The following is a 72,089-nucleotide window of genomic DNA, read 5'->3' on the forward strand; positions in this document are numbered from 1 at the left end:
TATATATATATATATATATATATATATATATATATATATATATATATATATATATATATATATATATATATATATATATATATATATATATATATATATATATATATATATATATATATATATATAATATATATATATATATATATATATATATATATATATTATATATATATATATATATATATATATATATATATATATATATATATATATATATATATATATATATATATATATATATATATATATATATATATATAATATATATATATATATATATATATATATATATATATATATATATATATATATATATATATATATATATATATATATATATATACCAAGCGAAGCGCATTTTAAACGGTATAAAATAAGCACTACCGAAATACCTGAAACGACTAGCTTTGTATATCGAATATGCAACCGATGACGCTAATTTTTACACTAAATAGGTACTAGAACAAGATTGGAGATTATAAGAACGAAAAGAAACCTATCACCTTTTACATCAATAATCAGGCTAGAATATTTTTATACTCATGAAGAAATATAGTTAACATGACAAATTGAAAGCATTCGATACAATGAGAACAATTAATTTGATTTCATTAAATTAATTAATGGGATTGAAAGTTAATGAATATGGCAATAAAACATATGGTCGGTGTTAAGTCAGACCGGACTAAATGATATTGTATTGATTTCGAGAAAAACGATTTTAAAGCTTGAATCGCAGCATCCTTTACATTATAATTTGAAATTAATTTTAGCTATGATTTTTGCTTATTGTAACATATCTCAAATCAGCTAAAAGTCGAATATAGTTGAAGAAATTCTTTATCCAGTATTATGACTATCTCATTTTTGAAGATTTTGTGACTTAGTCTGGTCGGACCCAACACCGACCATATATTCTTTGTGCTGATATAGCTGCTGCACATTGGTAAATAGCTTCTGATTCTTCTCACGAACTTCCAATTCTCAACCCCTAATATATGAATCAACTGTCATCATTTCACTCAGACAAGACCATGCGTATTCCCACGCACATTAAATTCCCCGTGGATTGGTTTCCTAGTTGGTCAAATAAACACTAAACAAACAAAGAAATTAGTTTGATCAGTCCAATGAAATGTCAGCTCGATTAGTATCAATCGGCGGATACGTGTTCCCTTACAATGCCATGAAATTAAAGAACATTTAAAATCACATGCGACAAAATATGTGCAATTTTGAATATAATAAAATAAACCCTACTTAATTATTTGCAATATTATAAGATTAGGATAATTAGATGCATAACCAAGATAGTTCATTTTCAAAGATAGCACTGTTGATGAAAATAGCTTATAAAATAGCTGACCATCGCCTGATATGCGAGTGCTTTTCATCTGGGACAAACATGGTTTCACCAAAGAAACACGTGATTTTTACAGTGATTTCTTGAAACATATTAAAAATAAGTCCTTCGTGAAGCTAACTAAAAATGATGAAAATGCACATGGGACTGTTATGCTACGATGGGCAGTATAGTTTCACACGAATATACATAAACATACCTGAATTTGTCATTGCCACTGGTTATGCTCAGCTCTGCTACTTTTTTTATGATGGATGCCATCTCGTCAGCGATTAACTTTCGACCAACTATTGAACGAAGCAAGATCAAAGCCATGTTCTGCCGGTCAGGATGAAATAGGTCCTGTTCAACGTACAACAGTAGCAATTTGAGTTGATCGCTTCCTATCGTGAAATATTTTACAAACTTCATCAACGTAACAATAGCTTTAAATCCAATTTTGACCAGTTGATAGTTGTCGTCATTTCTTCCAATCCCTGCTGTGGCGTACTTGTGTAGAATGTTTAACAAATTATTTACAATCGTATCTATATTTAGCACGACACTGGATATGTCAAGTCTGCTAGTCCAAATTGAAATAATGCATTTTATTCCAAGAATAGTGATTTTGATGTGATTGCTGTTCATAGAGTCAATCAGAACAGGTATCAGTGGCTCAAGAAATGGCTCATACTCAACCGATAGTATTTGATTTTTTTTAATCAGATTGTGCAGTATTTCAAAACCCATTTCAACCAGTACGTGTGAATTCGCCTTAGAAACAGTAACGAGAGCATCTGGATTTCCTGCTCCTCTTCTTTTTGGTTCTGTGGGAATGATGTATACGTCCGGCTTCCCCTGTTTAATCTCATTTTTCTGTTTTTCTGATAAAATTGTTTGTTTTCTGCCGCATATAAGATCTGGTATAATTTCTGAGGTTATGCCAAAAACCAGAATTAGCATTGCTTCTACACTTATGTTTTCATTGGAGCAAATTCCGTCTGCTATTTTGTTCAACACTTCTTGAGCTTTTGTCACAGTTTTTCTGGAGTAAGTTTTGGTGATAATGTCTTTGAATGGCAAAATCATGTCCAGTGCGGACTTTTCACTAATATTTTTGGCCAAAATTTGCAAAGTCAAATAACTTTTCTTGCTGGGTTTTGCTTCTGGGGTTTTTCTGACAACGGAACCGATCTCTTTCTCTTCCGAAATTCTTCCGAAAATATCATTAATGCACATAGTTATTACTAATTGCAAAACATCATCAACAATGGAGGAGCTTAAACGTTCCTTCAATGCGTCCAGAAGTGAATGAACAGTTGCTATGAGAACATGAACCTGGAACCCACGTGTTAGAACAGCGGAAAGATTTTCTAATACATTTCTAAGAAACAGAGGCCCCACTGAAAGGATCATACTTTTCAAAGTGTCGCGAGCAGTGCTGCGAACTTGTTTGAGGTTCGATTTTAAAAAGTTTATAACTCTAATAAATAATTTTGGTAGGTTCAGCTCAATGAATTGTTTTGGTAATTTTTGCAGCAATTTCACGATTGCAATAGCCAGTGGTATCTTGAGCATATCTTTTTTCTCGCGTGCGTAGCGTTCTTTGCGCTCGTTTAGCTTGTGTGTATCTTGCGCTTCTTTGTAGTTAATTGTAGAGAACAAATCCGGAATAATTATTTTAGATATATCTACCATAACTGATTCGGCATTTTCTTTCGTAAGACACATTCTGCTTGTTAACGATACGTTTTGCCGGCCGTCTGATTGTACATTTTCTTCGTCACTTTCGACTGGGGCTTGATTTTCTACATCAATAGCATTTTTTCTAAAACAACAGAAATATAGTGTATCATTAATTATTAATACATTAATATGTTCAAAAGATACTAGCTTGAACATAAACAAATATAGCGAAAAAGTGCGTGGGATATTAAAAAATAATAAAAACCTCAAACTTATATTCCCAGTACTTAACAGACAAGAAAAAACAATGAAATACCTGGGTTTGAATTAGTTATAACTGTAGAACGAGTTAGAAAAAGTTCCTGTATTAATTTATAGAAAAACCTGCTAGCAGTCTATTTTAAATATACCAAACACCAAATTTAAATTAAAAGTTGTACAAAAACATGAAATTTTGGGTGAAACTAATTCAATGTGTATTGTTAATATCGGATAAGTTTCACTAGCAACTGTGCAACCGTTGCGAAAATGGAATAGGAATTAATCTTCCCCTGTACTAGCTTACGGCATTATTTCGAAGAGATGTTTTTTGCCTTTCTCACATAGAAAAGTTATGCAATCACTCTGAAAATAGGTAAAATAATCCCAGCCCGGAAGGTCGTGTGTCATATATCATTCGATCGTCGAGAATGTCTGTGTGTATGTATGTGAAAAAAATGTCACCTATGTTTCTCAGAGATGGCTGGACCGCTTTGCACAAACTTAGTCTCAAATGAAAGGTACAACCTTCCCATCGGCTGCTATTGAATTTTTTAATATAGAATACATTGAAGCTTTCAATACGGGTTCCCGGCTATGGTAGCCGCGTCAGTTTTTGAACGTTAATAACTTCCGTTATACTTAAGGCTCAAGTTATTTTTTTTTGAGCACGTGTTAGATTTGAATGCTTGGTAGTATGTGTAGGAAAAATTGTGTACAGCTTTGCCGCCGATTTATCCTATAAAGCATTCATTAAACTCTAAAAAAAGAAAATCAGACGATTTATTGGATTATCAGAATTCAAATCATGCAAAATAGTTGGTGTAAAAACAATTGACCGGGTGGGATGGTGCTTTTGAAAAAGTGCTTGTGGTTTTTTCACTACGCAGTTGTGTTGCGTGTCCCGGGAGAGTGTGGTGGTGTGTTGGTGTGCATATGTTGCCAGCAATGAAATGCAGTGGCGGCGTTACTAAATCATCGCCCCCACTTTATTACAACTGACACTCCTCCTCGATGTTTTCTCTTCACGCAATCGACGCACCCCGATCAGTCGGGACGACCAAACCCATCGCCAACGCAAACCGTTGTTGTTTTACCGAACCCAATAGTTTCGTAAGGATGTCTGCAGTCATGCCCTCGGTAGCACAGTATTGTAGAATAACCACACCTTTATCGACAAGATCCTTGGTGTAGTGGAGCCTAGTGCTTAGATCTTCTGGACTTGCGATCAGTCTCCACGAAATCGATACAGCTACGATTATCCTCCATTACGATAGTTGGTTTGCGTTGTCGTGCTCCCATCTCATCAAGTATCTGTCTCAACCAGACCAACTCGCGGCACGCTCCATGCTGGACAAAGAAACACTGGTTTGTTTGCGGCTTGCCCAACAAATTGTAGCCTTTCCCAGTTGGAACAGATAACCGGAGTTTGATTTGCGGTCCGCAGGATCGCCACTCCAGTCAGCGTTGCAGTACCTAGTAAGTACTAAACCGTCGTTCTTCTCAGCCCACAGGTTCAACTTGTAGCTACGAGTCTTAAGCAGGTATCACATCACACGTTTTAGCTCAACGTAGTCGGTTTCCGTTGGTTTGCTGACTTGTCTGCTTAGAATCGACACACTCGCCGCAATATCCGGACGCGTAGTCACTGCGAAATATAGCAGCGCACCCACCATACTGTGATATTGCGCGTTCGTATCCATCAACGGACTGTTCATTCGACTTCGGTAGTATCCAGAATCGAGAGAAATATTCGAACCCTTCGCGTTTACTAGACCAAATCGTTGTGCAAGTACATTAATAAACACGTTCTGATCGAGGCTGAAATATCCTTCCTCATCTTTGGTTACTCTTAAACCGAGAAACTGGCTAACTTCTCCCAATGACGTCAACGAAATTTTCTTTTCCAGCGATTCTTTTATCAGCCTGATCTCCTCCTGAGTTGTGCTTGCCACGATTATGTCATCGATATAGATTAAGAGGTAGACGAATTCACCATCGGGGAGTCTCTTCACATACAGACACGGATCTGATATTAACTGTGTGAAACCAAGGTCCTTCAACATCGTGCTGATAGTCTCGTTCCACACCCGTGCGGCTTGCTTCAAGCCATATAGGCTACGCTTGAGCCGACACACTAACTTCTCCTTTCCAGGAACAACAAAAGCTTTAGGTTGCTGCATGTACACTTCTTCCTTGAGCTTTCCATGCAGATAAGCACTCTTAACATCCAGATGATGAACGAATAACTTCTTTTAACCAGCAACCGTTAGGAGAATTCGTAACGTCGTCTGAGTCGCTACCGGAGCAAATGGGCATAAAAATCAACCACGAATTTCTGCGAGAACCCTCTCGCTACAAACGGCACACATTTCCAACGCTGTCATGTAGTTTCTTATACACCCACTTGCTGCTAATTGGTGTACGATCTACCGGCAGTTCAACAAGCTTCCACGTTTTGTTATCCATAAGTGACTGGTATTCCTCTGTCATCGCTTCTTTCCATAGTCCTTGTTCGGCACCAGCGACGGCTTCTTCATAAGATGCTGGCTCCTCCTGTGCTGGCATAGCGGCACTGACGACGTAGTCTTCCAACCGCCTTGGCAAAACGCCTCTGGTGCTTCGTTTTCGATCTCGCACTGTCGCTTCCGTTTGGTCGAGCTGCTCCTGTTCATCATCCCACCCGAATAAATCTTCTTCCTCCGAATCATCCTGGTCTCTTGGCTGCACAGGACCAATAAGCTTACTTGGATTCTTGGTTACATCGGTCGTGATCTCAACTTCAACATGTTCTTCCGCTGGGGGCAGTCCAACCGACTTTGGTGACTCCTCCTGAAGCTCCGCAAATCGAGCATCGCGACTAATGGTGATTTCAACTGTATTCGTGTCCAAGAATCTGTAGGCCTTGCTATCATTGCAGTAACCCACGAACAACAGTTTCTTCGACTTACTGTCTAACTTAAACCGCTTGACATCGGGGATGTGAAAGAATGCTGTACAATCAAATACCTTTAAATGAGCTAGTGCTGGTTTCTTACCGTACCACTTTTCGTACGGTGTTCTATCTACGGCACGAGATGGCAATCTATTCTGTAAGTACAAGTGGCCATCTCTTGGAGGGAGCGATTCTTCCGCTCGGCCACTCCGTTTTGCTGAGGGGAATAGGCCCATATACTGTACCTGTATACCTTCTTGTTCATAAAACCTCTTCATGTCATGACCGGTGTACTCACCTCCACTATCTGATCTTATAGCACATGGAACCCGACCAAACATGTTCTTTACATGCGCGACAAATCTTTTAATGCAATCTGCTACACCGCTTTTCCGTTTCAGCAGACACACGACGGTGTATCTACTGTAATCGTCAATGATTGTCATTAAATATCGGGCACCTCCCGGTGTTACGTTTGACATCGGCCCGCACACATCAGTGTGGACAACATCCAGAACACGTTCGGTCCGATTGCTCAGTTTTGGGAAATGGAATTCTAGCTGATTTACCTTCAAGGCAGGTTTGACAAACCTGCCGGATCCCGCAGTCCTGAATCTTGAAGTCATCACTTAGCTCGTTCTTCCGGATCTCATCCAATACCGCTGGATCCCGGTGGCCAAACCGGCGATTCCAGATATGCTGGTAATACTGCAGGTGCTTCTCTGCCCAGCTGAGCTTCCTATACAACCTTCAACACGAATAAATTTCCGCGCGGTTCCGCAACAGCCGCTACTTTGCCTTGCGCAGACGAAATTTCACATCGCAAACCACTGAATTCCACTTTCAGTCCTTTCTTCACCAGCTTTCACATTGATATGAGTCCACTGTCCAGCGAAGGCACATATAAGACATCTTTGAACGCAATGTCTACGAAAAATTTCTCGCCGTTCACACATTTCACAGTGCCCTCTCCGATTCCACCGGACATTGTTTCTGACCTATCGGCTAATACCACTTTCACTTTTAGGCTAGTGTCTAGTTTATCGAAAAACGATTTGTCGTTCGTCATGTGGCTGGAACACCCACTATCAACGATCCAGGGTCCACTACATTTTGTCCCTGCTACTAAATAAATCGCTGAATCACTTTCTTCAGCCTGCTTGGCTTTTGCACTTCCCGATTTAGGCTTTTCTTCACGTTGATGAAACTGTGTACAATTTCGACGAAAATGCCCCAGTTTACCGCACTGGTAGCACTCTCTCTCTCTCTCTCTCTCTCTCTCTCTCTCTCTCTCTCTCTCTCTCTCTCTCTCTCTCTCAATTTTCTTCTTATTCTGCAGTTTCATCGCTTTTTCACCAGCTTCACACGAACGCTCTCGCCGACGGTGATGCTCATCAATCAGCTTTTGCTTCACCAGCTCCATTGTCTGATTGGCATCTGGTCTACTTTCGAGAGCGGTAACCAGACTGCCGTAAAGCGGGCCTTACACGTTCAATATTTTTGTCAACACTAGAGTGTATTGACAAAAGTATTGTACGTGTAATGAAAAAAAAATTATTGACTATGTGGATTTCAAACGGGACTGAAATATTGTAACAATATCGTCAATACTGGTATTGACGAAAATATCGAACGTGTAAGGGCCGCTTAAGACTCAGGCAAGCTCCGATAAATCATAGCGATTTTTAGTGACGTCTCCATCTCCTGACCGGCACAGGCCAACTTGTCGAAAAGCTTATCAAGCTCGAACAATTGCTTCTCAATATCGTCACCTTCGGTCATATTCAGGCTGCAAATACAACGAAGCAAAGCCACTCTCGACGTCATCGAGGTCTTCTCGTGAAAAGCTTTTAACTTATTCCACGCATCTAACGCTGACTCAGCATTGCGCACGAGATTAAGCTGACTGTCATCCACACACAAAACAATAATAGCCAGCGCTTTCTCATCTAGCTTCGTCCAGTCATCAGCAGTGATGTACCGATGGGAAAAATTCCATCTTCCCGGGTTTTTATTTTTGGGTTTTAACCGGGTTTTTTCCCAAATTATTTTAACCCGGACGAAATATGGGTTTTTTCGTTTTATCGAATGTATAATGTTCATTTAATTTTTTTATCCTTTCGGCAGTCGCGCTAGTGCACTGAGTGCACGCTGCTCTGAAAATCTAGCGAAATCGTCTTAGGGCACCAGCGGCTGCTCATTCAGTGGGCTATAAGCGCAACTTCCAGAGGGTTAAAGAATCTTGCATATACATTTGAGAGACCGAAAATAAAAGTCGCAAGGATAAAACATACTTTGTAGAATCCACTCTAGATATCTTAGCATGTAAAAATCGAATATAAACATCAAGCGTAAAAATCGGACAGAGATCCTTGAGCATGACAATCGCTTAGAATATTCTCACCCGAAAAAGTCGGTAAGTATGAACCTCCAGTATAATTCGCTCACAGGAAATTTCGTACAACGTTACATTCAAGATTAAAAGTTGGATAAAGAAAAGTCCTTTGGAAGAACCGGATATACTTTTTTACGGTTTTTATTCTATAGGACATAATCGAAAAGCTCCTGTCCAATTTTGAAACTTGAAGTTTAAATTCATTCTAATATATTTAATACGGGTTTTACGAAGCATTTTCTGTTCCTGCGACTTTAATTTCTGTCCATTACATATTCCAACTGGTTTCATATATTGCTGGGAACAATAGTCATTGTTACTCTGACAAGTGAGAATTAGAATAATCGTGTGATGCCCAAACTACTTTTATTCTGCGTGTTACTCATTTTAGGGGTTGCTATACTTTTAGCGAAATTTAGAAAATACCTATTTAGTTCGGTGAAAAGTGAGTCATATGCAGAATGCGAGTGGCCTTGACATTCGTCATTAGTATGAACCGTAATCAGAACTCTCACAAATCACAATCCGAATTTTTTCGTTATCAGCTACATCAGCAACAGTAAAAAAATGTTTAGTTCGTTTAGGTGGATTCACAGTAAGAAGCACAATCGACTTAGCCCAAACATTGAAAAGTTTTATCACTTATTTAACCACAATATTTGTAAAAAAAAATGTTGGATCACCGCTATAACAATGATTCAATCGAGGAAAACCATTCAGAATTCATATACATGTCAAACTTTATGACAATAATGCTCATAAATAAAATAAAATGTTTGGATAACAATACATTAATTACCAAAACATAAAAAAATGCAAAAAACCCAATCTTCCCGCGAAAAAACCGTTTTAACCGGGAAAAACCTTGGGTTTTTTCCTCAAAATTATAAAAATCCGATTTGGTACATCACAGGTCATCAGTGACCGGCTCGGGCTTGACGCCCATTAGCACTTTCCACAGTTCTTCGCGCTTCAGATACATTTCCATACGTGTTCTCCACACAGGAAAGTTCTGGTTGTTCAGGCGAATGAAAAGAAATTTCTCGCTCATTTTTTCTCTCCTAAGAAAGCACATGAGAACGAAAAAAATTCCACTCGAAAAAACACACGCACACTATCGCAGCCGGGCGCTGCGCAGCAACTCGAATCAAAAGTAGCTAACGTGAGAATTGTACCGACGCCGAAAGTTTTCGCGCACTGATGGCTTCCTAGAAGCACTCTTTGTCCCGTAAAAACTTATTTCTTCTCCAAATCTGGGCCCATAACCTGTGGGAAACTCAGTTCCCAACGAACAGGTTAAGCAGTTTCCCCGAAACGGAACAGCCGGAACTTATCGTAAGGACTCGCGTAGATAGAAATGAAATAAAAATTACGACACGTCGTCGTCGTCGTTTCGTATACAATGTGTCTCACTTGTTTCTCTCGCATATGTTGCCAGCAATGAGATGCAGTGGCCGCGTTACTAAAAACATCGCCCCCACTTTATTACATCTGACAAAATTTGTGCTGATATGATACAAATCCATCGATTATTAAAGGAGTTATAATGGATTTCGTGAAAGCAGTTATTTTCTGCGAGGTAGACTAGTTTTCGATGGCCAGCCCGTTCGGCTTCGAACGTAAACTCAATCGAGTACAAAACCGGGGGTCGTATGCGAGTGCGGCATCATTCGTGTGCAGCATTACCATAGGATTTTTGCACAAACCTGCGGATTTTCCGTAATTTGAAATTGAGTGGCGGATTTATTAAAATTGCGGATTTTTCATAGATGACTGAAATGACTACTTTTTTTGGATTTTTCATTGCATGTTTATTCAAAAAATTAGGATACATTAACCCTAGAACGTTACTGGGGTACAAATGTACCCCACACCATGTTTGGAGCCGTGTGCAGACGAGAATCCGGCATTTACCGACCTGAGATCCTAACCATAATTCAATTTAGAGTTCAAAACCGAGTAGGAAAAGGTGGTAAAGCCAGTTTGCTTTTGGCCTTCGTAGAAGCAGGAGTCAAACTTGGCGTGGGATACATTTGTACCCCAGTTCAACGTTCTAAGATAAGAAAACTAAGTGTAACGTTCTAGGGTTAATAAATTGTTATTGTTATTATTATTTATCAGTGTGCAATCGAGCTGTCTCAACAACCTATTTCTGCAGCATATGTGCATTAACTGCACACCGCCTTACCATTGCACTTGACAGTGTGTGTAGTGTTTTATGGTCACACCTATGACCGCGCACCTGGCAGGAATTTTAGGGTTAATAAATTAAATAAAACATTAAATAAAATTTTGTGAAACAATTGTTGTAGAGGATAGGATCTAAACGATTTTTACACTTAGCTCGGACATTTCCGGAACAACCGAGTAAGGAGAAAATTTCGTAATTGATATAACGGCAAAGTAAATTTTGATTGCGGAATTTCAACAAAATAGATTCTGAGTTTCAGCAACCATTGGGAATTCGGCAAAAATGCAAAAAGTGCTGATATTCAGCAAAAAATACTATAAACTGAAATAGTTTCCTCGATCCTAATATTCTGCTTGTTTTAACTATATTCGCCAAATATTTAAAATTCAGTTCGTGTCAACGCTCGGCCGGGGACGGTCTTGCTCTCGTAAACTGGGATCATCAAGCGGAATAAAGCAGGAGAAAATTTAATATTGCCTTTCTCATATAAAGAAAGGCTATGCAATCACTGTAAAAATCGACTTTTTAACCGAGGCCCGGAGGGCCGAGTGTCATACACCATTCGATTCAGTTCGTCGAGATCGGCAAATGTCTGTGTGTGTGTATGTATGTGTGTGTATGTGTGTGTGTCATTTAAACTCACACAATTTTCTCAGAGATGGCTGTACCGATTTTCGCAAACTTAGTTTCATCTGAAAGGTATAACGCTCCCATAAGCTGCTATTGAATTTTTAGTTGATCCGACTTCCGGTTCCGGAGTTACGGGTTGAAGAGTGCGGCCACACTGCAAATTCCCATATAAACTGGTACCACCATGATGTTCAAATGATGTAAAACATATTAAAATTGATGTAACATTACTCTAGTTTGCGGGTCTGGATCACTAATGATCAATCAAAGCAGCTTTGACCACATTGGCCACCTATGACGGTTCATGACGCCCCCGGGGAACCCGCCAAGTTCCTAAGCTAATATCACACCCATTCCCCAACGAATTCTCTACCGATTTTTACAAACTTGATTTCAAATGAAAGATACAGTAATACCATTGACTGCTGCTGAATTTCATTCGGTTCTGACTCTTGCTTCCGGAGTTACAGGGGTGTTAGTAAGGATACACTGGAATTTCCCATATAAATCGGTACAATCGTAATACCTCAGAGGCTAAAAACTATTGAAATGGTCACCAAATTACTTCTAATCGCAGATCTAGATCACTGATTGCCAATCAAACATTCTTTGAATATATTGTCCACTATCGACGATTCCGGAAGTCCGGAATTCCGGGCATATTCCACAATTAAAGTCACATCGGTTCTTCGGTGATGACTGAACCGATTTTCCCAAACCAAGTGTTGCGCCTTCGTAAATGGTTATTTAATTTCATCCAGATCTGACTTCCGGTTCCGGAGTTACAGGTTGTGGCGTGCGATCACATAGCAAATTGCGATTCAAACCGAAACTCCGATGAAAGCAAAAAAGGTAAAAATTTCGCTAAAATGTCTCTCAAACAACTTAAATTTGCTGTTCTAGGTCACCGACGGTCAACCATACTTTCTATTTATTTATTTATTAACAGATTAAGGCCGAAGTGGCCTGTGCCGTATACAAAAGATTCCTCCATTCCACTCGGTCCATAGCCGCGCGTCGCCAGCCACGCAGTCTGCGAAGGGTCCGCAAATCGTCTTCCACCTGGTCGATCCATCGTGCTCGCTGCGCGCCACGTCTTCTTGTACCGGTCGGATTGCAATTGAGAACCGTTTTCACCGGGCTATTGTCCGACATTCTGGCTACGTGCCCGGCCCACCGTAGTCGTCCGATTTTCATGGTATGACAGATGGGCGGCTCTCCCAACAGCTGATGCAGCTCATGGTTCATTCGCCGTCTCCATGTGCCGTCTTCCATCTGCACTCCACCGTAGATGGTACGCAGCACTTTCCGTTCGAAGACACCAAGTGCGCGTTGGTCCTCCACGAGCATGGTCCAGGTCTCGTGCCCGTAGAGAACTACCGGTCTAATCAGCGTCTTGTAGATGGTCAACTTCGTGCGACGGCGAATTCTGTTCGACCGAAGTGTCTTGCGGAGGCCAAAGTAAGCACGATTTCCTGCCACGATGCGTCTACGAATCTCTCTGCTGGTATCATTGTCGGCAGTCACCAGTGAGCCCAAGTACACGAACTCTTCAACCACCTCGATTTCGTCGCCACCGATGCAAACTCGAAGCGGGCGGTTCTCATTCTCTTCTCGTAAACCTCTTCCTATCATGTACTTTGTCTTCGACGTGTTGATGGCAAGTCCGACACGCTTGGCTTCTCTTTTCAGTCTGATGTAGGCTTCCTCCATCTTCTCAAAGTTTCGTGCAATAATATCAACGTCATCGGCGAAGCCAAGTAGCTGAACGGACTTTGTGAAAATCGTACCACTCGTGTCGATCCCTGCTCAACCATACTTTCGTTGACTACATTGACCACCATAGACGGTTCCGGAAGTGCCCGGGAAAAGCGGCCATCTTTCAAAATTGACGTACTCACATCAGTTTCCCGGAAATGGTTGGGCAATTATCTGCTACAGCAAATATCCGATCAGCTGGTACTGATTGCAATCGACGAAAGCTCACTGTCTGAGCAACTGACCGGTCACGATTTTCGACCGACGTAAGGACATCTTGGTGTAATTCGTATGGTTTGTCTTCGGATTCCTATTTTAGCAGTGACGGCAATTGCAACGTCCAATGTTCGTGAAGATATTGTGGCAAACCTTGGTTTGCGTAATCTGCATGTTCTGTGCACTAGGTTCGATCGACTGAATCTGAAGCTTTATGTTAAAATTAAGGGCTCCCTTGGTGTGTGGAAGGATCTTCGAGGATTGCTTAGCAAAAACACTGAAGGTAGCATCATAATCTACTGTCTGACTCGGATGGAAACGGAAGAGATTGTGGAGCTGTTGAAGAGCAAACGGATTGATTGTGAGCCGTATCATGCATGTCTTTTGCTGAAGCAGGGGCGAGCGATACACGAAAGCTGTCCGAGACCGCATTCAGATTATTGTAGCTACGATAGCTTTCGGAATGGGAATCGACAAACCGGATGTTAGATTGGTCATTCACTATAGTGCGTCGAAGGATTTAGAAAGTTATTATCAGGAAGTCTGTAGAGCTGACCGGTATGGACAACCATCCCAAGTGTATTATGTTTAACCCTTAAATGCATGAAACTCATCTTTCGTTGATACTATTTTTTCTGTATGGATAAGATATATACCTCTTGTTAAGGTTTTATATCACAGAATTCGGTATGTTGCCAAATGGCAACAATATGCATTTAAGGGTTAAGAGTCGCGTTGATTACAAAACACATGAGCTACTACGAGAATCAGGGTGTTGTTTAGAAGAATTCGGAAGCTTTGTCGAAGAAGATGCACGAATATTTGGACACAAGAGACTGCAGACGGCGTTTTATCCTAAGATATTTGAAGGAGACAATATGAAAGTCGAACCTCGTAAGCATTGCTGTGACAACTGTGATCGGACGGGTATAAGGGACAGTGAGCGATATGAAGGTATCGACGAGAACGAAAATTATGATTTTAGTAAGGACACGGAACATTTGTTGAATGTTATCGAAGCCTTCGTTGGTAATTTAAGTATTGCACTGCTGCGTGGCGCCAAAAGTAAGAAACTAAATTATCATTACCTGAGAAAACCCTTGCACGGTGTTGGGAAGTCACGAGATGAAGACTGGTAGAAAGCGTTGACCGTTTTGCTAGTAAGAGAAGGATTTTTGAACAAAATTAAATTGCCAAATGATTATAATAAATTTCCTCTGATTTACAAGATATAACCTACTGCGAAGGCGTAAAAATTACTCGACACACCAAACCAGAACCTGTCAATGAAACCAACAACCGAGATGTTCAAATCGTTACGTTTTGTAAGTGTTTTTTCGATAACACGAACAACTAATATAATCTACCATTTTTCAAGAATGGAATACAAGTGAATAGTTTACGTTTATTTGCCGGTCAAAGACGCTCATTGGCCTCCGCTTACGAATGTATGCTCTACATGATAGCTTTGAATCAAGCCTTTCATCAAATGGCTACCATTCGACCGCTCAATTTGGAAGCAATGAAGCATGCCAAGTTAAATGGGTTCTTTGATATGAGGATTCAAAAATTTAGCAAAATAATTCTGTTCTGCATTCAGCAAAAACTGAACTTACCCGGTAACAGTAACAGCAGTGATGGATTGTCTGTAATGCAGCGGGCTCTGAAGTGGATCCCACAGACGAAAAGTAAGTTCTCACTAACGCAGCAAACAACTTAAACCCTCTGGTTAGAGGGTCGCTCAGTGGCGGATATTGCCAAGTTTTGAGGCTTCAAAGAGATATCGCTTGCTAGGCATTTGTGTGAGGCAATCAAACATGGTTTCCCTTTCGGCTGGAAAGAATTCGACCGTGTGGACGCCGATCGTAGGTTGTTTGCACACATCAAATCGAATCTTCCATCCACTCTGAATGGCATCAAGCTAACTGATATTATAAATAAATGCCTCCCACATGTTACATACGATCAAATTAAATTGGTACTGGCATATGTTGACGTAAGGCAACACCTACAATCGCAACATGTTCAGTTGGAAGATGATATTGCTCCAGCGCCTACAGTAAAACCCGTTCCACCCGCAAATAATCTTTGGGGCGATGAAGACGACAATGAATTATCTGATAACAGCTTCGTGGAAAATGATCGTATTTGCGAGGAAGCAAACTACCGAGGCTTTTAAGACCACTTTCAGATTCAAAACAGGCAGCAGTGCGGCAATGTCCGGAAGCAGGCTATCAAACAAACAAATAATTTATTATAATAACGATGATGATGATGATGTTGGCAAAAGGGATACTTTTTCTGCTGCCGAGGAGAGATTTGAACAATGATTGTTTCTACACAAGGCATTAGATGCATTTTGGAGGTCATGTTTCAATTAAATATATTTTTTAGTTAAAATATGATTAAAGATAAAATAGGATTCTTGAAAACATAACGAAGCCCCTTTACGGAATTTCATATTTATCTAATTTTTGCAGCGTTTGTTTGAATTATTCGTTCTTGTCGGTTTGGTTATATATTATAATTTAAGTATCATGGCTCCTGCAATTTATGTTTAATGGCTTAGGTGTGAGCGAAGGGAGAACAGTGAATCTAGTTATGTGCGGTATGCAAACTAGGCTCGATGGCGGATCCAAGACATGTGTTATAAATCAAACAACAAAATGTACTGAAACTTCCGAGATGCAACGATGTAGGGGAATTATGGTTAAAACCGACAACTTAAGCTTAACACTTTTTCTAAGTTGCCACAAAACCAATAAAATTATAATTTTTATGCAGAATTCTTCTTCAGAAAATTCATAACAAGACTTAATTTTTTCAGCGCTTCAAAAAATTAATTTCATTATAAATTATTGGTTGTAAAACTTGGAAAACAAAGTGACTTTTTGTAGGCACTGCGGGAACAACCGACACCCCATAGATGTAAGATCGACACCCCCTTTTCTCTCCACTTTATTAAAATCTTTATCTTTATTAAAAATGAGATATTTGCGTGATTAATAAAGTGTGAGTATGTATGATGCAAATATGTGCTTTTTATTGCTTCATCATGTAGTGAGGGGAAGAAAGTTCGAAAGCGTAGTACTATAAATAAGAGTATTTTATGCTATAAGATTATTTATTGATATGAGTATTTCCAAATAATCCTTCTCACATCATTGCAACCTCCAGTGTCATTTTATTTCGCAAGAGAAGATTTGCAAGCTTTCTACGTTCTGCTAATTGGATTCATTCACTTATAAGTGACACACACACTTCTTAGTAAAACTATCTTTTTCAGATTTGATTTTTCGGGCTCTGATCACGATCTATTGGGGTATACATAAGATCATTGTCTCATTGTGATAAAGTTTGTCTATGACAAACCAAGAGAACATTAGAAATTCGGTTTGATGAGCTTTTTGCAGAAATAGCAAAAGCTTCTATAGAATCAGATAAGCAAAAATTCCAATTTTTGATTTTTAAAGAGACTTACAAGAAATAAACACAATAAAAGTATTTCTGTGTATTTCTGCTAATACTATAGTGTTCTAATAGGCTAATTGAAGTGTCACAAAGATCCCCAGTATTTTGAAATGAATCGCAAGTATACACAACCATCTTAACAGCGTGTCAGTTTTACTCTAACCGTAGGGTGTCGGTTTTACCCCAACAGCGCACATTTTTGCCTTTCTCAATAGAAAGGTATTGCAATTGCTCTGAAAACCGACCGGAGGGCCGAGTGACATATACCATTCGATTCAGTTCGTCGAGTTCGGCAAATGTCTGTGTGTATGTATGTGTGTATGTGCGTCTGTGTGAGTACGCGAACACAATCTCACTCACTTTTCTCAGAGATGGCTGAACCGATTTTCACAAACTTAGTCCCAAATGAAAGGTGCAACGTTTCCATAGGCTGCTATTGAATTTCTAATGGATCCGACTTCCGGTTCCGGAATTACAGGGTGATGAGTACGATCACGTAGAAAATGTCGATTTTAATAAATTCTGCAATTAATGTATAATGGTGAAAATTTTTCCAAAATGTGACCACAACTGCTTCGATTTGTAGTACTAGGTCACTAACAGCCATTCAAAGTCTCTTTGGTCACATTGGCCACCATCATCGGTTCCGGAAGCCCCGGCGGAAGAATTCAAATTCAGAATAACATTCACATCGGTTTCTCGGAGATGGCTAGACCGAATCAATCAAACTTAGTCTCAAATGAAAGATGTTGCGTCCCCGTAAATGGCTATTTAATTTTATCCCGAACCGACTTCCGGTTCCGATGTTACGGGTTGTCGCGTGCGATCACATAGCAAATTGTGATTCAAACCGATCCTCCGATGAAAGCAAAAAAGGTAAAAAATTAGCTAAAATGTCTCTCAAACAACTTAAATTTGCAGTTCTAGGTCACCGACGGCCAAACAAACTTTCGTTGACTACATTGACCACCATAGACGGTTCCGGAAGTGCCCGGGAAAAGCGGCCATCTTTCAAAACTAGCAAACTCATATCATTTTCTCGGAAACGGTTGGGCCGATTTTCACAAACTTAGTCCCAAATGATAGCTATATTATCCCCACAGATGTCTGTAAAATTTCGCACGGATCGCTTATATAGTTCCGGAAATATAGACTGAACCGTCCGGTCACATATGAAATTCCCATATAAGCCGGAACACAAAATTTTTTTCAAAGGGGGACCCCATGAAATTTCAGAAATCGAATTCGTATTTTTGATGCCAAATATTATTTGTAATGTCATGTATAATAATAAAATGTAATATATGCATTTGAAAGCTTTTAATGAATATAAACAATGCAAACATTCACGTGTTCATGATTGAGAAAGGCACAATTGCACCGCTAGGTGGATTAAAACAGGTTTTTTTATAAAAGCAATTAAAAATATTGAATTTCTCAAACTCGTCTTCAATGCAAGGCCGATAATAATAGGTACTAAAAAATGTGGTGATTTGAAAAGCTTTTGTTCGGTTAAAACCTTAAAATCTACCAACGAAATTTAACATCCAGACGAGTATGAACGCTGCTGTCGTATGTTTTGTTTATTTTTATGACATTCTGCGCACTAACGTAAAGCCATTTTTTCTTCAAATGCTCTAAATAAACGTACTAATAATAATGTATCATTATGAAATGAATAAAAATTTGATTTCTAGGAAAAGTTATGGGGTGTCGGTTTTACCCACAGTGTCGATTTTTCCCACAATTCCCCTACCTGGACTTGAAGTAATTTGTACTTATGTTCGTAGTAGTGTGTACGCTTTTGGGATAATCCAATTTGGTGTGAAATGTCTAATGATTATTTTAACGATCTCGCAGTAATTTCTAGTACAAGTGAGGCTTATAAGATAGTTTATTGGCCCTTTCCAAATTGCACGCGAGGAAAGATCTTCAACACTAATCGCTTAACTGACTAACTGCTGAACAATGACGGATTCTTTATCATCATAACCGATTTGTTTGCTTCCAATATTGTGCGCCATCATTTCGATTGGAGAGTAGCGTTGTACTGAAAAAAGGAGTGAAGGTACTAAAATTAGTGAATCCGTCAAGTTGGCTATGTTTATTACTATTACCAGCACTAATGTCCTACGTACTAATCAGTACTATCGGAGTTTCTCCTGCTGCAGTTGAATTCTTCTCACTCCTCTGCCGTGGTGTAACGCCTTGTAATTTATTTGTTGCGGGTGGAGCATGGTTTCCGTCTGGCCAAAGTGTTCGAACCGACATAAGTTAGTTAGTTAGCACGCCGCTCAAGTGACACAACCTATTCTTATTAGTATCGGTTGTGTCACTGGAGCCGGATGCTAGTCACAACCAGCCAGAATTATGTATAAATATTTGGGTACTTACCATTTCTTGCAACACCATTTTTTCATTGTTTTGTTTTAATCACACACGTAACTAAAGCTACTATGGTAACGGCTGTTCGAATTTTTTCGAACTTTCAACACTTCGAATACAGTTATAACTTTTATAGATAATTATATATAAATATAAGGGGATATAAAAAGTATAAAATCAGGAGAAATATTTTTATAAAAGAGTGTCACGTTATAGTGTAGTGTAGTGGTTAATCATTCGACATACTTAAAATAAAAATGCTGTAGCGTTTCACCATCGCCACCAGTGAAAGCCGATCTTAATGTAGTGGTGCCTAAAAAAAAATGATGCGTGAAGTAATTAGGGTGACCATATCAGGCGAGTAAAAAACCAGGACAGTCGAAGGGGTACTGCTTCCCCCCGTTACCTCTCAATCGGCATTGCCTTTTCCGCATGTTTTCGGCAGTTAAAAAGTTCTGGGTCTGGCAGGCAGAGCTTCGACTGTAAAAAGGTTCTGGGAGTCTGGAAGGAAGAGCTCTGCCAGAAAGTCTCGTCGGAATTCGATCACCAAGAACTTTTTCAGATTTACACACATTGATGTAAATCAGAAACATCAGCGATCCTAAGTAGCTTCCCTGCGCTATGCCTGGCAATCTCCAATGACAACCATTATCTCTCGATTTGAGAGCTGCAAAACCTTCCGTTGTTATCAAAAATTTCTCCGTTTAATTGATTGTTATATGAAAACTGCCGGATAGCTTGGTGTAAATAATATCAGTTTGAGCCCGTGCTTGAAAAAATTGACATCCCTGCGTGAACTTGAAAGAAAACAAAATTCAATTCATGCCCATCACGATGAATGAAATGTTTGGTTCGTTTCTCTCGTCATTCGTTCTCCCGACACAGCGCATGCAGGTTCGGACATGTGCGATTTCAGAAACAAACTTTTTTCCATTCTACCTATGAGATGGATTATTGAGATAAAATTGCACCAGATAAAGATTTTGCAGTTCACTTGTGCTCGAAAATGTAGAAGATGCCAGCTTCTGCCTTCAAATTATCCACATAAAATTAGGCGTAAAAAATTACTTTTGATTACCCGCTTTCTGCTTTTTTTCTGAAATATTGATTAAGGTGTATGTGAAATATTGATTAAGGTGTAGGTGTTATGTGAATAATTGGGGTAAAACGGATACAAACGTTTCGTGCGGTCATTACAACTATCTCCAACCGATTCTGCAGCTTTTTCTATATAAGAATTACTAATTTTCATCAACCACCTTCAGTCTCTTTTCGAGTTGCACAGCCAGGTTTAAATTTTCACCTGAGATATGGGAAGATTTGGGGTAAAACGGGTACACACGTTTCGTGCTGCCATTCTAACTATCTTCAATCAATTCCCCAGAATTTTTCGCATAAGAAATACTACTGTTGATCAACCGCATTCGACCTCTTTCTGAAATGTAGAGCCAGGTTTAACTTTATACTTGAGTTATGGGAGGAATTGGGGTAAAACGGGTACATACGTTTTAGGCGACCAGTCTAGCTATATTCAAACGATAACCTGGATATTTATACATAAGAATGATCAGCCGTATATAGCCTTTTACCGAAATATAAAGCCAGGATTAACTCCAAACTTTAGTTTTGCGGAGAATTGGGGTAAAATGGGTATATACGTTTCGTGAGATTATTCTAATCATCTTCAATCGATTCTCTGGATTTTTTTGCATAAGAATTATTAATTTTTGTCAGCCGTTTTCAACTTTCTCCTGAGTTATATATTCAGTTTTGAACATAAACTCAAACGAAAAAGGGAATTGGGGCAAAACGGGCATGATAGCGTACATTACGGTCATTTTAAATACCTGCAATAGATTCCCCAGACATTTTCACATAAGAAGTATGCATTTTTAATAACGACATTTAGCCTTCTATCAAGCTATTGAGTAAAGTCGCGTTTTTGATACTTTCTTCCCACTGTGCACCGTTGGAAATACCTAAAAAAAATTCTCCAGGTTTCAAACTTAAAGGATTCCACCGTTACGTATTCCGACATGATGGTTGTAATAAATTTATTAATAGTACACAGGTGTAGATCGTGCAGACGCATATCAATCTTATCATTGTCAATATAAACGGCTGTCTTGGTCCTAACATTATCATGCTCAACCAAGCAACAATTGAAGTTTTATAGCATGCTACAAGTGCAATCTAAGTTTTATGAGAGGCTATAAAACTACCATAAAACCTCAATTGTTACTAGGGTAACGACGTGTTGTATGTTCCATAGCGTAGCTTTCCGTTATGGCCAAAGTTTTAAGCGTTATCAGTAACGAGTGTGGTGGACTAAACTGCATTTGCAAATTTGCTGTTGAGTTTCAAACATTTTGAAATGAATGATCGATATCGCACCGGTGAAAGTAACGGTGCTTTATTGTTCACACTGGCTTGGGACGAATTTTATTATTCGATTGCTTTGCTTGTTTATAGTACTGGCGCGGTACATATAGATAGCAGACTTTAGGAAGAAACTTTTGTTTGATTCACTGCACTGTTAACAAGCAGAGCGACTGCTCAGGTACTGGTATCGACCCTGTAGTAATTCCATGATCCCCAGTTCGAGAGAGCGCTAAATGAAATTATTCCACGATAGTTGCTATTTTTCTTTCTATGGAATGGATTTCCAGTAAGACGAAAAAAAGCCACTAGCAAAAGAACTCAAGTAGAAGCAGAAGCACCAAAACACCGATGTGTTTTTTTAGAGGTACCAAAGGGAATTCTTCGGGTCCCGGATTGAAAGGCGATTTAAGCCTAAAAGAAGCGCTGGTAACCATTGTTTCATCGATATTGACGAGGCACTCTTGAGAAAAAAAACGTCGGAGCGTACAACTGCGAGATTCGAGTGTATTAAGTTTTGTTTGTCGCATTCCGATTGAGGATGGATATACGTTGCAGTTATGGTTGCGGTCGGTCGTAACCGCGATCTGGAGCATAGTGAAAAGCGAAGACCGAATAAATATAGAAATATATTGAGCTTACAGGAGAAAAACCAAGACAAATCAAGCATTTTCCTCGACTTCCCAGGACACCAGGACAGTCAATGCAAAACCCGGACATGTCTTGGGAAACCAGGACGTATGGTCACCCTAGAAGTAATGCAAACGCAAAATATTCTTGCGTATGTATGAAAGGTCGAGAAGAAAAGCCGGAAAACCCCAAACGTGTTGCATTGGATATTTCAACGCCTGCTTTGATTGAGCTGTTTGGTAGCCCCAGATGAGTATAATTTAAAACTTTGTTCGAAACCCCAGTTTCAAGTTATCTAATAATGGGGATTATATAACAATTTTATGTTTCTCTGGACGTTTAGCTAGAGAATTTAATAAAATGGTTGATCGCCAGTAACTCACAAGAATAATATTTTAAAATGATTTGTCCAATTCTTTGATCAGTAGTTATAAACCAAATGAAGAATGGCTCAAACAAGAAAATTTTAGGCACCAATATTGCCATAATTAAAGGCCGCGATCACGGAGCGAACATGTGAACGGAGTTGTAGCGCCACCTTTCGCGAGGAAATTTATGCGTAACACTACCGCCAGGACAAAGCATAAAATATGTGTGTAGACCCTTTCTAATACTTTTATCATATTTGTTTCATATGAAAAGATGGAAAATAAAATCAAACTCTTTTGAAAATTCATTATAAGAGGGGCGGACAAATTCAATTTTTGGCCACGAGCGGCAAAACACCTCGCGCCGCCACTGCTTGTAGCTCCTCATATCAGCCATTTCGATTGTGGAAAAATCGGTTCGTTGACATGATTGACCAGTTGAGACGTATCACAGCAGGGATACCAGCATAACAGCATGTGGAGACGGCAGTAGCAACGAGAGCTGAGAAGGGTGAGATCATGCTGAGGATGGCAGTATCATAGATTGCTTCGGCAGGACATATACTGTCCAAAATGCTTACCGAGGAGACTGAAAGCGGTGCTGGCAGATCTGTTTGATTCAAAATTCCACCGAAGTCGGTGAGCGCATGCAGAACCATTTTATTGGTGTACCGACGAGATGAATAGTTAATGGGTGTAATAGCGACAACGGGGTATTGTATTTTGCATTTTTGTTGACTTTCCAACAAGACGAGAAGTTTCTGGGCGGGGCAGTGGTGACGTAAGTTGTCAAAGCTTCACAGACAACTGGCGCTTCCATAATTCTTTTACCGTTGCATCGACGAAATGTGTAGTATATTAATGGCACAGCAGCAGCGGAGAGGGCTGGGAATGGTGGAAACAGGGCCGCCAAAAATGCAGCTTGTAGATTCAGTTTGTTGCTATGGTAGTGAGAGAAGTAGTTGGTTAAAATTTCTTCACGGGCAGCGGGCGTTTGAAGAAAGATATTATTGCATCGGCACGGTAGTTTTTGGATGCGTAGGCAGCAGCGAAATATTGCACGGTGTATATTTTTTTTGTTCATCTTCGGTGTGGACTGTTGTTGGATGCATTAACGGCGGCGAGAACTTGGAACGGTGTAAATTTGCTGAGGATGGCAGTATCGAAAAATGCCCTGACGGCAGGCTTGTCATTTGCTCACACAATGTGACACAAAGAGTGAAATACACTGATGAAAAATAGAGCATCACAAAAACACTGCGATGTGCAGACCGACCGCACAAAGAGAAACTTGAAAACGAAAAAGAGAAAGATCTGTGCACCAAGAGTTGCACAATTTCGTTCAAAGAGTCACCTTGAAGAGCCACTTTTTGTGCCTCCCCTCACTGACAAGCAGGTAGGAAGACGAACCAAACTACAATTCAGATAAAGTTAGATCGGAAGAACGTTTCACACTAAAGAGCCTCTTTTTTCTACTATTTGAGGTGTGCATCCATGGAGTAGAATACACGTATTAGAGCAGCACACACCAGAGTGAAGAGGTTTATTGTGAAAGAGAACAGCGGTGCTTCGCATGAAAAGTGCAGAGCGTTTTTTATTCTTCTCTTTATTTGCTCTGAGGTGCATTACATCCCTGCCTGACGGGACATATACACAGGGCAGCCAAAAACTGTTTGCTAAGCCAGTTTGTTGCTGTGCTGGTGAGACGGGTAGCAGGTAAATTTATCATCGCGGATAGTGAGTGCTTGCAGAGACAGGTCGTTGGTGTGTATATCAGCTTTTATTGTGATGTTTTTCTTTCAGCGACAGTGCAAGTATCGGCGACACGCTGCACAGTGGCGGGTCTTCAAACAAAAGTCGGACAAAACCTCAAATGTTACCTAATTTGGCTGAAACCCACAATTTGAGCTAATTTTGAGGTGCTGAGCCCATTTTTGATGTCAAAAGTTGTAAAATATTCAATGCATTTTTCCATACAATGTCATTGAACCTTTCTTATAAATATGATACCGTTTTCATGATAGATTTTCCGTTACTGTTACCAATATCAGCAATATCATAAAAAAATGAAGAACACTACTTTTAAACCATTGTATAACGTGTTGGTTTACTGTAGATTGTCTAACTTTTTTACACAAAACACCATGCGCCTCCATATCAGCAACAAAGCTTCAAAATCTCCTTAAACCTTTTTGCGCACCTAGGCGCAGAACGAGACCATGATATTCGAAAAGTAGAGGTTATTTCCCATGGAATGTATACTATGTGACCGTTCCGAAATGATTCCGAAATTTGTACAGAATACATTAGTGAAAAAAGTAATTTTGATCTGACCACCTCAAACATATTTAAACTAAAAAGTCATAATTCCAAGCAAATTTACCTAATGTATTTTATTCACTAACCAAGTTCTTCCGTTCCTCTACACAATGAAACTAGATGTGCTAAAATCGGACCAAAATCAAAATAGCAACATGCATTTGAAGTGACCAGAGCAATGGTGGTTTCGGAAATGAAAATCATTAAAAAGTCCGGACTTTGCTACGTTTAAACTCATGTTAAAAATTGTGTTCTTATCCAATGACCATAAAACTTTGAATATACATCATTCAATACATGAGAAATTTAGGAAAAATATAAAATATCAATATTTCAAAAATAAATTTCTGAGGTTTTGGCCAGCCTCCAGCCACTGTGCGTCGCTGCTACAGCGCACAGTGGCTGGAGGCTGGCCAAAACCTCAGAAATTTATTTTTGAAATATTGATATTTTATATTTTTCCTAAATTTCTCATGTATTGAATGATGTATATTCAAAGTTTTATGGTCATTGGATAAGAACACAATTTTTAACATGAGTTTAAACGTAGCAAAGTCCGGACTTTTTAATGATTTTCATTTCCGAAACCACCATTGCTCTGGTCACTTCAAATGCATGTTGCTATTTTGATTTTGGTCCGATTTTAGCACATCTAATTTCATTGTGTAGAGGAACGGAAGAACTTGGTTAGTGAATAAAATACATTAGGTAAATTTGCTTGGAATTATGACTTTTTAGTTTAAATATGTTTGAGGTGGTCAGATCAAAATTACTTTTTTCACTAATGTATTCTGTACAAATTTCGGAATCATTTCGGAACGGTCACATAGTATACATTCCATGGGAAATAACCTCTACTTTTCGAATATCATGGTCTCGTTCTGCGCCTAGGTGCGCAAAAAGGTTTAAGGAGATTTTGAAGCTTTGTTGCTGATATGGAGGCGCATGGCGTTTTGTGTAAAAAAGTTAGACAATCTACAGTAAACCAACACGTTATACAATGGTTTAAAAGTAGTGTTCTTCATTTTTTTTATGATATTGCTGATATTGGTAACAGTAACGGAAAATCTATCATGAAAACGGTATCATATTTATAAGAAAGGTTCAATGACATTGTATGGAAAAATGCATTGAATATTTTACAACTTTTGACATCAAAAATGGGCTCAGCACCTCAAAATTAGCTCAAATTGTGGGTTTCAGCCAAATTAGGTAACATTTGAGGTTTTGTCCGACTTTTGTTTGAAGACCCGCCACTGTGCGACGGCAGCTGGGAATGGTCGAAATTTACTGAAGACTGATCATTTTTTGCTTCGGCGGGACACATACTGCCCATAAAACTTACCGAGGAAAATGACAATTTCTGCTGGTTCAAATTTAATGTGTTGTTTCGTAACTTTCGACTGCATAAAATTACATCGATGACGAGAACGTAGCTTGCAGATTTTTCCTTCTTGCAGAGACCAGACGAACTGTTGTATGTAGCAGTAGCGGTAGAATTTAGCGGTGGCTTATTATTGGTGGAATTATGTGTTTGGTAGCAGCCACCCGTTCAAACCATTCGGAATTTGATTCGGAATCCTGAATGGAGTCAGTATGGATTCCAAATCAAATGCAACAACCGATTCTGAAACCGATTAAGTCGGAATCGGTTGTTGCATTTGATTTGGAATCGATACTGGCTCCATACAGAAATCCGAACCGGTTCCGGAATGAGTTTAACTGGACAAGTGATAAAGCAGCGGTGCAATCTGATAGTAGCAAAAATTTGCTGAGGGCGGCAGTATCAAATATTGCTACGGCTGAACATATACTGTTCAATGTGCTTACCGGGGAATAAAAAACTAGTAAATTTGTTTTGCTATTGTTTCGATGCCGGTTCAGGCTAGGTGGCCTACTCATTATTTGTTTCGCGAAGTTTAACGAGTGATATGTGGCTCTGGTCTCGTGTCTGACCGGGACGGTCTTTTTTCGTTGTTTTTTCTGTCATATTCGAGAGGTGATGCCGATCTTTTTGTGTTTACTGTGATGGTTCTGTTTCTATCCATCGTCAAATCATTACTTTTGTCTGAGAAGCCAAAAAAGGGCTTGTAAGGTTCACGGTATTAACCTCGCTTGTAGCTTGGGAGGCGCTGATTGTATCTAATGCTGTCTGTCCTCTGCTCTCGGGTACATTTTGGGATGATTCGATTATAGGGTTGCCACCCCTTTGGCTTTGACCCGAAGACTCCGGTTTTCGGGAGCGATCTCCGGACCTCCGAATTTTACATCAATTTCTCCGGGTTTGTTGGGAAGAAGCATAATTTCAATTTTTGCTGTCAACTGAAGACTTCAACAAATATTGCTGATTTCGTTCGCAAAATAATGAAAATGAAAAACAAATCAAATATACTACAAATTCATGAGAGTAATATTTCGCTATATGCTACAATTAAAATTTTGCATCCCTCTAAGTCACTCAAAATTATTGAAAAAGTTATTTTGTTGCAAGTTTACCAAATCACTTCACTGTTGGTGGTGCGTATCTGCAGCTGCCCTAAGGTATGGCAGATTTGTTCTAATTTAACTGGCTAGGTCAATATCAAACGAATTCTTCCGGTGTTGTTGCTACTCTTGCAGCGATCCTTAACTGTTGGCAAAGGAAGTGAGTTTCGCCCCTTTGTTGGGACCTCTGGCGATGAATAACCGACACCACATAGTGCTTCCCACGTGATGCCGCTGACCCGCCTCCTTTGCATTGCTTTTTTGTTAGTTGTGGAGAAGAGCAATGCTCGTTCGACTTATCCTCCACAGCAAGAGTAGCTGGAGCTTTTGTATTCTTGGCACTTAGCTGGGAAAACGAGATACTACACCTAATTAAACCGACAAAACCGTTCTCAAACATGAAAAATTTATAGCTTTATTTTAACGCCATGGAAGAGTAGCGCGCACTAAGCTTGATAAAAACTTTACGCTTACGGTAATTGTGACATAATTTTGGTAATTTTTCAATCACCCAGTGCAAAAAGCCATGACGACTTACAGAAAGAATGAAAGAGTACATACTTGTCTCTTTTTCACTCAATACGTGATAAAAAGCTATTGAAGTGCTTTTAAATGTCGAGTAATCGCGTTGATTCCAATTTTTGTATAGGTCCGCTCAAAATCCGCCCCCCCCCCCCCCGCCGCGGGTCAGTAAAAATCTCCGGATCAACCTATTCGATTATCATTGCGATCTCGCTGCCAGCCAATGAGATGTTTGATCCATGGTGCGGTGTACCCTTTTTAACCCAGGGAGCTAGCGTTACTTGGCTGATGAAAGGTCTGTTGTAAAGTTGAACAATTGTCACCGTTTTTCACTATTTCGCTAGGGTTAAAGACCGCTGACGCTCGGCTTCAAGAATTTCGCGCACTCAGAGCACTTCTGAGCATAATTAACTTGTCGGTTGCAATGTTTGCATGTGGCGATTTGGCATTTGTAGGTGTCGAGGGTCATAGTCGTATCCACCATCACGTACGCCGGTATCGGTTTCGTGAGTTTCATAATAAGCATAATTCTCACTTCATTTGGGACGCCAGGAAAGAAATCTTTCCAGACTTCATCCCGGATTGAGATGATTTCACCATAGTCACGCTAGCTGTCTGTTACTTGTGTTCGGGCGGAGATCATGTACCCTAACCTCAACAGATCCATCGTCCCTTGAGAGTGGGATGCTGTAGGATTTCCCGTCGCGTTCTAGCTGGTGTTTCAGGTTATGTTATTGTACTATGTCCTGCGCTGTTTGAGCCGAGTCGGTTCCCACGAAGACACGTCCGTTGCTGACTTGCAAGTGCTGTAACTGAGTCGCTTCGATTGCGAGATTTTTTGTAATGAATTCTGCGATTGCAGGAAAGTTTAGTTTGGTTGGTACAACTTTGAATTTGATGACAAATGTTTTGTCAACCGATGATGCCATCCTGGCAGTTGCTGGTTCCGAGTATCGGAATATCACTTGTTATAGTATGACGGACTAAGTCCGGGAATTTCGTAAAAAAAGCAATCCAGATATCGTTGTCGTGAATACACGTGTGCTCACCACAACAGTTCGCTGTCAACTGAAGTAAAATGTAACGAAAAAATATAAACATTTCCTAAAATTTAGCAATAATTTTTCTGAAACCTTTGAAATTGTACAGATTGTGAATACATGTGTCTGAGATGCTGCGTTCTTGTAAATATGCATTCTTCTTTGGAATTATTTGTAGAATGTTATTTTAATCTATATTAAGTTTCTTCGAAAATAGTCTTGGACATTTATTGATTTTTATTCTCACTAATATTTCTTTCCAGTACCAGTGCATTGAAAACGCCTTCAGTTATTTGATATTTCGCTGCGTATTAAAAATTTCTACGTGATTTAGCCTTCTTTGACGCAAGAGCAAATCAATAGAAATAATTTTAGAATTTCATTCATTCAAATACAATTAATTCAATGAAATGGATTTGCCTTCTTTAAAATTTTCGTGGTACATATATTTTTGGAACGTTATTAATTTTAAATTAAATTACGAGCTTCTTCGATTTCACCTTCTTTTTAGCATAAGCTGTTTTCTGGACCTTTGTTTGATTGATAATGATTTCAAATAAAATTAGCTGTGAAGGGAACCAAACAAATATGTGGAAAGCAACATAATTCTAAATGCAAATGTTCTCAAAGAATTTCAGATTTAAATAGTAGAACAAATTACCGAGAATAAGTACGTTCCGTGAAATGGTATATTCCGGGAAATGGCACATTCCGGGAAATAATTTTCCAATAAATGGTATTCCGGGAAATGACATACAATCGGAATAGTGCAATAGTGCTGTAATAAGTTATATCATGCGGTTTAGTCGCATAGCTGGAGCTAAGGATCCGAAGTTTCTAGATGACTTGATTCTCGACACCGTGACTCTAGGGTTAATATGTACCAGGCGCGAACACCAACAGACGGTCTCCCACCCCTTGATGAGACAGAGTACTCAGACGTGTACGCGAAAAGATCCATAGAAATTTGTGACAATTTGTTACATGGGAGAAGGGGGAGTCAATTTTGGGTAATTTTTGCGTTACTTAATTATGGATGGTCCCTTTTCAATGGTAGAGTTCTTACTTGTTCCCTTGTCATGCAAGCAAATCAGTTTAGCCATCCCTGAGACAATTGAGTGGCATTATTGCACACATACATACATGCACACACACAAACACACGAATTCGGCGAACTGAATCGAATGGTAAATGCTCGATTTTTGGAATGACCGCATAGCCTTTCTTTACGAGGAAGGCAAAAAAAGAATTAAATTTATAATGTAATGTAAATTTGTTCATATTTACCTCACATCTGCGGTCGCACCAATGGAAGAATTCAGATACACAATGTCACTTATGTTTGGTAAACTACTGGTGTCGGCGTTGGATAAATCAAAATGGAAGTTGTCCAGCAACGATACAACTATCTTTATCAATTGTTTCTGGTACTCGATGTTGTTTTTCATTTTGTTCAGGTACTGTTTTAGTAATGACTTGTAACTAGGCCATGGAAGCATTCGACCAACTAATGATACACATTTTCCGGCGGCTTCGGTAAGTTTGGATTTCTTTCGATATTTTTCTGAGCAGATATAGGTTGTCACTATCGGTAACACAAAATCAACCAGTGTACGACTAGATGGCATTTTTCCCAATTTTCTAGAAATTTTACAAAACCTATTCATAGCTCGACGATGGCGATGGATCTGTAGATGGATCATATTATCGAAAAAATCGACCTCACGATCATCACTATTCGTGAAAGGATGCAAGTCAGCGAAAACTGTATGGTAGTCGGCACACTCACGGCTTAAGTCTCCAAGCAGCTGAATACTCTCGTTTCTAGTAGCATCATTTTTGTCTTTCACACCTTTCATGAGGGCCATCAAGATCACACGTTCAACTAAATATTGAACGTCTCCCTGATTTTCAAGTTTGCGCATGTTTATAGCTTTGATAACTACTTTCCGTAAATAATGGTTTGCGTTATCACGCATCGCGAGATCTTGATTTGTTTTTAAATAGTAGAAACACTGATGTACAAACAGAATAATAAAATCCAAGCTTATTATATCTTGGTTTTCAATTAGTTTATCCACCCTACGGAATGCGTCCAAACGACGCTGAAAATCCGGTTGGTCAAGCCATCGTTTGTCCATTGCATTCATGTCTTCGATTATGGATGCACATTGAATTAGATCCGGTTTGCTTGTTTTTTCTGCCACTAGTTGAATCATCTGACAAATTATTTTTCGAGTGACTACAATGTAGCACATTTGAGAAATGAAATGTTTCATATATTAATTATCAAGTTTTTACTACTCACCAAGATCCTTAACGCGCTCTAATAGCAATCCAATTAGTCTGATGTGCTTCTCCGGGTGTGAACCTAGTCTTAACAAGGATAATAGAACTACATGCATGTCTCGCACCGATTCAGTCTCAATATTCGGCAAAGCAATTTTTTTAATAGTTATCGGAAACAGCATGACTCCTATGGTATCGCAAAGCTCACCCTCCCTGACATACTCAGTTACTCGAGAAAGTATAAGAAGATGGTCTGTACTGATTGACCGTTTACGTCTCATGATCTTTTGGATGTGGCCAAGTATTTCTTCAAGAAATGGTAGAACTAAACAACTACCTACATTCAAATTCAACCTGGCGGCCTCGCTTTCATCGATTTGTTGAGTGTTTCGAATTGGCAGTGAACTAAAACCGCTGTCGACTGCTTCCAGAGTAAGCATGTTGATAATCATTTTCGAAATTTCTTGGCATACATTATCGCTTGCTTTTTCGTTGTTCAACAGATTGATGACTTTTGATAATGGTGTGAAGGAAGCAAAGACTGTTTCGCCCGGGTTGGTTTTAGAAAGAAGAAGATAATATCGGGGATTTCTACTCCATACTACGAGCAATTTTAGAAGCGGTGTCGGAGAGTGAATGCAGTCACTGTCTAGTTTATCCAACTGAGGCCACACGTATATACGAAACATGGCTTCGATCTCTTCCTCTGACCATTCGTAATTATCGAAGTGCTCGAAAAAGTCGGCCATATTCAAAGTAGCTTGTGATTTCAACTGTTTTGTCTTTGAATGTTCAATTTTTGAAATAATCGCATCCATACACAATTTGATATGCAGTAGATATTGAATAAATTTATAATTCTTCAGTCCCGCAAACTCTTCGCGAATGTTGTGGATCAGCTTCATTAAAACTTGCAGCCGATGTATTGGCAAGTCTTCTTCGAAATTGCGCTCGCTGGCGTTTATATGTTCATACGTTTCCAGGGGACTGGACCTCAGAAGCTTCTCGAAATAACCGAAAGACATACTAATAAATAAGTTGATTTCATTTTCGCGAAAATTGCCGACAAACCTGAGTAATAGATTTTTCATTTCCAGAGGAGTAGTTTTTTTAATCATTTTGGTATGCACAATTTTCATAACCAACGGTATAACCTGGAAGAAAAAAAAAAGTTGCGGTTAGTAATATTGATTAGATTGTAAAAAAATAAACTATCATCGGTAACATTCTGGAAGGTGTTCTTTGATGTTAAGATTATATTTTACTATTCAATGTAGTTTCAAAGCGTACATTTTTTTCTGAACCTTCAAAGATTCTACTCTCAGAGTTCCTCCCAACAGCTAGAACATTTTTAAAGCAGATGACCAATCCCCGCAACCATTTTATCTCTCAATTGATAATTCATCACTGAAAGGATTAGGATTCTATCGCTGCTTTACATTGGAATTGTTATCGAAAATGATTAATCAAACATTTGTACAGATACTTCACACAGAGGCACAGAATTTCACAACCACGTTTGATTAACAAATAAAAGTAATTGCCTCGTCTAATTTGAGAATCGCGAACACCAAAGTTATTGTTCAAGCATCAGTATCACAAAGGCCATCGCGAACATGTTCGTAAGGGTATCTTTATTTTGAAACCATAAATGTAGAATGAATAATATGGAATGTCTAAAACAAAGCATTTGAAAGCAATTAAAGCATTTTTGTATTTCTTGCTGAACATTCATTGGATTTAAACTTCCTTACATGTCGGTAGACTATATATAACAGCAATCGCAATGGCCGTTGGAAGATTGTTCCGGCGATGCTCAAACCGATGACGCTGGAGTATAAATCGAAATCGCTTTTCTACAAAGTAATTAATTTTATTTTCCTTTATTAAGGACTGCTGCTGCTGTTTAATGCACGCGCCACTACGGACCAAATATGCGTGATTCGACATGTCCTGCAATTATGTTGCGTTATGATGTTTATAGATTTCAAAATCGCATATGAAAATCGATCGAGATCAGCTATGACATATCGTCACTGTGGTGCTACCTTATATATCGGGGTAAACCGAGTTAGATATGCCATGTCACTGAACTTTAAAATTACTGCGAAGAACGTTTTCAGAATTCTGAAATTCCGCTTGGTTACTGAGATATAGCGTAACACGTTTATGATAAGCGCCAATTTCTCGATTGAACGAGCTGTTCAACAAAATACCAGACAACAATTCTAGTATCAAGTGCGCATTGAAGCCAAAAAGCTTATAGCAAGCCAAAAAATGCGTTATGCCTATATCGATCTACCATAATCTCAACTAGGTTCTTGTATTGAGAGCGAGTCGTTTCCCAGCATTGTTTTCACTGCTCTTGATTGACTTGTGTTTTCAAAATTATTGAACAAATTTCCAACCGGCACATCAATATCGATACCAGTAGGATCGTAATTTCAAATTCGAACTTTCGAACTGATGGCGTTACTGGAGAGAGCTGAAAATGTTGAAAAAACATTGAAGACCGCAGAGATAGGGTAAGCAGAAGCCTATGAGATGCCAAAGGTTGACCGGTATTCCCGTTCTGTGAAAAGAGTAAGGGATACATCAGCAGCGGAGGAGGAACCGAAGAAGGGTGATCCTCAAAAGGGTGAGAGAGGATCCCAAGCTGAAGAAGCTAGAGAAGAACGTAGTAAGAACCAGACGAACTCTAACGGGTGAGACGCTGTACGAGCTGAAACTAGTGGCAGAAGCGGAGGGAGGAGAAGTGAACGTAGGAGCTTTAGTTCGGAAGGCGGTGATCGGGTGCAGAAATGTGGATGTGATGACTACGGAAGACGAAGTGAGGACGCACTAATAGAGCAAGGTAACCTGGAGAAAGAACAGATGTCAATCAGGTTGAGGAAGGCGTAAAGTGGCCCACCGACAACAGCGATACGCTTAGCGACAACCACAGCCAACCAGCCTATGTCGACCGGTAGGCGTTACGATTGATTCCTAGAGCCACTAAACAAACGGATAGGTGTTCAGGTTTCTTCCATCAGGCAAGAAACTGTACAGGCACGGAGAGAAAATGTGGCGAGAACGGACACATTGTTAGAGACTGCACCAAGCAACCGAACTGCTCAGCAAAAATGAGGGCGGAATGGATCATATGACGGGAGGCTTCTTATGCCCAGAGTAAAAAAAGGCGAAGGTAGGCCAATGATGAAGGAGACAACCCAGCTTAATCTCAATCATTGCGACATTACGCAGCAACTGTTGTGCCAGTCAACAACAGAAACGAATTGCGATGTTGGAATTATTGCCGTATCGAGTTCCCCCGATAATGGTAACTAGATAGTGTAAAGACGGCGGCAATCCAAGTGATGGGCGGTTTCCCTGCCATAGTACACACGAAGGCCGATCGCCTGGATCAAGAGCGTATTCGTATGTAGCGGTTATGCTCCTACACGGTGTACACCAGAGCAGCACAGTCGGGTGCTAGACACACTAACCAACTCGTTAGTCGGGCGAACGCCTGTTGTTATAGTAGGAGATTGTTACAGTAAAATGTGTAATTCAAATGTCAAAAGGGAGTAATAAGAGATTAGTGTGTACTGCAAGAGGTGGGTATTTGACAGCCCGCTTGAAAACAAAAGATCGCTGCACAATTTGCTTGAAAACAAATCCCCGGAAGAACGGGCGACAAAATAAAAATAGGTAGTCTGATAAAAGGGTTGACCGAGTACGGTCGAGAGCGGTGGTGTCTCCCCGCTGTTTAGTCGGAGAAAATAGTTGAACGAGTGCGGTCGGTGCTGTTCTTCCCGCTGGGAAAAAAGCCCACGAGGGCAAGGACGGTGAAACCGTGGTCGGTAGGTGCGTTTTCCGTCGCCAATATCATCGTCGTGACATCAGTGGCCTACAAGACAAAAGTATAACGATAATCGTCAACCGTCGAAGCTATGATTACTGCCAGCATGCCAGAATTACAAACGTGGATTGTGTGCAGAGAATTGCGGCCGAATGTGCAGATTGTTTGTGAGTCTAATATTCAAAAAAACAACCGGTGGTACCGCAAACCCACGCTTATTATTGTCTTTTGCATCATCGACGGCCCTTGAAAGCCATTTCGTGTTGCGATAGTCCGAAGCAAAGTGAAATATAATCCGGACTCAGAATAACATTCCGTTCAAGAGCTTGTTCATTACGGGATACAGACGCACCGGTAAACGACTATCAGCATCATCAATCTATTGAAGTCGAGAGCGAGCTGCCGCAATTTGGATTGTTTGGAAAGTGAATTGCGCACGTGTAGACTGTACATCTAGTGTGGAGGAAGTGGAAGAATAGTACCTTAGGCGACGGGAGGAACCGACGACAAAGGAGCTGATCGGTTGCACGGTCCAGCAGGAAGGTCTAAACGACGACAAAGGAGCTGATCGGTTGCACGGTCCAGCAGGAAGCTCATAACGACGACGGCTCAGGCGACCCGGACAATTGATGACGTCAGCATTATCGGGTAAGCGTGCACATCTTTGACATTAACACCTCCCCTTATTAGCCCTTGCTATTAAATGTATATTTTGGGATGATCATATATTCTCCGTATGCTCTGGGTGAAAGCCAAAATTTTGTTACAAGATTTTAACGCTTGGTCCTTGGAGTGGGGTAGCACGTTGACCGGAGGTTATAGCCTGTTGGAAGCACTGGCGAAGGTCAAAATAAGGCTGTGCAACGAAGGTTCCGCTAGCACATTCCGTAAAGACGACCGGGAATCCATCATCTATTAAAATTCTGCAGCGCGTTACTGGTGAAAAACATGAATTGGCGATTTAGTAAGCAGTACAAACATAGCAATTACCAAGTGATCCACTACACCATTGGTCAGCGGAATTGCATTGTAACGCGGAGAGTGATGACCTTTGAGCGGAAGTGGAAAATAAAGGACTTTGACCATTTTGTGGAAGCACTTGGTGCTGACAGCTTCGCTCCAATTTGCTGAATGTCAGAAACAGTACCGAGGGCGTGTGATGTAATAATACCGAGGAAAATGGAGCCGAGGCTACTTCTCGGAAAGAAGGAAGATCCAAAAACTGGTGTTGCTGTCAAAACCAGAGAAGCAACCAGGAGATCCAGCATTGCCTATATGCCTGCCGGATAATTTTGATACTTTTGGAGAGGGTCATCCTCAACAGGCTGACGACCTACGCTGAAAGTGAGAACGGACTATCACAAAGGTAGTTCGGATTCCTTGAAGAGATCTCAACGGTGGACGCCATCCGTACAGTCATCGCGAACGCGGAAAAACCGTTGAAGCAAAAAAGAATGGGTAATCATTACTGTACCGTGGTTATGATCGTCGCGAAGAACGCGTTCAACAGCGCCGGCTCGGTAGCTATAACCGTTGCGACGCACATAATGCGGGTTCCGGACTATTTGTGCAATGTTCTGAGAAGTTACTTTCAGAACGGAGTACTGGTGTGCACGACGAATGTGGAGTAGAGGGTTATATTTGTATACCATTCCCCAGAAAGCCAATCCCCAGAATTCCATTTCCCAGAATGCACCGTTCCCCAGAAAGACATGTACCATTCCCTAGAAAGCCATTATCCAGAATGCTCCATTCCCCAGAAAATCATATTCCAGAATGCCCCATTCCCCAGAAAAGTTAATGTTCGTAATCATTTTTTTTTTTGTGGTGGAGCCTAAGGTTTGCTGATTACCTAATTCAAGGAACTGATGCTGTGTGGAGCTGCTAAGGTCATGCCGCCGAATGTGGCTGTCTCTCCCAAGCAAACCTGTTATCCACTCGTATAATCGTTTTACTCGATCATAGGGATTGGTTCCTTCTTTCAATCATGAGCAGTTTTTTGATTTTGTATGTCTAATAACTCTTGCACGCAAATTTGTCATATTTTCGTCTGACCGGTTTATTAAAACATAGGTGTTAATTCCTTCTTTTGAACTTTCCTTGAATCTATATTAAAATCAAATTAGGCAATCCATGAGGCTAGGATTGCCACCTCTGGAGAGGCTTTGACCCGGAGATTTATACTGACCCGCGGCGGGGGGCGGATTTTGAGCGGACCTAGACAGAAATTGGAATCAACGCGATTACTCGACATTTAAAAGCACTTCAATAGCTTTTTATCACGTATTGAGTGAAAAAGAGACAAGTATGTACTCTTTCATTCTTTCTGAAAGTCGTCATGGCTTTTTGCACTTGGTGATTGAAAAATTACCAAAATTATGTCACAATTACCGTTGAGCGTAAAGTTTATACCAAGCTTAGTGCGCGCTCATCTTCCATGGCGTTAAAATAAAGCTATAAATTTTTCATGTTTGAGAACGGTTTTGTCGGTTTAATTAGGTGTAGTATCTCGTTTTCCCAGCTAAGTGCCAAGAATACAAAAGCTCCAGCTACTCTTGCTGTGGAGGATAAGTCGAACGAGCATTGCTCTTCACCACAACTAACAAAAAAGCAATGCAAAGGAGGCGGGTCAGCGGCATCACGTGGGAAGAACTATGTGGTGTCGGTTATTCATCCCAGAGGTCCCAACAAAGGGGCGAAACTCACTTCCTTTGCCAACAGTTAAGGATCGCTGCAGGAGTAGCAACAACACCGGAAGAATTCGTTTGATGTTGACCTAGCCAGTTAAATTAGAACAAATCTGTCATACCTTAGGGCAGTTGCAGATACGCACTACCAACAGTGAAGTGATTTGGTAAGCTTGAAACGAAATAATTTTTTACACAATTTTGAGCGACGGTGCAAAATTTTAATTGTAGCATATAGCGAAATATTGCTTTCATGAATTTGTAGTATATTTGATTTGTTTTTCATTTTCATTATTTTGCGAACGAAATCAGCAATATTTGTTGAAGTCTTCAGTTGACAGCAAACGAAGGGTTAGTCAGGCAAAATAAATCTGAACCAAAGAATCAATTTCAAAAAAATTGAAATTATGCTTCTTCCCAACAAACCCGGAGAAATTGATGTAAAACCCGGAGGTCCGGAGATCGCTCCCGAAAACCGGAGTCTCCGGGTCAAAGCCGGAGTGGTGGCAACCCTACATGAGACGTTTCTGATCAGCTGATTATTTCTTGTTTACTTATTCTGACGTTACTCCGAGGGGTGCTGCGTCCGATAATATCGTTGATTCGATCCAATATTAATCGAATCGGACAAACGAAAGTTGTTTGTCGGACGAGTTTTTCAGTTCGCAGGAGTAGAGATGTTGACAGAATCCACCGCTGAATTATCAAACAAACGTCTAATGGATTGCCTAATTGAATGCTCATTTTGACAAACGGTTTGATGTGTTTTTAGAGCATTTCTCGACAAACATATGACAGCACAGTTCACAGCATTTAATGAAAAAGAAAACTTTTCTCTATTGTTTACTACCAACATCTGTGGTTGGAGAGTAACGTTTTGTCCAGAATTTCCGCTAAAAGTGAATTTTGACAGTTGGCTTCAACGCCGTAATCATATGTTTGTCGAGATTTATCTTTCCTTTGCATTGGAAATGTTTCGTACGCAAATGTACGATCTACCCGAAATACATTCAAAAGTATTTTCATACCTTATGCCAAATGGTACTTATACTATAGACTAACAGACATAATACTCGACAACAATTCTTCGCCAATGTTAGCGGTCATTTTGAATATATTTTTAGTTGGAACAGTGATAGCATTTACGATTATAATCCACATATATTGCGCCACTGATATATGCGCAAGTATACGGGATACACCACTAGTAAAAAAACTTAACTTAGTAAAAGTTAACTAATTTGTAAATGAGTGGTTAGAAGCGTGTAAAGTGTTTGGCGGATCGATATTTTTAAGAAATTAATCATAGTTATGTCTGTTTTTCTGTGCTTATGCTACACTACTGTTAGGTCAAAAGGCCAACTACCATATAATGTCTCATGTCAGACGATGTTGTGCCGAAAGACTTTATGCCAAACAGGATAGACTTGCTCACAAGTTGGGACAACACTTCAAGTGTAAACGGGGCAGACATAAAGTCATTTTCATGAAGATTCAATGAACTGCTCATGTTTGAAAGAAGGAATCAATTCCTATGTTTGAGTAAATCGGGTAAGCGAATGGATAACTGGCTTACTTGCGAAGAGCCATTGCTTTCGGCAGGTCATCCTCAGCAACTTAAAACATCACTTCAATTACTTCGATAATACACAAAGTTTTGGTTGCACCAAAACTTACATAAAACTGTTTCATTCTTTTGAATCCTATGATGGGGTGCTATCGCTTCCTATGATTAGATTCTGCAATTTGTTCTACATGTTTCCTGGACAATAGTTCTTTCTGGGGAAAACACTTCAGTATTTTATTTTGTGTGGAATGTGCACGAATCGAAAGCAAAGAATATCGTTTGATGAGAGTGGGACCGAGTACAGTCGTGATTCGTTGGTTGGGCCAACGAACCAGCCTATGTCCAACTAACGAATTTGATTCGTTAGTTGGACCGACTGACAGACGTCCCAAACTATCCAAAGAAAACGTTAGTAGTGTAAATGCTTCTGTTCACATCTCTGTTTATTTTCAGTTTGATTGTCAAGGTGATTTTGACATAGGATTTTGACATTAAGATGCTTTTTAGTTGGACAATGGTCCAACTAGCAGAGGTCCAACTAAAAAGCGGTCCAGTTCAAAAGTGACCAACCAGCGAATCACGACTGTAGTAAGTTAAAAAGATCAAATGAATAAAAAATAAAGCTTTTCTGGGGAATGACTTTCTGGGAAATGGTGCATTCTGGGGGATGGAACTCTGGGGAATGGTACATTCTGGGAAATAACTTTCTGGGGAATAGTATTTTCTGGGGGATGGTATTCTGGGAATGATTTTCGAGGGAATAGTATACAATCGCAGTAGAGTTCGAATAGGGTGACGGCGGGAGTACTTCAGGGCTCCATACTCGATCCAACGATATGGAATATAATACCCCGTAGTTTGCGTATGTGTTTTACGATTTTAAGAACGTAGTAGGCAAAAAAAATTCTTTAGTGTGTTGGAGCATTTGTGCAATAGGGCAGAATCCTACAAAACTTGTTATTAAACTTACCTCACGTCGGTGTTCTTCTAATACGACGCATCGCAAATCATTTTCACTTTCAATAGTTTCTGTGAAAAACTTTGCCATTTCTTCTTTGACAGTCTTATCATTGCTTAAGCTGTACAAAGTGTCCTTATACGGTATCAATGAGGCACTGTCGTACGTGAATATACAGTCAAGAGCTAACTTTTGTACGTCGTAGTTACGATGAGTCAGCAACTCTAGAAAAAATTCATGCAACTGTCGTGTCTTGAAAATCGTTTTTGGATTTTTTACGCCTGAGAAGATGTTGAGATAGGCAATTAAAATTTTTTGAGCTGCTTTCGGGATTTCAAGAGCTTCGCTTTCTACGGTTTGCTTTATCCGATATTCTGATTCAATAAAGCAAAAGAAAGACTCCACGATGTCACGATTCTTGGCTTCAAAAATCCTACTTAATTTCGACAAAAGAACTAGCAACTGCACTCGGTAATTTACGAAATCAATTTTGTCTTGTTCAATCCAAAGCTGCTTCACTATGTCATTTAGTATGTCACCTTCTACATGTTTGAATTGTTCTACCGTGGAGTTCAAGCGCAGAGCGTTAAATATAGCATCCAACTGATGTTTGTAGACATTCCAAAAATCAGACACGGGGAAAGATTCAGCATACGATTGAAGCACTTCACCTGCAGGTTCCCAAAGTAGCTTGAAATTGCATGAGAGCATCGACAGGACGAATCGCATTATGTCCAAACGAAGCTCATTCTCTCGGATACCCTGGAAAAAGTTTGCGTCGAACTCAAGCCTTTTCAGAAGCACTACCTGTTCACGATAGGTATGTATGTTTGGGTCAATAGCTTCAATAGCATACAGTATGTCGAACATCGTTTGTGTTTCGTTTTTGATCTTCAATCTTTCCAGGTGACCAAACAGAGTGAAAGTGTGAGCTACCAACAACCTCGTTTGGTGATGCACTGACGCTAAAAACACACATAGATGACTATGAACAGTGTCAAACAAACTTTCGTCCAACGACTGGGAGTATTCTCGACTGATATGGACCAAACACATGTTGACGATACCTATGAACTGTTCTCTATTACTACTCGCAATAATCGGTAATAATCGATTAACAGTTTCAAGAAAAATGCCTTCCTCTGAAATGTTCAGATGAACTAGAGTCTCTATAAGTAGATTCAAAGTAAGTTGGAGGTTATCAAAGTTTTTTTCTAGGTCGGACAGAACGCATTGAACAGCCATTTCTAAAGCCTTTAATATGCTCTTGTCGATTGCGAAATTTTTCAAATGCGGTAATAATATTAGGCACATGTAAAATTCAGTCCGATCATCCTTCTGCTGGCCACCTGAAAATACAACCCCTGAAAGCTAACATGTTATAAGAATTCATTGAAATGTAATTACCTTTGAGCAATTGAGAAATCCGTTCCATTCCTTTATCACATTTCAATATGATAGGGAATTGTTTCCAATCTTTCAAATTCACCCCATACCTACATAGAGGCGACTTTTTTATTACAATTTTTGTTAGCGACTGCAAATTTTTCGCACTGAAATTCTTTTCTATGTATTTTAGATAATCCGGCAAAACAAGTATCTCAAATATAGAACAATCGACCACACTCAGCACAAACTCATCGAAAACCTTCTCTGACCGAGACCCAAGGCTCATGATATTTTTAGTTAAACGACTGGCTTCCAGTTGGGTAATGTTCAAATTCTTCGAAAGCAGCATAATAGTAGCTATCTTGGATACGCTCATCAGTATCTCTTCAGACTCTGTAACGCCGATAGTTTTTACTAGTTTTCCAATCATGGTGGAGTTGTTATCCAAGAATTTCCCATGCTGGTACTCCAATACTATGCCTGTCAGTTGCAGCACATAATGAAAGCCAGTTTCATTAGCAAATTGATTTTTGGTAAGGTATTTTTCTAAAGCTTCATATGTAACGGCCCAGAATTGCTTTATGCTGTCAGGCTTGATGCATTGCAACATGTCAGTTACAGTTTGAATCAAGATATCAAAGAGAAACTTTGGATCGTAACCGTTTTCCGTATTAGGCTTTTCGTATATCATTTCTAGCAGTACTAACTTCCAGAAATGCTCTGCACAACTGTGAAATTGCTGATTCACTCCTCGCATGATTTCGAACAGCAGTCTTCCGCAACCTGTCGATGCGGATGGGTTCCTGCTAGCTGCCATTGTTATCATGTATATTAATTCCCTCTTGTTTTTGGTATCACGAGCAATAAAACTAAAACACTCAGCTGCAAAATTAGTTAAATGGAGAGGTTTCGAATCATCTAGCAGCAAAACCACCCGCTCAAAAATCATATATAAACTCTTCCGAAGAAATCCTCGTAGTATTTTAAACAGGAAAGCCAAACAGAGTAGTGTCCATTCCAATTGATCAGCATCTCTAGTATCGAGGAGAGGGACAAGTTTGTCAAATATAATGAAGAAAAATGGACAAAAATCATCTCGCAGATCTTTTGCCAACGCGATTACAATCCTAAAAAGAAATCACAATAAACATCTCAACAACAAATGACAAAAGATAATTACTCAAGAAGCACTTGTAAAGAAAGAGAGCTGGCATTTTCAATACATTTTATCAAGTGTTGAAGGACGAAATCTTTTCTGTGTAATAATTGCGGCAATGTAACAATCCCGCGAAGTGGATCATGAAAGCGTTGGAATTCCTCTGTCAAGTTAAGGGCACTCCATTTTTGAATAGATTGATGAAAGTACGATCGATCGTCTTCAAACTGCTCATTTTCGTGTTCTACATAGTATAATGCGGATCGACGGATGTCCACCTCGGCTATCCGTTCGTTAAATGATTTGAACTGTGAACAAAAAAAAAGATGCTAAATTTCCTCGACAAAATAATGTAAACATTGCATACCTGGAACACGTTTTTACTTTTGTGTTTCACTTGACGATTTTTCATATTTTCAAATATTATAACACCAATTCAGAACAAGACAAAATCCGTAATTCGAATACACTTGTGTTTACTTTATAAACACGTGCAAATCAGAGATGATGTTTCCCACCAGCACGGTTAAATAAAACAACCTGCAGAATAAGTTCTTTTAACTTACTTTTGAGTTGTGCGTCGCTTTCGCACTTTTATGTCGTTTTCGATTGAGAACCTAGAAACTAACCCAGGTTAGTTGCTTCAAACGAACGTTTTTAATGAAACTGAGTTGGGTTCTCGCCAAACAGCGGTGGTGTGAGCGAACCCGAAATATATTTCAGGTTGGAACCCAACCCGGTTTTCAGTTCAGTGGCGCATAACCTAGGTTGGAAACTGGCGTCAAAGAAACGGTTTGACAGCAGTTAGGTCCGAAACTGAGTTAGTTTCTGCTTCAAGCGAAAACGACATTAGTGTTGTCAAAAACAAAAAGAGAGACTCGACTCAGTCGAGGTCTTCCGTGGAGGAAGGTACTTTTGAGTTGTTTGGGGTGAACTCAAAATTAGGTAAATTCAACTTAAATTTGAGTATAAAAAACCTATCAATGAGTTGTAATTTTTGCCGTGGTTAAATGGAAACTACCTTCAACACGGTTTACCTAATTTTAAGTTCCCCCACGGTACCACGAGATTGAGTCAAAGGAACTCAATTTTAGGTAGTTTTTCGTTTCCGTGAGGGATGACTTGGGTGAAACTAACACTTGGGTGAAACAAACCACCAAAAAATCCTTCCGCCAAAATATTTTAGAGGTACTAGTAGCGACATCTAGTGGCAAATAGCTAAACTAAAACAGCGTCACCTGTATTTCAGATATGTAAGCGTGTGAATTAAAACAACAAAATTTAACCATTCGTAACCCAACTTTGTACCGGGAAACAAGTGCTTTTGTTCTCTCCGGTGTGGTTTAGTTTTTTCGGTGGTACGAAGGTGCTTGCTGTGGCAGAGGCTGCAGTGAAGCATTACTAATAAACAGTCCCGCGAGTGATAATTGTTACCTGCGATATCAGTTAGAGTAGTGCAGTGAAGTGCGTTAGTAAACATTTTTCTTGCCTGAAAGACGGCTTTGTTTAGACGAGCTATATCAGCTCTACTGTGTGAAGGTCACGCGGGTGACGCATAAAACAAACGAAGGATCAATTCACCTACCAGCTCGTCAGGAACCAACTGGTGAAGTGTTTCGTTTTTTACTTTTCTTATCGATTTTTTTTATTATTGTTTTTGATTTTTTATTTTGATTTAAATTAAATAGTGCGGTCGAGCGTGTTGCTCCCGCAACAAAATGGAACAAACAGAAGGATCACCCTCCGATGACGAATATTATGGGGAAGAAGAACATATATCTGATACTGAGACAGATAATGTTATGGTCGATCCACTTCCCCCACTTTCCCCCAATGTCTCACCGCCCCCCCCCCCCCGCCCCCCCCCGAGTCAAGGTTTACCAGGAAGGATCCGCTGGTCCTTGGGTGGTATACTTTCGGCCCAAAAATAAACCGTTAAATAGCATAACTGTTGCACGGGAGCTGACAAAACGTTACTCGGCCGTAACCGAGATTAAAAAGGTTCAGTCAGATAAACTGCGCGTAGTCGTTACTGACTTGAAACAGGCCAATGATATCGTTAGCAATAGCCTCTTTACGCTGGAGTATCGCGTCTACATCCCTTCTCGCGATGTGGAGATCGACGGTGTGGTAAGTGATGCGGGTCTAACTGTCGATGATCTGATGAATGATGGGGCTGGCCGCTTTAAGGACCCTAACCTTCAATCAGTTAAGATTTTGGAGTGCAAGCAATTGCACTCAAAGTCCATCGAAGATGGTAATTACTATCCATCAGACTCGTTTCGCGTAACCTTCGCCGGATCTGCACTTCCGAGCTACGTTGAAGTGGGAGGAGCTCGTCTACCTGTACGCCTGTTTGTACCGCGGGTCATGAATTGTTCCAATTGCAAGCAGCTAGGTCACACGGCCACCTACTGTAGCAACAAGCAACGGTGCGGTAAATGTGGGGAACGCCATGCGGATGATACTTGCAGTAGCCCCGCTGAGAAGTGTGTTTACTGTGGGGAGAATCCGCATGCACTTTTGACATGCCCAACGTACAAACTTCGCGCGGATAAACTGAAGCGATCCGCCAATGATCGCTCCAGACGCTCTTACGCAGAAATGCTTAAAAGAGCTGTTCCACTTGTTACATCAGCAACATTAAGTTGCTTTTTCGTACAGTGTAACAAAAACTGTTATACAATGTTTTTACTATAAAACATGTCTAAATGAATTTACGGTGTTCACTGACACCAATACCAATTCAGACCTAGCTTAAAAGCATCTAGAAAATATAGAGCTGGTCTCAGTTTACTATCAACTTACAAAGTGACTACAACTTTATTACAACCGAAACCCGATTCGTTTTTCCACCCCGTCGACCATTCCACTTGGGTAGCTATATGTTAAAACTGGCGACGAGAAAAAAGTTGTGCTAGGTAACGCGCGTGTGATCCGTGATACAGGAAGTGGTTAAGTTAGCAGCGGTGACACAATCGACGGCGACAAGGTTCCGGAGTGGAAAGATTGCGGGTAACCAAATACAACGTGCAGGTAAAGTTCCGGACACGGCGAACAAATAAAATGGCATTTACTGCTTTTTAAGCTAATCGAAAAGGTTCGAGTCGTCTGAATTGCTGTTCGGAGCCGGAAAATCGACTCTAGTATTCACGTAAGTAGAGTGAAAAAGTGAAGTGCATGAAAAATATACGAATAAAAGCGATCTTTTATATTGGGAAGCCATTTTGTTTGGCGGCGTCGTTTTTCTAGGGTGGTGCACGTATTGTGCACCAGGTGTTTGCTTTCCGAAAACTTTTTTGTGCTTTTGGGTTTAGGGTTCTGGTCACATTTAGGCCCTATATCACAGTGTAAAGAGTAATATATATATATACATATTTTTTACAAAATTATTAAGAGTGATTTTTTCATATAATCCATTTAGGACCAGGAAAATTTTCCAGCTTGTTGGCTGACGACGGTTCCGGTTTGTGTATCGACCATTGGTATCTGGACGAGCTTTGCAGAGTTTTGCTTGGTGTGTGCTGTATCCATCGACGAGTGCTGCTATTATATAGGGACGCGAGGGTAAAGATAACATCAGTCGGTAAGCGGAAGCCTTTTTTTTTTTGTCATTTGGTTGTATCATTGTTTTGTGACCTTTTGTATTAGTGATGGCTCAGATGAATATGGCGGCTATGATAGAGCCATACCGCAAAGGAGCATCCTTTTCCGATTGGGTGGAACGTCTTGGTTACTTTTTCGCTATGAGCAATGTGGCGGAGGATGCAAAGAAATCCCATTTCATAACCCTTAGCGGGCCATCGGTGTTCTCGGAACTTAAATTGCTTTTTCCAAATGCTAGTCTAACCGATATTTCATACGAAATTATGATTGAAAAACTTAAAGCAAGGTTTGACAAAGTTGAATCTGATATTATACAGAGATTTAAATTTAATAATCGGAAGCAACATCCTGATGAGTCTGCGGAGGATTTTGTCCTTGCGATAAAACTTCAGGCAGAATTTTGCAATTTTAAAAATTTCAAGCATGAAGCGATTCGGGAACGTATTGTTGCTGGTCTGCGGGATGAAGCCCTTCAGCAGCGTTTGTTGAATGAACAAAATTTAACCCTTGAATCGGCAGAAAAATTAATTGCTACTTGGGAGATGGCAGGGGCCAACGCTAGATCTTTGGGAATCGGTGTCAATGCTGGTCAGATTGCTTCTTTGAATAATGACTTTAAGAGGCCGCGCCCTTCCACTCTTGAAAAACTTGCTAAAACGTTGGCAAATGCTAAGGCGGGTGATCGACCTTCTCGACCTGCAGGAACCAGACAATCGGTAAAAACCCGATTGGGATTTCAACCATATTACTACAATGGAGAACAGGAGGACAAGCGTAAAAATTTTGCAGGTTTTCGCCCGGCTGAATGGAGGGCTGGACAGGATCGCCATCGTAGCGAGAGTCGTGTCTGCGACTTCTGCGGAATAAGAGGACATTTGAAGAGAAAATGTTTCAAATTGAAAAATCTACGCAGGGATACGGTTCAATTCGTAGATTCTAAAGCAGGACCAAGCAGTTTAAGTGAGCTGTTCAACCGTTTGGAAACGAATGCTTCGGACGATGATGACGATAACGACAGGAATGATTCAGGTGAACTTCATTGTATGCATGTTTCGTCTATTAATTGCATTAGTAATCCTTGTTTAGTTGACGTGGAAGTTAATGGTAAACTTCTTAAAATGGAAATAGACTGTGGGTCTTCCGTTTCAGTTATTGGGAAAAGACAATATTTTATGAACTTTCAAGAAACATTATCAAAATCAACAAAACAATTAATTGTTGTAAATGGCAGTAAACTTACAATTGAAGGTGAAGCAGATGTGTCGGTTAAGTTTAGAGGAAAAGATGCAAGGTTAAAATTATTGGTTTTGAATTGTAGCAATGATTTTATTCCTTTATTAGGGAGACCTTGGTTAGATATGTTTTTCCCAGACTGGAGACAATTTTTTTCGGATAATTGGTCTATTAATAATGTTTTATTGAACAAGGAGCAAAGTGATGCTGTAGTACAAGATATTAAACAAAAGTACTCAAACGTTTTTATCAAAGATTTTTCTAGTCCAATAGACGGTTTCGAAGCCGAATTGGTTTTGAAAGACGATGCGCCTATTTTCAAAAAAGCTTATGACGTTCCCTATAGATTAAGGGAGAAGGTTTTAAATTATTTGGATAAATTAGAACGAGAAAAGGTTATTACTCCGGTAAAAACTAGTGAGTGGGCATCTCCAGTGGTAATCGTCACAAAGAAAAATAATGAAATTAGATTGGTTATTGACTGTAAGGTGTCGATAAACAAATGTATTATTCCCAATACGTATCCATTACCAGTTGCACAAGATTTATTTGCCGGTTTATCAGGCTGCAAGGTATTTTGTGCATTAGATTTAGAGGGGGCATATACACAATTATCTTTATCTAAAAGGTCCCGAAAATTTATGGTAATTAATACTATTAAAGGGTTATTTACATACAATAGATTGCCACAGGGGGCCTCGTCTAGCGCATCCATTTTTCAGCAGGTAATGGATCAAGTGCTGGAGGGAATTGATAATGTGTTTTGTTACTTGGACGATGTTTTGATTGCTGGAACTGATATGGCCGACTGTACTAAGAAACTTTATTTAGTTTTAGAACGGTTGGCTAGAGTAAACATTAAAGTTAATTTAGAAAAATGCAAGTTCTTTGTGACAGAGTTAGATTACCTTGGACACATAATAAGTGAACATGGTCTTTTACCTTGCCCAGATAAAATATTAACGATAAGAAATGCCAAAATACCAAATAACGTGACAGAGCTTAAATCATTTTTGGGTTTAATTAATTATTATCATAAATTTATTCCCCATTTGTCTTCAAAATTGTATCATTTGTATAATCTTTTGAAGAATAATGTTAAATTTGAGTGGGACGATAATTGTAGTAAGGCATTTGAGGAAGGTAAGAAGGCGCTTCTTTCTACAAACTTTCTGGAATTTTATGATCCAAAAAAGCCATTAGTGGTCGTGTCTGATGCCTCCGGATACGGATTGGGGGGAGTGATTGCTCACATAGTGGATGGAGTAGAAAAACCTATATGTTTTACGTCCTTCTCGTTAAACAAAGCTCAAAAATCGTATCCTATTCTTCATTTAGAAGCGTTAGCTTTAGTGTGTACCATAAAAAAGTTTCATAAGTATTTATATGGACAAAAGTTCATAGTTTACACTGATCATAAACCCTTAGTGGGAATTTTTGGAAGGGAAGGTAAAAATTCAATATTTGTAACAAGGTTACAACGTTATATTTTGGAATTATCGATCTATGAATTCGATATACAATACAGGCCTTCTGCTAAAATGGGTAATGCGGATTTCTGTTCGCGTTTTCCTTTGGCGCAAATGGTACCAATAGAACTTGATGCTGAGCTAATAAGAAGCATTAATTTCAGTAAAGAACTGCCAATTGACTGCGCTAAAGTAGCCAGGGAGACGAAGAATGATAAATTTCTACAGGATATTATTGGGTTTATGCAAAATGGTTGGCCAAAAAGAATTGACAAACGCTTTGTAAATGTCTTTTCAAATCAACACGATTTAGAAATTGTAGACGAGTGTTTGTTGTATCAGGACAGGGTTATAATACCGCAGCTACTGCAAAGCGGGATTTTAAAACTCTTACACGCCAACCATGCTGGCGTAGTAAAAATGAAACATCTGGCCAGGCGCTTTGTTTATTGGTATGGAATTAATGCTGATATAGAAAAATATGTGACTCGATGTGACGCTTGCAATGGAATGGCGGTTGTGCCTAGGGAAAAAATTGAATCTAAATGGATACCGACTACTAGACCATTTAGCAGAATACATATTGATTTCTTCCACTTTGCACATCGTACCTTTTTATTAATTGTAGACAGCTATTCTAAATGGATTGAAGTAGGATGGATGAAAAGGGGTACTGATTGCAATAAGGTTTTGAAAAAACTTGTAGCCTTTTTTGCACGTTTTGGATTACCGGATGTTTTGGTGTCTGACGGCGGTCCACCATTCAATTCTTATTCATTCACAGTTTTCCTTGAAAGGCAAGGAGTGAAAGTTCTCAAAAGCCCACCATATCATCCGGCAAGTAATGGCCAAGCAGAAAGGTTGGTGAGAACAGTAAAAGACGTTTTAAAAAAGTTCTTATTGGAGCAAGAGATGAGTGAATTGGATTTGGAGGACCAGATCAATTTGTTTTTAATAAATTATAGGAATTATTGTTCAACATCAGATGGAAACTTTCCATCTGGGAAAATATACTCTTATACTCCTAAGACAATTATTGATTTAATAAATCCAAAGAAAAGTTATAAAGAATTTCTTTTACAAAATACACAAAATGTATATGATAAAGAAGACAAACCAATCAATGTTGGAATGAATTTTCCAAGGGAATCTTCTGTTGATCTCTTGGATGAGTTAATTGAAGGAGATGTACTATGGTATAAGAATAACAACCCACATAACCATGCAAAATGGGTTAAAGCAAATTTTATTAAACGATATTCTCATAATACATTCCAGATTCTTGTTGGAAGCGTCGTGGTCGTAGCCCATCGAACGCAACTGCGTGTAGTCAAGGAGGGTGTTGAGATAGCACGACCGAATGTTGTTATTTCCGCATCAACGCAGCATCCTATAATGGCTCCAGTGCAGGAAGACAGCGAACCGGAGTTCAGGGGATTCCCTGAGATCGAAACGAGAAGAGGAACAAAAAGGAAAACCGAAGCGGTGAACTCACCACTTCGACAACTCAGGCGTTCTAAGAGAATGAGGACTAAAAAGGTGGATAATGTTTTCGTCTACGGAAAAAAATTAAGTTGAATTTAACAGTAATGAATTATAGAAAAGCTAAGTTAAATGCTAAAATATAGTTAAGTTCAAAACAAAAATAGGATAAGAAACAAAATTATACTATGAGTTATAAGAAAGTTGATTAATATCAATTTCGGATTCTATATAGCTGAATGTTTTCAGTTTTCGAATTTTAATTGAATTGCATTTTCGTTAGGGGGAAGAGCTGTTACATCAGCAACATTAAGTTGCTTTTTCGTACAGTGTAACAAAAACTGTTATACAATGTTTTTACTATAAAACATGTCTAAATGAATTTACGGTGTTCACTGACACCAATACCAATTCAGACCTAGCTTAAAAGCATCTAGAAAATATAGAGCTGGTCTCAGTTTACTATCAACTTACAAAGTGACTACAACTTTATTACAACCGAAACCCGATTCGTTTTCCACCCCGTCGACCATTCCACTTGGGTAGCTATATGTTAAACCACTTATCTCCGAAAACCCATTCGCTCTCTTGCCAACTGACGATAACGCCTCTAACGACCCTTGCGAGGGGCATTCTTTGGCTCCGCTTGGAAACTCTAAGAAAAGACCTAATCAAAACTCACCTGAACTTCCTCGTAAGGGTCCTAGGTTGTCCCAAACAAGGGTACAAAATAAAAATAATTCATCAACTGGAAGTGCTGGTACAAATCCGAAGATAATACCTCCTGGTTTTGGGAAATTGAGATACAACCAGGAGTTTCCAGCACTCCCCGGGGCACCAAAAATCCCAAGTGCTCCAATTTTACAGTCAGAAACTCAACCTAAAACGGGATTCCTTAAATTCTCTGACATTGTGGACTGGATATTCACAGCTTTCAACATTACCGATCCTATGAAAAGCTTGCTGGTTGCTATTCTACCAACAGTAAGAACATTTTTAAAACAGTTGACTGAACAATGGCTCCTCCTTACAGCGATCGTATCCTTCGATGGCTAACTTATTAGACGGAATCAGGGATCTGATCACTGTTTTACAGTGGAACTGCAGAAGTATTATCCCCAAAATTGATTCATTAAAACACTTGCTAAATTACAATCATTGTGATGCATTTTCCCTATGTGAAACATGGCTAACTTCTAATATAAACCGCAACTTCCACGATTTTAACATTATCCGCTTGGATCGAGAAGACTCATATGGAGGGGGGGGGGGGTACTTTTAGGGATCAAAAAGTGCTACTCCTTCAATCGAATCAACCTCCCTTCGACGCCAGGCATTGAAGTTGTCGCTTGTCAAACAACAATCAAAGGCAAAGATCTTTGCATTGCTTCTATTTACATTCCTCCTAGGGCCATGATGGGATATCGAAGATTCTCCAACGTGATTGAACACCTTCCCTCGCCCCGCCTTCTTCTTGGAGACTTTAACTCTCACGGTACGGGGTGGGGCTGTCTATACGACGATAATCGATCTTCGACAATTCCTTTGGCCTATATTGAAGTTGTCACAAAGGCCAATTCCTTTGGCCTTTGTGACAACTTCAATATGACAATTCTGAACACAGGGGAAATGACACGAATTCCTAGACCACCTGCGCAAGCAAGTGCACTGGGCATATCTTTATGCTCGACATCACTACGGTTAGATTGCAAGTGGAAGGTAATATCTGATCCCCACGGTAGTGACCACTTACCAATTGTAATTGCAATCACCACTGGTTCAAGACCATCGACACCAATCAATATTCCCTATGACCTCACACGAAACATTGATTGGAAGAGCTACGCTGCTGAGATATCCAAAACTATCGATTCAACACAGGTACTTCCCCCGGAGGAAGAATATAAGTTTTTGTCCAACTCGATTCTCGATAGCGCGATTCAAACTCAGACGAAACGAGTACCCGACGTGAACACCCAAAAACGTTCTCCCAACCCGTGGTGGGACAAAGAGTGCTCAGACGTGTACGCGGAGAAAGCTGCCGCGTATAAAACCTTCCGGAACGACGGGTTAGTTGCTAGTTATCGAGTGTACGCGATATTAGAAAAGCGAATGAAAAATTTAATGAAAGCTAAGAAACGCAGTTACTGGCGCCGGTTTGTCGACGGGTTAACAAGAGAAACATCGATGAGCACTCTTTGGGGCACGGCCCGACGTATGCGAAACCGAAACAGTACAAACGAGAGCGTGGAATATTCAAACCGTTGGATATTCGATTTCGCCAAGAAGGTTTGTCCGGATTCCGCCCCGGCACAGAAAATCTACCGCGCCGCGTCACCTTACAATACCGCGAACGAAACACCGTTTACGATGGTGGAGTTCTCACTTGCTCTCTTATCATGTAACAATAAAGCCCCGGGGCCAGATATAATCAAATTCAACTTATTGAAGAATCTGCCAGACTCTGCCAAAAGACGCTTGTTGAATTTATTTAATAGGTTTCTTGAGGGTAACATTGTCCCACATGATTGGAGACAGGTGAGGGTCATCGCCATCCAAAAACCAGGAAAACCAGCCTCCGACCACAATTCGTATCGTCCGATTGCAATGCTGTCCTGTATCCGGAAGTTGTTCGAGAAAATGATCCTGTTTCGGCTTGACAATTGGGTCGAAACAAATGGCTTACTGTCAGATACACAATTTGGCTTCCGCAAAGGCAAAGGGACGAACGATTGCCTTGCGTTGCTCTCAACAGAAATTCAAATGGCATATGCTAACAAAGAGCAGATGGCATCAGTATTCTTGGATATTAAGGGGGCTTTCGATTCAGTTTCGATCAACATTCTTTATGAGAAGTTGCACCAGCATGGTCTTTCACCGACTCTAAACAACTTTTTGCTAAACCTGTTGTCTGAAAAACAAATGCATTTCTCGCATGGCGATTTATCGACATCACGATTTAGCTACATGGGCCTTCCCCAGGGCTCATGTCTAAGCCCTCTCCTCTACAATTTTTACGTGAATGACATTGACGAATGTCTTGTCAATTCCTGCACGCTAAGGCAGCTTGCAGATGACGATGTGGTCTCTATTACAGGTCCTAAAGCCGTCGACTTGCAAGGACCACTGCAAGATACCTTGGACAATTTGTCTGCATGGGCTCTCCAACTGGGTATCGAGTTCTCCACGGAGAAAACTGAGCTAGTCGTATTTTCTAGAAAGCGTGAACCAGCGCAACTACAGCTTCAATTAATGGATCAAACTATTGCTCAGGCTTCAACATTCAAATATCTCGGGGTATGGTTCGACTCTAAAGGTACCTGGGGATGTCACATTAGGTATCTGAAACAGAAGTGCCAACAAAGGATCAACTTTTCCGTACAATAACTGGAACATGGTGGGGTGCCCATCCAGGAGACCTAATCAGGTTGTACCAAACAACGATATTATCAGTGTTGGAGTACGGATGTTTCTGCTTTCGCTCCGCTGCGAACATACACTTCATCAAACTGGAGCGAATCCAGTATCGTTGCTTGCGTATTGCCTTGGGTTGCATGCACTCGACCCATACGATGAGTCTCGAAGTGCTGGCGGGCGTTCTTCCGCTGAAAAATCGATTTTGGGACCTCTCATATCGATTGCTCATTCGATGCGATATTCTGAACCCATTGGTGATTGCAAATTGCGAAAGGCTTGTCGAGCTTAATTCTCAGACCCGATTCATGTCCTTGTACTTCGATTACATGGCACAGAACATCAATTCATCTACGTATAACGTCAACCGTGCTCATCTCTTAGATACTTCTGATCCAACTGTATTTTTCGATACATCCATGAAGGAAGAGATTTGTGGAATTCCGGATCATATTCGCCCACAAGTGGTCCCAAATATTTTCTATAACAAATACCATCAAGTCGACTGCGCCAAAATATTCTACACTGACGGATCAATTCTCGACGGGTCCACAGGCTTCGGTATCTTCAACGAAAATCTTGCTGCCTCATTCAAACTCAATGATCCTGCTTCAATTTACGTCGCAGAATTAGCTGCCATTCAGTATACTCTCGGGATCATTGACACCCTGCCCTCAGACCATTACTTCATCGTTTCGGATAGTCTCAGCTCCATTGAGGCCATCCGTGCGGCGAAGCCTGAAAAGCACTCACCGTACTTCCTGGGGAAAATACGGGAATATCTGAGTGCTTTATCTGAAAAATCTTACCAGATTACCTTGGTTTGGGTCCCGTCACATTGTTCTATTGCGGGCAATGAGAAGGCGGACTCTTTAGCCAAGGTGGGCGCATTAGAAGGCGACACTTACGAAAGACCAATTTGCTTCAACGAATTTTTCAGTATCTCTCGTCAGAGGACGCTCGATAGTTGGCAAACCTCATGGAGCAATGGGCATCTGGGACGGTGGCTACATTCCATTATCCCGAAGGTATCAACGAATGCTTGGTTTAAGGGGTTGGATGTGAACCGGGACTTTATTCGTACGATGTCCAGGATCATGTCCAACCATTACTCGTTTGACGCGCATCTCCGTCGTATAGGGCTTGCTGAAAGTAATCATTGTGTTTGTGAGAACGGCTATCACGACATCGAGCATGTTGTTTGGCTGTGCGCAGAGTACTGTGTTGCCAGGTCCCAACTAATAGATTCCCTTCGGGCCCGAGGTAGATCACCCTATGTGCCAGTCCGGGACGTCCTGGCAAGCCGTGACCACCCCTATATTTTTCTTATCTATATCTTTTTGAAAACCATTGATGTCCAAGTTTAATACATTTTACCCTCTCTCATTCACAGTAGAATCTCACCAACCTATCCTTGTATCTACAATATGGCATTGCTTCACGAGTCTTCGGTGCATACTCTTCTTGATAACCGTCTATCCAGAACATCATGACATACCGCACATGCAGATGATATAGAGTGCCAATAATTATCCGAAATATCGACCCTCCCCTCGCCCCTGCGATTACAGGCTGGAAACTACAACACTACAACAAAGTGTGCATATCCGCCACAATGATCAATCAGCAAACGACGATGTCAATTAGACAATATGTATCCCACTTCCTACCTTTTTCCTTTACTTACATAAGAGGGGAGCAAGCCGCCCCTAAATACGGCTTTCCCTTCCCCCACTAACATGTGACATGTAATTAAAAAAAAATGAATTATCGGCCTCGTTAAGCAACAGCATTTGGGCCTAAATAAATGTTTTTTAAGATTAAAAAAAAAAAAAAAAATTAAAGGGTTGTGTACAGGATACGACCGCGGTGACATTAAAAATATAGCTTTTTATCTATCACACATATCGACACACGTTCTTGTTCACTCGCCTGTTTTCATATATTACAATTTGCTATATACCCTCCCCATTAAAACATAATTTATTGAAGGTCTTTTAACGGTAATCTATTAATTAATCAAGTATCTCACTAGGTGATTGGCATTATTTGGCTGATCCATCTAGTAAAAATAGGCTGGTCTGGTGTGATTAGGAAACCCACGCCCGCCAACGGAAATATACAGATTCTCCATAAAATATGAAATTTCATTTTCCATTTAAATTTTCAATAATGTACTAATGAACTTAAGTAAACAATCTTAAGTGTAAGTATTTCTTGATCGATTAGTGGTGGAAAAATGAAATTATTTGATAAATTACATTGTTATGCAACTTTCGCACTACCAGTTAAAACGGGTTTTTATGCTATCTTGGTGACATTTTTCTTGTTGCTAATTATTAAAACGTGTTATAACTCTGTAGTGTAAACATTGTATTATTAAACCAATTCTGCAGCGTTTTATGTTATATAGGTGTTTTATGTGGTAATAGGACTGACATAATTATATCTTCAGTACAGCGGTTTGTTTCATAATTTAAAACAGATTTATTTTAAAATTTAAATTAGTATACCCAACCGTATTTGTTGTATACCTTAAAACGCAATTAGAACTGTGTTTTAAATACATAGGGTAGGACAGATGTTCTGACTGGTTAAACTGGGAAAACAATTTTAAGTCCAGTAACGCTTAAGACATGGCTTGAATTTGAATCGAAAAAGAACACCCGCTTAAACTGCTGCTGGGACGGTAAGTTCTGTTTTAAAATTTTCCGTTGTGTGCAGTACGAAACAAAAGTGTTTGAAATTAGAAAACAAAAAGTTCTGCTGGGAATGTGATTGTTTCCGATGCAATTACACTCAGATTTTTCACGCAGGGGATACAGGCCGTGTAAATGAAAACCGCGTAAATTTAAAAAAAAACGTGTTAATGAAAACCGCGTAAATTTCAAAATCCGCGTAAAAAACGTGAGTGTACTCTCCTATATAAAATATTACGCTGCTGAACAGTGCAATAACTACAGAAGCACGTTGTCAGATGCCTTACTGATAAAAAACATATAACCGAAATATGAAACATGAAAACCAATTGGCTCTTTACCCTACGCAGCTACAAAGCGCCGTAAACATGGATTAACAAGTTACAACGCACACGCATGCATAAAAATAAATATATTTTTTTCAAACGCAACACTCTTAAGCAGCACACACCGTATTGAATTAAATCCAAACCACCCCGCCCACCCACTTTGCAAATCATTCTGTGACACCATGCTGGTACCCGACAAATCCGCACACGGCCACCGCTGCCGAAAATGCATAGCGTCTACCGCTTATTGTAGTGCCCAGACGCTGCAGTCATGATCTTACCCGTTCGACATAAGAACAAAAACTGATTCAAACGGGTACGCGTCACCTCTATTTATAAACTAACCGTATATGGTTTAGTCACTTAGGTGCGAGTGTGTGCAAATGCCAACGTTACCGAAAATCGATAGCGCTTATTGCATCGCCCGGAGACGACGTTGCTCGTGTGGGATAAGAGCAACAACTGATTTAAACGGACATGCGTTGCTTCTATTTATGACTTTTCGTGTTTCATTGAGCAACTAAGCTGCCCTCTTTTGACGGCTGTGTCTGAGAAATCTGCCTCACGAATGGTATTTTTCCCGTTTTTTGTGAACTTTTTAATTTTACCAATTTCCAAAAGTCTACTTTTATTGGGGAGATATTAAATTATTACCAATATTTAAGTTAGGTGTTTCTGAATCGGTTGGTGTATGAATGATTAAAATCCATCTAGTAATATCGGAGTTATAAGCGTGCAAACCTTACATAGTTTCGTTACATGGGAGATAGTTTAGATTTTAGAATGACACCTAGCCCCAGATAGTGGAGTAAGACATTTTTAATGTCAAAAAAACTAAATTTAACCACCATTTTTTTTTAAATTCAAAGATGAATTAATTTTGATAAAACTAATCAAGTAATGGCGATTTTTTTTATTAAATCCAACGAGAAATTAGTTTAAATATCACAAAATTACAACTTTATTGTCAGTGAGTGTCAGAGAGAGCCTACAAAATATATAAAACTATAGACACAGAGAACAGACGTCCATCTTCAGCATTCAACTTGTATAAAATCTCTAACGATTTCGAAGGTAGTTTGGATATCTAAACCAGGTGTGCTACTGTCGTCATGTTTTTTTGTGGCTGAGTGCGACAGAATCGACAGCGGTTATTCCTCTACCCAGTCAAACTAGTCCGGAACCGATTCGGACTTTCAGCATGAATTCCAGCTCAAATGCGTCAACCGATAGAGTCGGAATCGGTTGTTTTCTTTGAGCTAGACTCCATGCTGAATCCATCCAGAATTTCGAACCGGTTCCGGAATCGATTTGACGGATAGTTGGGACAGGTTGGTATGGCGGCGCTAGTGTTTTTCGTATATTAATTCAAATGTTTACACACGTTTTTTAAATATTTTTGTTCGATCATGGATGTCTGTTCTCTGTGCTATAGATATGTAAACAGAACAGTAGAAATGAAAATACATTTATTGAAATGTCTAGAATAGATCTCTGCAAATCCAAAGAACGTAACGCTGTCGGGCCGTAAGAGCATAGCATACGCCCATAGGGATCTGTCCCATCTGTAAAATGCTGTTCCCTTTGCATATAGAAATCGTTCATAAGAAGTGACCAGGGAATTTGTCGGCGCAGTAGAAATGAAATACCAAGTGTTTAGATATTTAGTATAGGTCCCTAGGGATCTAAAAAGTATAGTGTAGTCGGGCCCAAAAAGCTCTTTGATACCCTTGGGTGGCATAAGGTAAAATACTTTTCCCTTTGCATGTAGAAATCGTTCATAAAAAGTGACCATGGAATTTGTCGGCGCAGTAGAAATGAAATAACAAGTGTTTAGATATTTAGTATAGGTCCCTAGGGATCTGAAAAGTATTAAGCTTTTTGCTGGTGGCTGCGTTTTAAAATGTGCACTCTACTTTTACAAGTTGTTCGTCCAGTGTCAGTTTTGACAATTCGTCAGTAATGTCAATTTTTACAAGCTACAAGTTTCACAACTCCCATCTACCCTGCTCATTTATGTTCTTCATTTGGACAATTCTAGACTCCTCCCGCCCACTTCGCTTGAAATTTTTGAAATTGGTTGCTATGGGAAAATATGGAGGGAAAACATATTAAACGCTATAACTTTAGAAATAGCAATCAGAAAATTACAATTTATACCTCTTTTCAAAGGAAATAAACTTTATATTTGAATGAATATATCTTTGTTTCTAGAAAAATACGGGAAAGTGGGGTACTGGATTATTTTGGCCACAAAATCGCCTATTTTGAACAATTTTTCTGCTCCGTGATGCAAAGCATACATATTTTGCAGTTTTTCTAATGTGAAAAAATCTCAGAAATCGAACGGAACCTTTTTGACCTATGTCTGAATATGAAAAGTTGGGGTTATAAGGCCTTTTGTCATTCATATTAAATTTTATCATTTTCTCGTACATATATCTCTATAATTCTACACTCAATTTTAATAAATTGTACCTTGTTGAACGTGGAAAACCCTTAGGAACAAAATAAAAATAGATTCGTTACTGGTAAAATTCAGAAACATCATATTCTCTGACATAGTCTCGAATTCACATTCTTATCATAAAATCACCCATATTAACCTCTTTTAACAACAAAGTTCTTATTTAATTTACTACTTCAAGTGTAAAATACGTTTAGGGATCACATGAGAGAAGTTTCATTCCTGGAAAAATAGGGGAAGTTGTGATATTAGGACATTTAATGAAAAAAAATTGATTTGTAGAGTTATTGTCAAAAAAATGATGTTTCTGAATTTTATCACTAACGAATCTATTTTTATTGTGTTCCTAAGAATTTTCCACGTTCAACAAGTCATATTGTATGAAAATTGATTCAAGAATAATAGATGTACGAGAAAATGATAAAATTTAATATGAATGACAAAATACCCTATTCAGCTTTTTGCTGGTGGCTGCGTTTTCAAATGCGCACTCTATTTTGACAAGTCGTTTGTACAGTGTCAACTTTGACAACACGTCAGCGGTGTCAATTTTGACAAGCGGTCTCATCAGCCTTGAGTTTCACGGCTATCATGTATCCTGCTTATTTATTTTCTTAATAAACGTTAAACGTCAAATTTCAAATTTGTTAGTTTATTTTCAAACGCCTTTTTCGATGATTTTATTTTCTTCGTGAATTTATTTATAAGCATATTTTCAGCTGTTTGAAAGTGTCGAGAGAATTATGCGATTTGAACCTCTGCTCTTACTTAAATTCATCCCACATGAAATTACTAATAATAGCTACACGAAACTTGCTTTTAAACTACGCGGAAAAGCATCTTCTAACTATCGTTAGAAGATGCTCAGTACCTAAACCTAGACCTAAACAATATTTGTTCACACCTGATTTTGAATACAAATTTGTAGCAAAATTTAGCACCAAGAATTGACAATTGTCAGCTACAGCTGCATCTGCGTTTACCGAAGAAATCGGTAGCAATTCACCTGACTTATTAGTTTCGACTAGATTGAGTATCGCTGATTGGTTTTACTCAGTTTGCTAATCGCCCAATTACATGATAAGACTGATTAATTGCCGTATTGGTCGACCGATTTTTGTATGCCGATTGCGAGTAGCGAATAGTTTTGAATAGCAGATGTTCTGTATCCACATTTCGAGTTAAGTGCCGCTGTTGAATGGGACTACAGTTGACTGTGCGGATCCGTACCGAAATCAGTTTAGTCTTTCAACTGAAAAACTATTTATATTTGACGTTCAATTTTAGTTGAGAGCAGAAGTGAACGCCTACCACGATCAAAAAATTGAATCTGAAGGACGGTTTGTCAAATTTGACAAGACTGATGATTTGTCAAAATTGACATTGGACGGACGACTTGTCAAAGTGGGGTGCGCATTTGGGGACGCAGCCACCAACAAAAAGCTGAATTCAGCTTTTTGTTGGTGGCTGCGTCCCCAAATGCGCACCCCACTTTGACAAGTCGTCCGTCCAATGTCAATTTTGACAAATCATCAGTCTTGTCAAATTTGACAAACCGTCCTTCAGATTCAATTTTTTGATCGTGGTAGGCGTTCACTTCTGCTCTCAACTAAAATTGAACGTCAAATATAAATAGTTTTTCAGTTGAAAGACTAAACTGATTTCGGTACGGATCCGCACAGTCAACTGTAGTCCCATTCAACAGCGGCACTTAACTCGAAATGTGGATACAGAACATCTGCTATTCAAAACTATTCGCTACTCGCAATCGGCATACAAAAATCGGTCGACCAATACGGCAATTAATCAGTCTTATCATGTAATTGGGCGATTAGCAAACTGAGTAAAACCAATCAGCGATACTCAATCTAGTCGAAACTAATAAGTCAGGTGAATTGCTACCGATTTCTTCGGTAAACGCAGATGCAGCTGTAGCTGACAATTGTCAATTCTTGGTGCTAAATTTTGCTACAAATTTGTATTCAAAATCAGGTGTGAACAAATATTGTTTAGGTCTAGGTTTAGGTACTGAGCATCTTCTAACGATAGTTAGAAGATGCTTTTCCGCGTAGTTTAAAAGCAAGTTTCGTGTAGCTATTATTAGTAATTTCATGTGGGATGAATTTAAGTAAGAGCAGAGGTTCAAATCGCATAATTCTCTCGACACTTTCAAACAGCTGAAAATATGCTTATAAATAAATTCACGAAGAAAATAAAATCATCGAAAAAGGCGTTTGAAAATAAACTAACAAATTTGAAATTTGACGTTTAACGTTTATTAAGAAAATAAATAAGCAGGATACATGATAGCCGTGAAACTCAAGGCTGATGAGACCGCTTGTCAAAATTGACACCGCTGACGTGTTGTCAAAGTTGACACTGTACAAACGACTTGTCAAAATAGAGTGCGCATTTGAAAACGCAGCCACCAGCAAAAAGCTGAATAGTCCTAGGGGCAGATCACTCTAAGAATGTATTCAGCTTTTTGCTGGTGGCTGCGTTTTCAAATGCGCACTCTATTTTGACAAGTCGTTTGTACAGTGTCAACTTTGACAACACGTCAGCGGTGTCAATTTTGACAAGCGGTCTCATCAGCCTTGAGTTTCACGGCTATCATGTATCCTGCTTATTTATTTTCTTAATAAACGTTAAACGTCAAATTTCAAATTTGTTAGTTTATTTTCAAACGCCTTTTTCGATGATTTTATTTTCTTCGTGAATTTATTTATAAGCATATTTTCAGCTGTTTGAAAGTGTCGAGAGAATTATGCGATTTGAACCTCTGCTCTTACTTAAATTCATCCCACATGAAATTACTAATAATAGCTACACGAAACTTGCTTTTAAACTACGCGGAAAAGCATCTTCTAACTATCGTTAGAAGATGCTCAGTACCTAAACCTAGACCTAAACAATATTTGTTCACACCTGATTTTGAATACAAATTTGTAGCAAAATTTAGCACCAAGAATTGACAATTGTCAGCTACAGCTGCATCTGCGTTTACCGAAGAAATCGGTAGCAATTCACCTGACTTATTAGTTTCGACTAGATTGAGTATCGCTGATTGGTTTTACTCAGTTTGCTAATCGCCCAATTACATGATAAGACTGATTAATTGCCGTATTGGTCGACCGATTTTTGTATGCCGATTGCGAGTAGCGAATAGTTTTGAATAGCAGATGTTCTGTATCCACATTTCGAGTTAAGTGCCGCTGTTGAATGGGACTACAGTTGACTGTGCGGATCCGTACCGAAATCAGTTTAGTCTTTCAACTGAAAAACTATTTATATTTGACGTTCAATTTTAGTTGAGAGCAGAAGTGAACGCCTACCACGATCAAAAAATTGAATCTGAAGGACGGTTTGTCAAATTTGACAAGACTGATGATTTGTCAAAATTGACATTGGACGGACGACTTGTCAAAGTGGGGTGCGCATTTGGGGACGCAGCCACCAACAAAAAGCTGAATAACAAATTTGCATCAAATTGAAAAAAATGAATTTAATTTCCATTTTCGCATCAGCTTTGCACTGCCTTGCAAAAAAGTTTGTTTAACAAACGTCCTACGCTGATCCACTTTGTTCGACGTTTTGTTAAATGTAGGGCTAGTTTTTCTGTAGGGTTTGGACGTCTTACACGCAACGCAAACCACATTGCACGCAACGCAAAAACATTGCACGCAACGCAAAATACAATATGAATTTCTATTTTGATGGAAATAAATGCATTTAATTTCGCTGATTTTTAAAAATGCATCGCAAGTGATCTGCCCCCAGCTATAGTCCCATCTTCTCGTATTCGGACAAATGTCAAAAAGGTTCCGTTCGATTTCTGAGATTTTTTCACATTAGAAAAACTGCAAAATATGTATGGATTGCATCACGGAGCAAAAAAAAAAATATTCAGAATAGGGGATTTTGCGGCCAAAATTAGCCGGAACCCCATTTTTCCGTATTTTTCTAGAAACAGGAATATTCATTCAAACACAAAGGTTATTTCCTTTAAAAAGAGGTATAAATTGTAATTTTCTAAATACTACTTCAAAAGTTATAGCATTTAATATATTTTTCCTACGTATTTTCCCATAGTACCAATTTTCAAAAAATTAAGCGAGGTGGGTGGGAGTCTAGAATTGTCCAAATGATGTGAAATTTGGGATCTGAGCTTACTTTGACATTTGTCTCAATATGAGAGGGGGGACCTTTGAGAATTCAAAAAAAAAAAAATAATTTTGCAATGCCCTACTAGTGAGCTCTAGTCATAACCACGCTCAACGTCGTTCAGAAATCCATATTCTGGGTGTGCAAACGTAGCTTTGGAAATATGATGAGAGGTGTGGTGTGGTTCAAAAATTGATTCTTGCTCCTATTTAACGATACAAAAATGGTTCTCGATACTCCGGTGTGTACCAAACGAAGCTACGACCGTGGCGTGTAGCATCAGAAATACTCCACAAAGTGTGCTTGAATATGAATCTGTACACTGAAGTGTAACTTTTTTCTTCCACTTAGCATATTTATTATATCGACCAGTTACTATCAAACTGTGTAATACCACACAAACTACATCGACAAACCAGGGTCTGGGTGAGAACGGTTATTTCCAGCTGCAACCAATTGCAAAGGATTAGAAGGGGAATAACTACTAATAAAACTAGACAACAAACATACCGGTATAGCCCCTATGTTTGAGTAAGCCGGGCAAACGAGTGGATCACAGGTTCGCTTGCTTCCAACGGCAGGTCGACTGGCAATTGAAACTTTGTTCTAGGCTACCCGCCGTAACTTGCGGTTTACTGTAAAAATATTGTGGGTTATAACAAATACAAATATGTTAATATGGAATGCTCTGATGATTTTTCGAGGACTCGTTTTACGCTACCCTGTACCTGGAAAGGTACAGTGTCAAAGTGACAGTGTACTTTGATGAATTATCATTGAAACTGGCAACGCAGAGCGCCAAGCTGTTTATTATTGTATCCTAGTGATATTTTTGTTATTCGTTTTTTATTTACGTGAAAGTTTTTCTTTCTCACGATGTTATTCGTTTGCATTTTTGACGTGAAATGTACAAAGGCACCGAGGTTGAGTTGAATCTGGGTTGCCTATCAGCGCTGGCCAGTTCCGCCCTGTGGTTGCTGGTAGCAACTTTATTCAATCTGCCGATTTCCGGAACGCACAGCATCGTAGGTTCGACTACCGGTTTCAGTCTGGTTGCCCGTGGAATGCAAGGGCTCAAGTGTAGCACACTCGGAACGATCGTCGAATCGTGGTGCATTTGACCCGTGCTCAGTGGTATGATGAGCGTGATGTTGTTCAAGGTTCATTTGTAGATTCATTTTGAACGCCAGAAACCCGCTCAAGGCTGGGCTGTTATCATTGCCGCTGTTTTACGGAGCCACACATGGCAGTTAACGTATTCAGTATTGTGCAGGAAGCTGCTCTACATGGATAACATCCCAACTTGGATGGCGGTAGTTATTAGTGTTTCCGTAAAACTGTTGATTGCTGTACTCGTGCAGCGTTTTGTCGTTCCTTGGCAGAAGAACGAGATTCTGAATCAGAATAAAGTCACACGCACTGAATTCATTGTCGGTGTTTCGTATTGTGATTCGTCTTCAAACGGAAGTCCGTGGCGAACAAAATGTCCATTTTTCTTGGTAGGCGATGGAAAAACTCTACCAGCTGTTACCGAAACGACTAAACTAGTAGAACTGTCCTCTCCGTACCAGCACAGCGGATTGATTAAGAAGCTTTCGTCTCCGCATGCAATCAAAAAACAAACCAAATCCGTACAAGATCTATCCGAAAATTGTGAAGAAAGCAAAAACCCTACTTTCAGCCAACCAAATTGGTCTGGATAACACCAATCTGGCGATAACCAGCCTAAACTACATCGATGAGTATCAGGCAACGATAAATGGGAAATCTCTTACTAGCTCCAAGAGTGATAGTACTCTTACGATAGCCGATTACACGCTGTTGACGCCAAATATTGCTTTGAACGGCACCGACAAAGATCTCAGGAATTATATTGGCAGAATTGAAAATGCAGCTGGATTGGATCATACACTAATCAGTACGACCCTGTATCCGGATTCTAGTAAAGTTCCTTAAATTAATGGTAAAGAAGGTTTGGAAGAGAGCAGACACAATCCAATGAAAGAAGGAAGTGTCAGCCCTATTTTCGTTCCTGCAGATACTGACTACGACGTTCGGACGTTTTGCTCACAGTGGTAACGATGTGCGTAACGCGATAGGACGACTAATTGCTCTCTTTATACTCTACCGGGAGGGCTCAGTATTGCAAACGCCTGAAACTTCGCTTGCATTACTACTGTACGGTGGCATCGGTATCTCACTAGGTCTGTGGGACCGTCGTGTCATAGAGACGATTAACTTCTACTTCTTCCCTTGTAAGCGGAAAACATGTTTTTCTTTTAAAAATATGCTAATTTAGTGTTGTAGATTCTTAAAAAAGGTGCGGAAAGCGAAAATTTTAATAACTCATTAATAAGCTTGAAAATAAATTGTACCTACTAACCTTGCTCGTATGTTTATTATGCTCTCGAAAGTAAGGCTTTTGGCGAAGCAAGCTTAATGCGGCTATGCCGCATAACCGAGTCCACGGATGCGAAGCGGCGCAAAGCCGTTGAGGATCCGGCGGACGAGGTTGCTTTGTTACTTATCATCGGAATCGCAAGCAAACCTGTGATCCACTCGTTTGCCCGGTATACTCAAACATAGGGGCTAACCCTAGTTTAAGTCCGACAGCACTAGAAAAAATCGATGTGGCGTAGCCACATTAGGCATTAACAATGTCTTATTTAGTAACAATAGAATAGTACTCATTAACAAAAAATAAAATATTGTCGCTGTGTAATGTGGCTACGCCACATCGTTTCATTTGTGTGATGTCCGCTCAGGTTTCCGTAGGAACCAACTTGGTTTGGTGTGTCACGAATGACAATCACGTTTGGTTATTGGATCTAGTACCGAAGCGAAGACGTGCGGGTGAATGTTAGACAAATATATAATTTGCAGAAGTAGTCAAATAAATAATGTAACATAACGATTGACATATGTTGATCGGCCATCAGTGGACCAACCGCAGGCAAATTTAACAAAAATATTTATATTGAAAGTTTGTAGCTAGGCAGTAGTTTTTAGAAAACACAATTTACACTTTTTCAGCGTCGTCAGTCTCTTGTTGCTAAATATAGCATCCAGATCGCCTGGTTTAATTTTTTTTGAGGTCGCTAGCCGTGCATTGAAGAATGCCTAAAACTCTAAACTAGGCCCCATCGAGTCCAGTCCGTCATCTGTCCGTCTCGTCCTGTCGTGTCTAGGGCTTCCAGGTTACATGCATTCACCAGACGAGACTAGCTTATGTCAGCTTAATTGTGCACTGGTTTCGTAGAATCGAGGCGATCATCGAAATGATAGATCCTACGAGTTAATGCACTTGGCCCAGTCACCTGTTGAGCATTTGTATATTTGCGTGTGTGAATGTTTACGTGTGAATGGGAAGTGTTGCATGTTGAGATATGTGTGTTACCTGTAAATAATATGTTAATACAAATATGCATGATGTTAAAATAAGACATGTGTAATATGCTACTTACAGTTTGTTGTTCGTTTCTACTTATCTGATTCAATTGAGTATGAAAGTACATCTCAATTTTTCTAAAACCTGGCGACGTCTGATGGCAGCGAATAGTCATTGTTGACAGCAATGTTGCCCTTTTATGTTAAATTATCTCGGAGAAGTCATCAGAGGAATATGACGCATGAGATCGAAAATAAATCACAGAGAACAGACGTCCATCTTCAGCATTCAACTTGTGTAAAATCTCTAACGGTTTCGAAGGTAGTTTGGATATCTAAACCAGGTGCGCTACTGTCACAGAGAACAGACGTCCATCTTCAGCATTCAACTTGTGTAAAATCTCTAACGGTTTCGAAGGTAGTTTGGATATCCAAACCAGGTGCGCTACTGCCGTCATGTTTTTTGTGGCTGAGTTCGACAGAATTGACAGCGGTTATTCTTCTACCCAGTCAAACTAGTCCGGAACCGGTTCGGACTTCCAGCATGAATTCCAGTTCAAATGCATCAACCGATAGAGCCGGAATCGGTTGTTTTCTTTGAGCAAGATTCCATACTGAATCCATTCAGGATTTCGAACCGGTTCCGGAATGGATTTGACGGATAGTTGGGATAGGTTGGTGTGGCGGCGCTAGTGTTTATCGTATATTAATTCAAATGTTTACACACGTTTTTTAAATATTTTTGTTCGATCATGGATGTCTGTTCTCTGTGGTACTGTCGTCATGTTTTTTTTGTGGCTGAGTTCGACAGAATTGACAGCGGTTATTCCTCTACCCAGTCAAACTAGTCCGGAACCGGTTCGAACTTCCAGCATGAATTCCAGCTCAAATGCTGATTTCGAACCGGTTCCGGTATCGTTTTGACGGATAGTTGGGATAGGTTGGTGTGGCGGCGCTAGTGTTTTTCGTATATTAATTCAAATGTTTACACACGTTTTTTAAATATTTTTGTTCGATCATGGATGTCTGTTCTCTGTGAATAAATGAAATAAAATAAAGAGTAAAGTTAGTACTGTTATTGAATATTAATTGAACAACACATGTACCATGCAATAAAACTACTTGGAATCGTCCAAATGCCAGAAAATGTTATATATTTACCATTAACGACAATTAATTCCGTTAGAAGTTTCTCATGCTATGCTGGACGGGAATGGATGATTGACGTGCATCGGTAAATCAATCGTACCTTCATTTATCCAATCCGAATGAATCGAATCGAATGCACGAATTGAACACCAGTAAAAAGTGACCAACGAATCCCAGGAAGGATCACCCACTATTCCATCATATAAGCCTTCTGCATCCATTCCCTGGTCCACATATCACAAATACTCAGACGCCCACATACACAGATAGACACACGGATAGCACACAATTGTACACTAGTACCAAAAACTACAATTATTACAACACAACACAACTAATAGGGTTCTACTGTTATTTTTTTTAATGCGCCTGTGCACGTTGCCGAGGTCGACCGATAAATCGACACACAATGACTTCCACTGCGAGCCGTGCTCACAAAGACTGCCGTTAAGCTGTTGAACAATGTCTGCAAACACAGCCCACAGAAAAAGTCAATCCACGGCGACCCGCCAATCGACCACGCCAGTGTGCACAGGCTCTTAGTACCCACACTACTTTTACAGTAAACGGCAAGTCACGGCGGATAGCCTAGAACAACGTTTCAATAGCCTTCCGATCGCCAGCATCTAGTTTAACCTGCCTGTCCGCCATTTCGTTTACTGGGTAACTGTTAGTTTGGGCTGGTGCAGAGTATGAAAAAACACAAAACTTGAAAAAGGCCCATAAGCCCTCTCGGTCTCCTCGATGCACCACTATCGAGGCGCAATGCAATAACCATCCTAAAGCAGGTGTCTGCTCAAATATGCTTGAAGATGTTTGCAATACCGTCAAACCCGTCAACCTAGGAGAGGGATCCAGATCGCCTAGTTTAATTCCGAAGAATTTTGTCAGATTTTGTCAGACAATCTGCTCCTGAGTGGAGTTGTAATCATCGACGAAGGAACTCGTTCATCTTTACCTTGCCCGCGGATACACGTGATCTTAGCAACACTCATGTGACGAGTTTTTACGGTGGACATTTTACCATCGGACCGGTTTTCTCTCTCCTCCGGATTCAAAGTAACAAATTCAGCATACATTGGCACCAAGTCACCCGATTGAAAGATCTATTTTTCACCCAACGGTTTGCCACCTCGGTTTTCCCTGGAGTATGGTAACAGATCAATTGTGAATTGATTTACGTACTGAGTCAAACATTACTTATTCTTTCCTTGTTCGTTCCTGACTGCGGTACTGGTATAAAACAGAACGCATGGAACCTTCCAATCGAGTGTAAACCAGACCGCTTCCTGCGCGGACACCGGGGAAATACTAAAATCATTGAATATGTACAAGTCCCCTCCACTTCGATCCGTTTTGAGATCATGATAGCTCTTTGGTATGTGCACCAAAGCTACCTGATTACGCTGAGTTCTGTCATTGATGTAGCAAACGGTTTAGTGGCCAGAAGTGGTAAGTTGGGTGGTTTCTATAAATAATCTCTTCTCGCACAATATAATGTGCACCAAAGCTACCTGATTACGCTGAGTTCTGTCATTGATGTAGCAAACGGTCGCCGACAAGCGATACTTTTCGATTTTCGAAACGGCATATCTGAAATGTAGAAGATTTCACATTGTTGCTACTACGAAATATGCTCTAACTCGCTTAGTTTGCAGCTTTCGTGAGCATCAGAACCTTCGTAACAGCGGGAAGCAGTTTTCAATTATCCAATTTTCAAATTCTTCTCATCCAATGTCATTCAGAAGCCTAGCGGAAAGCATGATTTCTGCTGACCTTGATTAGACGCATTCGACGGTGGGAGTTTTCTGTAATATTAGACGATTAGACGAACAACGTAAAATATTACAGGACCTGTGGTAACAACATTCAGGTTCAAGAAATCTCACCTCGGATGGAAAATTATTTTCCCATTATCTACGATTGCACCATTTCGCGAGTCCCCATCGCTAGACACTTGGGCAGAGGGCCGCGGCATTTGTTTCTTTGTTTTTAGATACTCAAGATATTTGTCCGTCTCCAGACCGCAGCTAACCGATAGAATTTTCGACAGATCAGCCACACGACTCTTTCGATTAGTGGGGGTGAACTTGTTGCACTTTTCACACCAGGACGGTGTAGTTTTTTCAACGACATATAATTTTTCAGAATTTACGCAAATGTTCCGTCGACATGTCGGTTGTTGGTTTTGGTAGTATACAGGAGATTGCACACCAGGATATTATTTTTAACACTTTCGGTGTTGCAGTTGAGGCAACGTTGGGTGGTTTTTTGTTGAGTGCCGAACAGGCGACTGATTTCCGGTTCATCCTTGTTGTGCTTCTTTTGCCATCTCAGTTTCGGCTGCCAACGTCGGATCGTAATCTAACGAGAAGAGATTATATTGTGCGAGAAGAGATTATTTAAAGAAACCACCCAACTTACCACTTCTGGCCACTAAACGATATCGAACCACAAATCTGCACAGACACAAACAAATGTCAACAAAAAAATTTATTAAATTTAAGAACGGCATGCTCTGATCGGATTTATCAAATTGTTTTGCCATTTCTTATTACTTTTCAGTGTTTGTTAGTTGTCAAGCAAAATCCATGTATAGGGTTCATTAAATCTAGTTTTCGGAGAGCCATAAAACGATTACCCTTTTGTATGGGACCTTGGCGTATTTAATTTGTATTTGGTTATAACATTGGACGTGTTGCCATACAATGCCGTGGCATACAAAAATGTTATTTTTCTCTCCGCAATTCTCTTGCTAGAGTTTTTTCTACAGCAGATCAAATCGCTGCCGCTCAGTCAGCTTAAAGTACGATTCACACGATACACCAGGCTTTCGTTGCCGGTACGGAACGTCAAGATTAGTTACGTGCAGTTAAATGGAAGCATTCACACACTAGGGATGTTATGCACCTCAGAGCGAATAAAGAGAAGAATAACAAAAGCTCTTTGCACTTTTCATGCGAACCACCGCTCTTCTCTTTCACAATAAATTTCTTCACTCCGAAGTGTGATGCTCCCACACGTGTATTCTACTCCATGGCTGCACACCTCAAAGAGTAGAAATAAAGAGGCTCTTTAGTATGCATCTTGGTCCCACGCGCACGGAAGTAGAGAAAGCAACAAAAAAAAACATTTTTGAAACGTTCTTCCAATCAAACTTTATATGAATTGTAGTTTGATTCGCCTTCCTACCTGCTTTCCAGTGAGGGGAGGCACAAAAAAGTGGCTCTTTAAATTGACTCTTTGAACAAAATTGTGCAGCTATTGGTGCCCAGATCTTACTCTTTTTCGTTTTCAAGTTTCTCTTTGTGCGGTCGTTCTGCACATCCAGTATTTTTGTGCTGCTCTATTTTCAATCGGTGTATTTAGCTCTTTGTGGCACATTCTGTGAGCAAATAACAAGCCTGTCACACACATCAACGGCACGGAACGTGACGTACGGCATGTGTGAACGAGCACAAAAGAAAAGTATTAAACTTATTCTGACGGAACGATGACGTTCCGTTGACATTGACGGAAGCTGAGGTACCGTCTGAATCGTCCTTAAAACTAGCTATAGCCCATGCCAGGTCAAACCATTCGCAATTTGATTCGGAATCCTGAATGAATTCAATATTGATTCCAGCTTAAATACAACAACCGATTCCAAAACATGCTGAGTCAGAATAGGTTGTCTCATTTGAGCTGAGCCGAAATCCATAATGAATCAATTCAAGACTCAGAACCGATTATGAAATTGGTTTGACTAGATATGTTTGAGTAAACCGAGCAATCAAGTGTATATCAGGATTGCT

The 72,089-nt window shown here is 39.8% G+C and overlaps 2 protein-coding genes and 2 pseudogenes across 2 annotated transcripts; 2 read left to right on the forward strand and 2 right to left on the reverse strand.

The window, feature by feature from the left end:
* Positions 1–1,453: 1,453 nt before the first annotated feature.
* LOC131682798 (small subunit processome component 20 homolog) lies at positions 1,454–43,431 on the reverse strand. Its single transcript, XM_058964552.1, has 7 exons — positions 43,264–43,431; positions 42,921–43,204; positions 41,759–42,867; positions 40,364–41,700; positions 31,318–32,452; positions 30,297–31,251; positions 1,454–3,170 (listed from the first exon to the last, which is right to left on the reverse strand). The coding sequence occupies exons 1-7, from the start codon at positions 43,306–43,308 to the stop codon at positions 1,514–1,516; spliced, it is 6,522 nt and encodes a 2,173-aa protein (XP_058820535.1). The 5' UTR covers positions 43,309–43,431; the 3' UTR covers positions 1,454–1,513.
* Positions 43,432–45,530: 2,099 nt separating this feature from the next.
* LOC131682799 (uncharacterized) lies at positions 45,531–51,227 on the forward strand. Its single transcript, XM_058964553.1, has 3 exons — positions 45,531–46,482; positions 46,548–47,531; positions 50,483–51,227. The coding sequence occupies exons 2-3, from the start codon at positions 46,550–46,552 to the stop codon at positions 50,548–50,550; spliced, it is 1,050 nt and encodes a 349-aa protein (XP_058820536.1). The 5' UTR covers positions 45,531–46,482; positions 46,548–46,549; the 3' UTR covers positions 50,551–51,227.
* Positions 51,228–64,664: 13,437 nt separating this feature from the next.
* On the forward strand, positions 64,665–66,058 carry LOC131680004 (sodium-dependent phosphate transporter 1-B-like; annotated as a pseudogene).
* A 692-nt stretch (positions 66,059–66,750) lies between these two features.
* LOC131680005 (PAN2-PAN3 deadenylation complex catalytic subunit PAN2-like) overlaps positions 66,751–72,089 on the reverse strand; it is a 5,413-nt pseudogene continuing 74 nt past the window's right edge.

Source organism: Topomyia yanbarensis, chromosome 2, assembly GCF_030247195.1.
Source record: "Topomyia yanbarensis strain Yona2022 chromosome 2, ASM3024719v1, whole genome shotgun sequence".
Lineage (NCBI taxonomy): Eukaryota > Metazoa > Arthropoda > Insecta > Diptera > Culicidae > Topomyia > Topomyia yanbarensis.

Excerpts from the sequence above, each read along its gene's own strand:
- LOC131682798 (XM_058964552.1), bottom strand. The coding sequence starts at position 43,308 with ATGAAAAATCGTCAAGTGAAACACAAAAGTAAAAACGTGTTCCAG. Across the intron at positions 32,453-40,363 it reads TAGAAGAACACCGACGTGAG|GTTATACCGTTGGTTATGAA; the intron begins GTAAGTTTAATA and ends TTTTTCTTCCAG. Across the intron at positions 3,171-30,296 it reads GGTGCGACCGCAGATGTGAG|AAAAAATGCTATTGATGTAG; the intron begins GTAAATATGAAC and ends CTGTTGTTTTAG.
- LOC131682799 (XM_058964553.1), top strand. The coding sequence starts at position 46,550 with ATGGCTCAGATGAATATGGCGGCTATGATAGAGCCATACCGCAAAGGA. Across the intron at positions 47,532-50,482 it reads TAACGACAGGAATGATTCAG|ATTCTTGTTGGAAGCGTCGT; the intron begins GTGAACTTCATT and ends AATACATTCCAG.